The sequence below is a fragment of the Arachis ipaensis genome, chromosome B10 (genome assembly GCF_059453495.1).
Source record: "Arachis ipaensis isolate K30076 ecotype BB chromosome B10, ASM5945349v1, whole genome shotgun sequence".
In the NCBI taxonomy this organism is placed as follows: Eukaryota; Viridiplantae; Streptophyta; class Magnoliopsida; order Fabales; family Fabaceae; genus Arachis; species Arachis ipaensis.
Genome location: NC_142435.1, coordinates 61,743,557 through 61,815,645, shown reverse-complemented (window position 1 = coordinate 61,815,645; position 72,089 = coordinate 61,743,557). Strand labels below are relative to the sequence as shown.

General features: G+C 38.9%; 2 protein-coding genes across 2 annotated transcripts; one reads left to right on the top strand and one right to left on the bottom strand.

The window, feature by feature from the left end:
* Positions 1-19,205: 19,205 nt before the first annotated feature.
* Positions 19,206-21,391, bottom strand: LOC148580260 (uncharacterized). The gene is made up of 2 exons (XM_088491847.1): positions 21,387-21,391; positions 19,206-20,325 (listed from the first exon to the last, which is right to left on the bottom strand). The coding sequence occupies exons 1-2, from the start codon at positions 21,389-21,391 to the stop codon at positions 19,206-19,208; spliced, it is 1,125 nt and encodes a 374-aa protein (XP_088347973.1).
* Positions 21,392-46,720: 25,329 nt separating this feature from the next.
* Positions 46,721-48,758, top strand: LOC107624000 (U-box domain-containing protein 26). Its single transcript, XM_016326427.3, has one exon. It carries the CDS (start codon positions 47,223-47,225, stop codon positions 48,468-48,470), a length of 1,248 nt encoding a protein of 415 aa, XP_016181913.1. The 5' UTR covers positions 46,721-47,222; the 3' UTR covers positions 48,471-48,758.
* Positions 48,759-72,089: the final 23,331 nt, after the last annotated feature.

Below are 72,089 nucleotides of genomic sequence, written 5' to 3'. Positions count from 1 at the left end.
TTATTTATTTATTTAATTTATATATATATATATTTCCCTTTTTTTTCTTTTTTCTCTTTTTTTTGTATTTTTTCTATTGATTAAAAATATAAAAGTAAACATAACATATCAATACACATGGTATTTTAATTATTTTGGTTTCACATGAGCATGCACCCAAATTTCAAATAATTTGTCAATTTTAACACATTCCTTTATTAACCCATGTTCCCACAGTTTTCCCACACTTAGTTGGTACACAATCTCTATCTTAAGCTAACCAAAGATTCAATTTAGGGTGATTACTTGTTTTTCTTCTTAAGACTAATGGTGTAGTAAAATATAGAACAAATGGGGATTAAAAAGGCTCAAAGTGGCTAACAAAGGTAAATAGAAGGGTAGGCTATTTGGGATAAGTGAGCAAAAACAAATGATGGCCTCAATCATATGCAAGCACGTAAATACACTAAATAATGGACATATAGACTGGAACAAAATAAAGATCACAATTATAGAGAAGTAAACACACAAGAATTAAAATATTATGGTTAAATAGTGTAACCATGTAATTAAGCTCAAATCTCACAGGTTGTGTGTTCTTAGCTATAAACTATGTTCCAATTTACAATCTTCAAACAAGTTTTAACATAAAAATTTTAATTTAAATTAGTGAAATACTATAAAGTCTTGAAAAGAAACTCATTACTTTAACCAAGTAGTAGCTAAATGCATAAAATCAAACAAACATGCAATCAAACATGCAAATGCAACAATGAACTAACAAATAAAGTAAAATATTGGTGTTGAGAAGAAAATAACTAACCCATGGAGATCGGTATCGACCTCCCCACACTTAAAGATTGCACCGTCCTCGGTGCATGCAAAGAAGTGCAAGTGGACGGGCTGCTACAACTGATGCTTTTCTCCGAAGATTGTGCAGATGGACTTGTCTGTCGCCCCATTTAAACGTTTTCTGTTTCCCTTCCTTGGTGGCCATCTTGAAAGAAGAGGAAAAAGAAGAAAAGTAACCCAAAAACAAAGATAGGAAACAATTTAAAAATATGGTTGGGTTAATGCCAAATGATGAGAGTCTCAATTACATGGTAGCTACAACATGCAAGTGAGAAAATAGTAGAAGCACATGGCAAATCAAGAGTTCAAAAATTTACAACAATGGGGAAGAGAGTGTGGGTAATGCAAGAAAATATAAATTCATGTCAATGCAAAAGGGATATAGGTAACATAAAAGATTGGCAGTAACAGATAAATAATATCATCCAACAGTGTAAAACAAGTCACTAAGCACCAAAATAATACCAGAAAAGAGACAATAGTTGAATAAGAACATGTGACACCAATGTAAAAAGAATAACTTTAGAAAAGAAAATAAAAATATGCACAAAATTAAAACGCAGTGAATGAAAGTATGTAAATGCATTAAGAAAAAATAGAATGAAAGAGAATAATGATGAGAAGGTAAATAAACAAAGAAAAAGAAAGTAAGAAAAGAGGAAGAAAGAAAGAGAAAAGAGAGAGAAAAGGAGAAGAATGGAATCTGCGAAGCAATGCGTAAGCGTCGCCCAGACGTATGCGTGGGTGTGCAAAAGAAGAGGCGACGCGTAAGCGTCGTCCACGCTTACGCGTGGGTGAGCAAGAATCCTGGTGATGCGTAAGCGTCGGTCACACGTACGCATGACCACTGGTTGTGCTAAACGCACAATACCAGCACCAAGGTAGCACAACTCTTGGCCAAATCACCCATTGACGCCGATCTGGCGTTCCATGCGTAAGCGTTAGCGTCGCTGACGCTTACGCGTGGGATGACGAAAATACGAGTGACGTGCACGCGTCGCCCACACGTACGCATGGGTTCGCTCATGCGCAAGGCACCCTTCCTGCACAGCTCCTGCGTGTCTTTCTGTAAGGGTTATCGTCGCATGTGACGCTGCGCGTGATTCACACGCACGCGTGGAATGTGCTTTTCTCCCTCTTTTTTTTATGCAGTATGCAGAATGCAGAATGTAAATGCTGATGCAGGCACTATGAATGAACACTAAGAAAAATAAAATAAAATAGAATTAAGAATAAAACAAAATAAAATAAAACTAAGATTGAAAAAGAACGATCATACCATGGTGGGTTGTCTCCCACCTAGCACTATTAGTTAAAGTCCTTAAGTTGGATATTCGATGAGCTCCCTGTTATGGTGGCTTGTGCTTGAGCTCCTCCAGGAATCCCACCAATGTTTTCAATTCCAATATCCTCCGGGATCCCACACTAGTTGCATAAATCCTTCAAGCAAGTTAAAGCAAGTGACAAGGCCCCAAGAGTGTTGATTGCCAGAATGAATTCCGGGGTCCCAAACCTTACTTTTGCACTCGTCTTCTTGTTGATCATCATTTTTCCACTTGGGTGGTGAACAGTCAGAATTCTCATGGAGACATCCAAACGATATCCTAGACCCATTCATTTGAGAATTTTACTAACCCTTATACTTCAATTTGGAGCATGTAACCATATTGAACCTTGCATGACAACTCTTACCACTAACCATCTCCCTCTTACTCTTATAGCCACAAAGAGCTCTAAGTTGCTCATCCGTCTCAAGAAAAGCATATTCCAGTGGGCTAATTAAGCTTAGAGATGAAAGATTTACCCACTTGAATGAAGGAATGAACGGTGTTGGCTTTGGGGGAGAGGTCTCCAACAACTTTAGCAAGGTGATTTCCAGCTCCATTCCCTTAAGCTCTTCCTTGACAACTTCCACCTCCTAGCAAGCTTCTTCAATTTCAACCTCTTCCTTTTGGTATCTTTCTTCCAATTCTATCTCTTCTTCATTGTTCACCAAAGGCATAAGAGGTTGTTCTTCTTCTTCTTCTTTAATCTCCATGTCAAGTCCAATGGGAGAGGATTCAAATGTAGATAAGAATTCATCAATGATTGAATCCATCTCTTGATCATCCCCTTCAAAGTCTTCAACCATGATATGTCTTGGAGGTTGTACACCCTCCTCAACATCAAATTCAAACTCCTTAGAAGGGGGTTCTATGATTGGGCTTTCCCATTGACGTTTCTTCCTTTCCATCCTCTAACCCATTCTTGCCATGTAAACCCTGAAATCACTTAACACACATATCACGGCATCGAATGGTAATAAGAGATGATTAAACATAGGAAATTTAAGGCCAAAGAAGTATGTTTTCCATCATAGCACAAAATTAGGAAGGAAAAATGTAAACTCATGCAAATCATATGAATAAGTGAGTAAAGAATTGATATAAACCACTCAATTGAGCATAAGATAAACCATAAAATAGTGGTTTATCACATGGCGACACGTACGCGTACATTACGCGTACGCATGGATAGCAAAATGTCAAGCGACGCGTACGCGTCGATGCTCGCACGTGACCTCATTAAAGTGAAAATGCTGGGGGCGAATTCTGGGCTTTTCAGTCCCAAATCCAACTCACTTATGAGCCTATTATATGTAGAAATCAAGAGGAGTCAAGGGGGGTCATAATTGAATTTGGAGGGAATGCTTTAGTTAGTTTCTAGAGAGAGAAGCTCTCTCTTCTCTCTAGAATTAGGTTAGATGTAGATTAGGAATTGTTAGATCCAGGTTTAATTCATGCTTTGATTTACTTTTCCTTTACAATTTCTTGCTCCTCTACCTCTCCTCTCTCTAGTTTAGTACTTTAATCCTTGTATTTGTTTACTTTGTTGTTGATGCACTTTGTTTCTTCTATTTTCCTTTTAATTCAATTTATGTTTCATGTTCCTTTATTGTTGATTTGAATTGTTGTTGTTTAATTCCTTGCGATTGAGTAGTTGTAGATTCATATTTCTTGCAATTTGATTTTACTTTCCTTTTATGCCTTCAAGGTGTTTGACAAAAATGCTTGGAAGGATGCTAGAGTAGAATTTTCTCCTCTTAGCTTTGGTTGAGTAATTGGAGATTCCTGAGTTATCAAACTCTTTTGTTGATTGATAATTGAAAGTTGCTAGTTGATTTGAATTTCACTAAAGCTAGTCTTTCCTCAGGATTAGACTAGTACTTGTGGACTCAAGTTGATTTATCCACTTGACTTTCTTTCATAGTTAGAGGTTGACTAAGTGGGAGCAGCGTACAATTCTTGTCACAATTGAGGAGGATAATGAGGATAGGACTTCTAGTTCTCATACCTTGCCAAGAGCTTTTATCATTTGAGTTTCATTTACCTTATTGTCATTTACATTTCATGTTCCTTATTCAAAACCCTAAAATATACATCCCATAACCAATAACAAGAACACTTCCCTGCAATTCCTTTGAGAGACAACCCGAGATTTGAATACTTCGGTTATTTTTATTGGGGTTTGTTACTTGTGACAAACAATTTTTTGCATGAAAGGATTATTTGTTGGTTTAGAAACTATACTTGCAACGAGATTTCAATTGTGAATTCTATATCGTCAAAAATGCAATCATCACTATTCAGGAAATGTCCTCCTGACATGCTCTCAGAATGGTCCCCCATAGGCGTATTCTATGATGGTTTGTCTGAGATGTCCAAAATTTCATTGGACAGCTCTGTAGGTGGATCTCCCCACTTGAAGAAAATGCCTGCAGAAGCTAGAGAACTCATTGAGATGGTCGAAAACTGATTCACCCGGAAACTGTCTCTCAACAATTTCCTTCCGACAAGTGCATCGGATTGTTGTCAAGTAAAAACTCAATGTACAGTGAGGTCGAATCCCACAGGGATTGGTTAGTTGATCAATGTTAATTGGAGAATTATGCTAGTTGAGCAAAATCAGAATTTAATTGAGATTGCAGAAAGTAAATTGGCGGGTAACTTAAATTGCAAGAAAGTAAATGAACAAAAATTGAATTGCTGGAAATTAAATGACAGAATCTTAAATTGCAAGAAATTAAATGGGAATGGGGAATTAGCATGAAATTAAAGAACAAAAAGTAAATAGAATGGGTAAGATCAGAGGTAGGGGATTCATTGGGTTTTGGGAGATATTGAACTTTCTGGATCAAATTATTTTCATCTCTTCCTCAATCAATGCATTCATTGACATTGGTTGGCAATCTTAGATGATAGGATCCCAATGTCTTGCCTCACTAATCTCTCTAAGCATGAACAATTGCCCAATGTCTTGATTTAATTGCTCATGGGAAGAGTTGAAGTTCGGTCACTGACTATACCACACAAATTCATCGATCAAAGTGTTGGTAGGATTACATGTCACTATATCCATCCAAACCCCAATCTAATCCAATGTGAGAAAGTAATTCTAGCATGAATTCTTCATTCCTCTCTCAAGGCTCCGATGAATTCTAATTATGGATAGCTTCTCTCTCAAGACAACTATCCAATTGAATTAAGACCGAAAGCTTTCTAAAAAAATTAAGAGAAAATAAAGAAGAAGATGATGAAAACCACTATTGATCCATTGAATTATAATAGAGCTCCCTAACCCAATGAAAGGGGTTTAGTTGTTCATATCTCTTAAAATGGAAATCGGAATTGAAAGATACATTCTGGAAATTAAAACAGAAAATGAAAAGTGCAATAGAAAGTAAAAGTCCGAAAAAGTATCCTTCTAACTTAAATTCTAAGCTATTTATACACTCTCTTCCATTGATCTTCAATCTCTGAATTGGGCTTTTGGCCTTGATAGAATTGGGTTGAAAATGGCTCCAATTGGTTTCCCTTGCTGTTGAGAAGAGATCTGCTTGATTTGTAGAGTTCTGGTGCTCAAGTTGGAGTCAACGTTTGATGGCCATCGTTGACTCAAACAACCTTCTTTAAAAACCAGAAAAACCAGATAGTCCTGCGTGCGCATGAAAGCTGAGATTTTTCTTCTTCACGCGTGCGCGTACACCATGCGTGCGCGTGAAGGCTGAGATTTTGCTTCTTCACGCGTGCGCGTACACCACGCTTACGCGTGAGTTACCCTTTTTCCTATTGACGCATCGCGTGGATTCAAGTTTTTCAATTCCAAATTCTGGGCATGGCATCGCGGACGTTGGAGGCAGCATTTGAGGTAACGTTGTGGATGGTCAATTTTGCCATTTCACGCGTGTGCGTGACTCACGTATGTGCGTGGATATGAAAATTTTTCTTTTTTCACGCGTACGCGTCACTCAAAAATTCTTCAGCTCCATAATTAATCATTTTCTCACAACGTTGGGGGTAACGTTGGATGTCCAACACTCCCTCCAACGTGAGCATCAGCAACTATACAGAGACTTGTTCTGCTTCTCTTCCAACGTTGGAGGTAACGTTGGTGGTCCAACTTGGCCACCAACGTTGCTTCTTCTTCATCTTTTTCCAGGCTCCTTCTTCAACTCTTTCCATGCCTTTCTTCACCTGTCATCAACCAATATATGCATCAAAGCCTTACTAAAGTCATGAGAATTCTCATCATTCTTAGCACACAAGTAATTATAGCATAATTCTCATGAAATTGCATCAAATTAACCATAGTTGGATGAATCTAGGTATGCATTAATTTCTATCCAAATTACTTACTTATAACTCAAGAAAGTGCATAAAATCTATTAAAAATAAAGAAAAATGCTAGTGAAACTAGCCTATCACAAACAATCAATTCATGTACACCTCTGAGAGGAATCCTGTAAACCATGGAATCTCTCAGAAGAAAGGAGTTCATGAAGTTGAGACTCTAAATGCCATCTTGGCTCAGAATAAGATCTTAACCCAACAGGTCAACATGATCTCTCAATATCTGACTGGGATGCAAACTGCAGCTGGCAGTAATCAGGAAGCTTTTTCTGAAGAGGAAGCTTATGATCTTGAGGAACCCACCATGAAGGAGGTGAATTACATGGGAGAGCCCTATGGAAAAACTTACAACCCTTCATGGAGAAATCATCCTAACCTTTCATGGAAGGAACAACAGAAACCTCAGCAAGGTTTCAATAACAATCAAGGTGGTAGGAACCAGAATAGGTTCAATAACAGACCAGCATTCCCATCTTCTCAAGGGAATATGGAGACCTCTAAGCAGCGTCTTTCTAACTTAGCTACTCTGGTTTCCAGCCTCACTAAGACCACCCATAGTTTCATTAATGAAATAAGGTCCTCCATTAGAAACTTGGAGGTACAAGTTAGTTAACTGAGCAAGAGGATCCCTAAGATCCCTCCTGACACTCTTCCCAGTAATACTGAGGTTAATCCTAGAGAGCAGTGCAAGGCCATAATCATGGAGGTTGAGGCCAAATTGGAGGAGAATGGGAAGGTGTTGAACGCCAGTGAAGAAGCCTTCACTGGGCGTTAAACACCCAAAATGGCAGCAAGCCTGGCGTTAAACGCCAGTGAGGAAGTCCTCACTGGGCCTTTAACGCCCATCCTGGCAGAAAACCTGGCGTTGAACGCCTAACCAGGCATCCATTCTGGCATTGAACGCCAGTGAGAAACCCCTCACTGGGCGTTCAACGCCCACCAGCCCAGGGAAGCTGGTGTTGAACGCCAGCAAGGACATCCCTGCTGGGCATTTAATGCCCAGAATGCTAGAGGGATTGGTGTTTAACGCCAGTCAGGGTGGACAGCAAGGGCGTTCAACGCCCAATAAGCTAACAGAGTTGTCGTTGAACGCTAGCCAAAGCACACCCTTGAGTGCCTAAATCCCACTCAAGAACCATCTATCCCAGAACCAAAGAAAACCATAAAGACTATAGAAGTTCCTTTGAATTCACTTCTTTAGTGCATAAGTTCTGATGACTACTCATCCTTAGATGAGGATGAAGACACTAAGGAAGAGCAAGTTGCTCATTTCCTAGGAGCTTTAATGAAGCTGAATACCAAGTTATTTGGTACAAAGCCTCCGGAGGAAGAACCTCCACTGCTTACCAAAGAACTCCATGCTTTGGTTCAGCAAGAGCTACCTCAGAAGCTTCCAGATCCTGGACGCTTTCTGATTTCTTGCACCATAGGCACTATGACCTTTGAAAAGGATCTGTGTGATCTAGGGTCAAGTATTAACCTTATGCCACTCTCAGTAATGGAGAAGCTGGGCATTATTGAGGTGAAATCTGCAAACATCTCTTTAGAGAAGGCAGACAAGACCATGAAAAAGCCATATGGCTTAGTGGAGGATGTCTTGGTTAAAGTTGAAAACCACTACATCCCTGAAAATTTCATTGTCTTGGACATAGGAAAGGATGAGGATGACTATGTCATCCTTTGAAGACCTTTCCTAGCCACAGCTAATGCTATCATTGATGTGGCTAAGGGAGAAATAACCCTAAAGTTAGGGGAGGACTACATCTTATTCAAGATGTCCAATCTTAATTTTTCCTCTAGTAAGAAAGAGACAACAGTGTAACACCTAGTGTGCCAACCCTCTCTTTCTGTGTAGAGCTCTGCAGAGCCCCCAGACATTAATTCTAAGTTTGGTGTTGGGCAGCCCTCAACAAGCTCTAAGCACAAAGGTACTAAGAAGAAAGTACCTAAAGGCTAGAGGGACAAGAAAATCCTAACTGAAGGCCTCTCACCTGGCATGAGAGTTGTCTTCACTAAGAATTTAGTCCTACCACACACAGTGAACCATGTCCTATCTCTAGAGAATGTAGAGCTCATTCATGAGAGGACAGGAAGAAAATTCACTATCAGGGGCAAAAATCTAAGCCCATACTCTCCTCCATAAGGAGCTAAAGGTAAAGCTAGTGACTTTAAAAGAGCGCTTGTTGGGAGGCAACCCAACTTTACTCAACCTTATTTATTTTATTTTCATTTTGTTTTTCTTTCAGTTTAGAGTCATGATCATGTGAATCAGTCAAGAGACAGAATTTACAGCAATGAAAATAGAACACTCCGTAAGGAGTGTCAAAGTTGAATGCTAGTGAGGAAGCCCTCCTGGGCGTTCAACGCCCTAAGAGGGAAGCATTGCTAGCATTGAACGCCAGCCAGGGAGCAGCCCCTGGGTATTCAAACGCCAGTGCAGAGAAGCAGGGAATCTGGAATTCCCTAGCCTCTTAGGAATTGTGGGTCCCATAAAATCTTCACCTACCTTACTTATCCCTCTTAATCCCACCTACTTTCACACTTCCCCATCACACTTCCACAAAAACCCTAGCCCAATCACACCTATATCATTTCCCCAAACCATTATAACTCCCACCTACCCAAATCAAATTCTCCACCCAAACCAACCTTATGGCCGAACCCAAGCACTACCCACTCCTATAAATACCCCTCTCCATTTCCCTTCATACACACACCTCCCATATCTTCTCCACCCCCACAAGACCGAGCCCTCTCTCTCCTTCTCCCTCTCTCTATTTTCTTCTTTATCTTCTCCATTCTTCTATTTTTGCTAGAGGACAGGCAAAGTTTTAAGTTTGGTGTTGGAAAAGCATAGCTTTTTTCTTTCCATTACCATTCATGGCACTCAAGGTTGGAGACTCCTCTAAAAAGAGGAAAGGAAAGGCAGTAGCCAATCCCTCTAAATCTTGAGAGATGGAGAGATTCATCACCAAAGCTCACCAAAACCACTTCTATGAAGTAGTGGCTGAGAAGAAAGTGATCATTGAGGTCCCTTTCATTCTCAAGAAGAATGAGTATCCAAAAATCCGAAGAGAGATTCGGAGAAGAGGTTGGGAACTCCTAACCAACCCCATCCAAGAGGTTGGAATTCTCATGGTGTAAGAGTTCTATACTAATGCATGGGTTACCAAAAGCATGACACTAGTGTGAACCCAAATCCAAGGAATTGGATCACTATGGTCCGAGGAAGAATCTTAGATTTCAGCTCAAAAAGTGTAAGGTTGGCATTCAACTTGCCTCTATTGCAAGGCGATCCTCATCCTTACACTAGGAGAGTCAACCATGATAAGAGATTGGATCAAGTGCTCTTAGATATCTGTGTAGAAGGTGCATAGTGGAAAAGGGATTCCCAAGGCAAGCCCATTCAGTTAAGAAGGGTTGACTTAAAGCCCATAGCTAGAGGATGGTTGGAATTCATCCAAAGATCCATCATCCCTACTAACAACCGGTCAGAAGTGACCATTGACAGAGCCATCATGATTCATTGCATCATGATTGGAACTGAGGTGGAAGTTCATGAAGTAATTCCTCAATATACAAGGTAGCTGAGAAGTCTCACAGTAATGCCAGGTTGGCATTTCCACACCTCATCTATCACCTATGCAATTCAGCTGGAATTGTCATAAATGGAGATGTCTCCATTGGGGAGGATAAGCCCATCACTAAGAAGCGAATGGAGCAAACTAGAGAGCATGCACAAGATCCTGTGCATCCACCTCAGTATGAGATCCCTGAGATACCTCAAGGGATGTATTTTTCTCCTCAAAGCTATTGGGATCAATGGCAAACTTCTCTTGGAGAATTGAGCACTAACATGGAGCAATTAAGGATGGAGCATCAAGGACATGCCACCACCCTCAATGAAATAAGAGAAGATCAAAGAGCCATTAGGGAAGACCAAAGGGCTATGAAGGAAGAGCAACAAAGGCAAAGAGATGACATAGAAGAGATCAAGCAGCATATTGGATCCTCAAGGAGGAGCACCAGATGCCACCATTAAAGGTGGACTCGTTCTCTTTTTTATTCCTTTCTTTTATTATTCTGTTTTCTGTCTGTTTTATTTTTTGTTCTCTTGTTCTAGTTGCATGATCATTTGCATATGATGTCTTTAAGTTGTAAAATGTCTCATATATCTCTCACCTTACTTAAATAAAAATTTTTATTTGAAAATAAGATTAGTTTAATTAGTTTGATGTGGTGTCATTTGCTTTTATTTTCTGAATGTATGATTAAACAGTGCATATTTGAAGTTGAAATTTTAGAATGTTGGCTCCTAAAAGAATAAAGAATAAGGAAAAATATTATTGATAATCTGAAAAATCTGAAAATTGATTCTTGAAGCAAGAAAAAGCAGCAAAAAGCAAAAGAAAACGCATGTTGCAAAAGAGAAAAATATATATGCATGCAAAAAAGAAAGAAAAAAGTGGCGAAAAAGAAAAAAAAATAAAAAATAAAATAAAAAGCAGAAAAATCTATTACTGCCCAAAAATGCAGGAAAAGGAGGGCAGATTAAAAAAGGCAGTAACCCTTTAAACCAAAAGGCAAGGGTAAACGGACCTAAGGCTTTGAGCATTAATGGATAGTGATGTGTGGAAAATGATCCAACACAAAACTCACCGGCAAGTGTACCGGGTCGCATCAAGTAATAATAACTCACATGAGTGAGGTCGATCCCACAGGGATTGAAGGATTGAGCAATTTTAGTTTAGTGGTTGATTTAGTCAAGCGAATCAAGTATTGGTTGAGTGGTTTGTAATTTGCAGAAACTAAATTGCTTGAAATGTAAAGGGAGAAGGGGAAATTGCAGTAAATGAAAGAGCAGGAAAGTAAATGTGCTGAATCTTAAAGAACAAGTAAGGTAAATTGCAAAAACTTAGATTGCAAGAAATGTAAATAACTGAAGCTTAAAGTGCAAGAAATGTAAATTGCTTGAATCATAAAAGGAATTGGGAATGGGGATCGCAGAAATTAAACAAGCAAGAGTAAATTGCAATAAACAGAAGAGTAGAGGATTAATTGAATTAAACTAGATCTCAACAGAGAAGTAAAAATGCTTTGAGAATTTAAAAACAGAGAATGAGCAATACTTAATTTGCAGCAATTTAATCTCAGGAGTGGAAGAGACTAGATAACAAGTCTAGATCTCAAATCCTTCCTTGATCCAACAAGAACAATTGCAAAGGAGATAAAGAAAAGTAAATTGCAGAATTAAAGAGAAGATGAAGCAATAAAGTAAACAGCAATGGAAATTCAATTATGCAGAGAAAGTAAACAAGAGATCTCAAGGTGAGATTGAAACAGAAGTTCTTCAATTCTTCACCCAAGATCAAAAGCAAGAAAAGTAAAGAGTGCTCAAGCAAGAACCAGGAAGAAGAGAGATCAATTCTCCTTCCAAATTCTCTAAGATCCAAATTCAAAAGTAAAAAGCTCAAAAATGAAACTGACAATTAAAAGGAAAATTCAAAGTAAAGTCTCCAGGTTCAAAAAAAAGTCCCTAACTAAATCAAACTAGCTTCTATTTATACATTTTCTATTCTTGGATTTTAGAATTTGGATGGGCTTTCAAACTTGGTGAAGAAATGAATTAAATTGGATTTTTAGTGAATTTTGGCCCAAGTGCACCTCCCAGGGGTAAGCTCAGTTGGAAAACCAAACTGAGCGCCCAAATGTTGCTGCCCGTGTCAAGTGTGGTGCGCCCAGCTTCCCTTGGTCATGTGCATGACACTAGAGCTCAGTTGGAATTTTGAACTGAGCTCTAGGCCGTGTCAAGTGCGCGCTTCTTGTTGCTCCTTGGCATGTCAATTTGCGTGTCACAGCCCCCTTGGTGTGCAAAATTGTGCGCCAAAGTGTGGGGAGCTTGAGGGAGAGTAGTGCTCAGTTGGGAAAACCAACTGAGCTTTTCATGGTGTAGCGCTTAGCTTTACACTCCAAGGTCCCAGGTTCAAATCCTGGTGGAGGAAGTCTGAAGCAATTTCCTTTGGAAGGGTGGGCGCTCCTCCCTTGTGTTTCCAAGAGCTCCCTGGTTCGAACCTTGGCCAATGCACCTTGGATTATTTTCCTTGCAAGCTTGGTGGCGCTTCTCCCTTATGTTTCAAAGGATTCCCAAGTTCGAAACTTGGCCCAAGCATTTTAGCTATTTCTTCTTGATTTTCCTTGCAAGGAGCATTCCTTGCCTCCCCTTGGTCCTTGGTTCGAAACATGGTGGCTTCATTTATGGGATTTTTGCTTTCTTTAGTGCTCGGTTCACTTAGTGAACCGAGCTTTGTACCTTGCCTTCTCCTTTCATTCCTTGTGAAGCTCAGTTCATTTCCTAAACTTAGCCTTCTTTCTTCCTAAATGTTGCCACGCTTTTGCTTCCCTTAGGCATATTTTTTTGCTTCCTTTGGAACATCCCTTAAGCCACGCTTTTCTTATTTTCTTCTTTCTTCACCTACAAGTAATCAAATCAACCAGTCAAAGTATCACAAATTTCACAAGGTTTATAAATCAATTAATTATTAATTAAATTTAGCTTAAACCTCATGATTTAGCATCAATTACATGGTGGTTGTTTGATTTAAAGAAGTCATGCATTTTCATTCCAAATTACTTACTTAGAATGCAAGAAAGTGCATAAAACCTAATAAAAACAAAGAAAAAGTCTAGTGAAACTAGGTTAAGATGACTTGTCATCACATAAGAGGGCCCACAGGAATAAAATCCTGGCCTAAGCGGCTAAACCAAGTTGTCCCTAACCATGTGCTTGTGGCGTGAAGGTGTCAAGCAAAAAGCTTGAGACTGAGCAGTTAAAGTCGTGGTCCAAAGCAAAACAGTGTGCTTAAGAACTCTGGACAACTCTATCTAGGGACTCTAGCAAAGCTGAGTCATAATTTGAAAAGCTTCACCCAGTTAAAGTGTCTGTGACATTATTGTATCTGGTGGTAATACTGGAAAACAAGGTGCTTAAGGTCAAGGCCAAGACTCTTAAAGCTGTGTTCAAGAATCAAAATAAGCTTAACTAGGAAATTCAATAATATCATCTAGATTCTAAGTTCCTAAGGATGCCAACATCTCTGAGTTTCAATGGATAGTGAAATGCCAAAACTGTTCAGAAGCAAAAAGCTACTAAGTCCCGCTCATCTGATTTTAACTAAGCTTCATTTGAAACTTAGAAATTTATTGTATCTTAATCTTCGTTTTATCCTACTGTGTTTTTAGTTGCTTGGGGACAAGCAACGGTTTAAGTTTGGTGTTGTGATGAGCAGATATTTTATACGCTTTTTGGCATCACTTTCATGTAGTTTTTAGTAGTTTTTGTTTAGTTTTTATTAAGTTTTTATAGGTTTTATTGTTAAATTCACATTTTTAAATTCTACTATGATTTTTTGTGTTTTTGGACAATTTCAAGTAATTTTTGGCTGAAATTGAAGAGCTGGAGCAGAAGTCTGATTCAGAGACAGAGAAAGCACTGCAGATGTTATCCAGATCTGACATACCTGCATTCGGAAGAGCTGTTTTTGAGCTATAGAAGTCCACATGGAGCGCTCTCAATAGCTATGGAAAGCTTACCTCCAGTGCTTTCTTATAATAAGTCCATACTTTGCTTCGAATTAGAAGGCCCAAAGCTGGCGTCCAACGCCAGCTTCCTACCCCCTTCCAGGCGTCCAATGCCCAAAAGAGCAGAGACCAATGTACAAACACCCAAAGAGGACCCCCTAGGTGGCGTTCCATGTCCCAGAGACCTCATCACACATGGATCTCATCAAAGCTCAGCCCAAACACTCACCAAGTGGGCCCTAGAAGTGGATTTTAGAACTAAATAGACTGTTTTACCCTTACTAGTCATCTGTTTAGTATTTAAGGGATTTTATTTATGTAATTAAAAACCTTTTACACCTTTAATCACCATTTTCAGCCATCATACACGTTTTATCATTGTTTTTACTTTCAGTATGAGTTTCTAAACCTCCTAGGTTGAAGGGAGGAGCCCTGCTGAGTCCTATGAATTAATAAAAGTATTACTGTTTCTTCTTCGATCCGTGTTTGATCTATCTCTAAGATGTATATCCGATATTCATCGTGGTGAATAGGATGATCTAACCAATTAGCTCTGTTCATCACATTAAGATGAACGTGCCTGACAAACACCCGCGTCTACTTGGGTTCGTGTGAATACTTGGAAGGAAAGCACGAGCCAACAGCACGGTTAATCCATGACTTCATTGGGGACTTCTCGAGACACCAATTCAGCCGATTTTTGGGGAGATTAAGGTCTTCGTGGTATAGGCTAGAATCCAAAAAAGCAGCGTTCTCTGATCCGGAAGATTCGACCTTGTTTGTGGCGTTTTGAATAGGATCGCCAAGAGAATAACTTGCTAGAGCTTCACCCTCCGTCAGATTGAATTACCATGGGCAATGGCATTTGACCTGTATCAGAGAAGATCAATGACCACGGGCAATGGCTTTGATCACTTACAGCCTGCCATAGAAGAAGATCATTTACAAGTAAGGAAGACAGTAATACCAGAGTTCATTCAGAAAGACAAAGCAACTCCGACTCTCAACTCTATTCCTATCCTTATTTCTACTTAACATCCAAACATTTATGACATATAATCATTCAAGGTTTACATAATATAATCCAACTCCTTCTAATTCCGCCTGACTAAGACCTGCAAGACAACTATTGCTTACTTCAAGCCACAATCCTCGTGGGATCGACACTTACTCGCTCAGGTATTACTTGGACGACCCAGTGCACTTGCTAGTACGGAAGTGTGGGGTTTGCGTACACACACCAAGTTTTTGGCACCGTTGCCATGGATTGTTGAGTTTGGATAAACTGTCGGATTGTCTTGCTCCCTAGATCAGGTAATTTATTTTATTTTATTTTATTTCGTTTAAGTCTTTTAATTTTTGTTTTCTTCTTCCTTAAATTTTTGAAAATTTTAAAACTTTTTAAAATATTTGTCTTTTCTCTATTTGAGTCTTTGTTTGAGTTCTTGGTTTGAGTCTTTGAGTCCTTTAATTTTTGTTTTCTTCTTCTTCAATTTTCAAAAATTCTTAAAACTTTTTCAAAAATATTTTTCTTTTCTTTGTTCAATTTATGTTATTAGTTAAAGTCTTTGTTTATGTTCTTGTTGAGTCTTTGATTTTTGCAAAGTATAACTTTGATTTGAGTCTTTAATTTTTGTTTTCTTCTTTCTATTTTTCTAAAAAAAATTCAAAAATATTTTTTATTTTCTTTGTTTGATTCTTGTTCTTGGTTTGAGTCCTGCATGTTCATGCTTTTCAATTCCAAAAATTTTTAGACTCTTTCCAAAACCTTTTTCATATAGTTTATTTCTGGCATCTTGATGAGAGAACTTTTGCGTGATCTAGAAATTTGCGGATAAATTCTCGTTGCAAGTATAGTTTCTAAACCTTCAAAAGTCCTTTCATGCAAACGTTTTGGTTGTCACAAGTAACAAACCCCTAAATAAATTGATAACCAAAGTATTCAAATCTCGGGTCGTCTTCTCAAGGAACTGCAGGGAAGTATGTTCTTATTATTGGTTATGGAGATTGTAAATTAGGATTTTGAAAATGAGGAGTGAATGGTTTAATTAGCAATCAAAGTAAATGAAGAACAAGTAATTTAAATGGCAAGTAAAATAAATAAATGATTGTAAATAAACTTTTGGCAAGGTATGAGAAATTAGAGGTCCTATCCTAGCTATCCTTATCAATGATGATGAGAATTCAATCTTAATTCCACTTTGTTAACCTCTACTAAGATAAAGGAAGGTCAAGGGATTAATTGGTTGATCTTCGAATCCTATTTATTTCCTAAGGAAAGATTGGGATTATTGAAGATCAATTCAATTAACAAAGATAATAATTACCATTCATGTTTGAGTTTGATAACTCCTGAATTACTGATTTCTTAACCAAGACCAAAAGGGAGGAAAGTAAATCTACTGGAATAAAAAATGTCTTCAGATGGGAATAACAATAATGTAAATAAGAGAAAGCAATATTAAACTGAAATACCTCAAATAACATTAATTCAAAAGAGTAATCTGTAACATGAATGTAGCATAAGCCAAATAAGCAACATAACTAATATAAGCATTAAAGTATCTGAAAGTAAGAGATAAATATAAAGTAAAAGAACATTGAACGTGGGATCGAGAGTCACTCCTAAAACTAAGAGAAATCCTAAATCCTAATCCTAAGAGAGAGGAGAGAATCTCCCTCTCAAAACTAAATCTAAATCATGAAAACTAACTAAAATTCGTCTCTCCCTTGAATGGATGCATTCCCTCACTTCATAACCTTTGGTTTATGCCTTCTGGACTTGGATTTGGGCCAAAAAGGGCTTCAGAATTTGCTAGGACCATTTTCTGCAATTTCTGGTGCGTGGCCTCTATCACACGTCCGCGTGGGTCACGCGGTTGCGTCATTCGAAGTTTTCCTTATCACGTGGTCGCGTCACTCATGCGACCGCATCATATGTGTTCTGCTTAGGGCACACGGTCGCGTCAGTCATGCGGCCGCGTCGCTGCTTCTTCGCGCTTGGCATGCGTCCGCGTCGCCCATGCGATCGCATGGATGCCAGTTTCTTCACAAACTCCATTTTATGCTTTCCTTCCATTTTTGTATGTTTCCTTTACATCCTTTAAGTCATTCCTGTCTTAGAAGATCTGAAACTACTCAACACACTAATCACGGCATCGAATAGAAATAAAGGTAATTAAAATAATTTTAAAGCATAGGAAACATGTTTTTCACATACATCACATAATAAGGAAGGGAAAGTAAAACCATGCAATTAATATGAATAAGTGGGTGAAGGATTGAATAAATCACTCAGATTAAGCACAAAATATATCATAAAATATGGGTTTATCAACCTCCCCACACTTAAACAATAGCATGTCCTCATGCTAAGTCCAAGTGTAATGTTAGGTTGAAGTGGTGGAATGCCATGCAGTGCAATCTAATCTAAATGCAACTACCTAGATGAATGATGCATCATGCAATTCTAATTTTTTTATTCACTTGTATATAAAGCTTGCATGTAGTTGAATTAATTCACATTCTCAAGGAGTCATATATATATATATATATAGCCAAACCTTAGATAATGATAAAGTGCCTTTACAATTGAGATGGGAGAGAAAAACATTTTATAAACTTGCAAGACAATTAATGATTTAGCAGAGATATATGTTAATGAGCTATTGAACCCTTACTGGATTTTGTGTTTACTCTCTAATCACTCAGTGTTTATTGGGTTAATCACTCTATTCTTCTTTTTATCCTTACTTTCTATAACTTTGTTCTTCATCTAACCAATCAACAATTACAGAATATAGACATACCAAAAATCATGAGGTCTTTAGTTAAGGTTGTAATGGGGCCAAGGTAAAGGTAAGGATATATGTATAAGGCTAAGTGAGCTAATAAGTGAATCCTTAATTAGTCTAAGATCTCACCTAACATACATACTTTGTAAAGCAAGGCTTCTTTTACCTAATTTCCATATTTTCCCACTTTTGATGTTACATGCTCATGTTTCAATGTTTATTATTTTTATCCCATGTGCATTGCTTTATTTCTCATTTGGGGAATTCTTTTGTGTCCCCTTTATTTAAATACTGAAAATTATATTTTTTTTTAATGTACATGGTAATTCAATTAATTTGATTTTACATGAGCATGCTTCCCAAAACTCTTTATTTTGAATTATTTTATTCTTTTCAACTTTTCTACCCTTTTGTTTTTATCATCCATGTTCCCAATAGGTTTTCCCACATTTAAACCATACATACTTCCTATCTTAAGCTAACCAAGGATTCAACTTGGGATTTTTATTTTGTTTTTCTGCTTAAGGCTAGTAATGTGGTTTATAGAAAAAAAAGGGATTTAAAGGCTCAAGAGGGCTAACAAGGGGTGATGTGAAAGGGTAAGCTATTTTGGGATAAGTGAGCTAAAATCAAATAATGGCCTCAATCACTCTCTTGGTATGTATTTCTATTCTATAATTGGATATATAGATTAAAACAAAGTAAAGAACACCAGAATACAAAAGAAGGGTGGAACACACAGGAATAAAAATTATGGTTTGAATGTAACCATACAATTAAGCTCAAAACTCACAGGCTGTGTGTTCTCTAGCTCAAAAATCATTTATCACTTATGTATGTCATGCAGGTTTAGTTAAAAATTCCCATTATTGTCAAAGTAAAACTTATATTGAATGGCTTTAAAGTTCTAGTGTTTCTCCTTGATGAAATGTTGTTAACTAACTAACATGTAATGCTATATATACAAGTTGTGTGGATTATTTCTATTATGTTCAAGTTCCTAGTTTACTTCCTTTTTATATTTTTCAATTTAAACTAAGCTATATTGTGCTAAAAAGGGTAAACTATACTAATTAATCCACAATTTCTATAACTAATAAGTTAGAATTGCAACTAAAACTGAATGGCTAAAATATGACTAAAGTGCAACATAGAATAAATACATAAAAATAGTAATATATATAAGTACTAAGAAAATAAAAATAAAAATAAAGAGAAAAATACAAAAAAGTAGCAAAATAAATAAAAAGAGTATGTAGTGGTTCACCAAAAAAGAACGCCAGAGATGGCGACCTCCCCACACTTAAAATGTAGCATTGTCCCCGATGCTCACTCAAGCAGGGTGTGAAGGGGTGTCATCACTGGAAGGGTGGGTAGCTGGGGTCTCTGTGGTGGCGGTCTGAGGATCAGCCTGCTGCAGAGGAGGTGCTGACTGGATAGGGATCTCGGGGTCTACAGCCTGAATCTGAGGCAGAGTCTCCTGATGTGATGCTGCCTGCTTTGGGTCTGCCTGCTCTGCCTCACTCAGTGGATGGGTCTCTGCCTCGTGAGCATCCGCCTCCTCCTCAGATGCCTCAGATGGTGTGTCAGGCTCGGAGGGGATGTCGCTAGAGCATATCATCAGCTTCAGGTGCTCATAGCGTCGCTTGTTGCGACGCTCCATCTGGTCAAGCCGTCGAAACAGGCGGTGCACTAGATGATAGATGGGCTTTGGGGCAGGTGGAGGGGCAGTGGTGGTGGCAGGGGTAGCTGAGGTAGAAGAGGCGCCGGCAGATGGTGTGGCTGTGTCAGCAGTAGCAGTGAGGAAAGGAGGTCTGTAGCCTAAAGCCAGAAAGTTCCTGCTATGCGGGATAATCTTCTTGCATTCTGCAGCAGGTGGCTTTTCATCAGCATCCTCCCAAGGCACGTCAGCTCGACGTCCTAGCTGCGTAATTAGATAAGGAAAGGGAAGAGTGCCTCGGACGTGGACCCTGGCCATATAGTACCGGATAAAGCGTGGCAGGTACAGGTCCTTACCCTCCATCACACACCAAAGGAGGGTGATCATAGCAGCTGGTATCTCAGTCTCGTGAGTACTCGGCATAATGAAGTTGCTAAGTATCTGATGCCATAGCCGAGCCTCATCATTCAGGTAAATCTGCTTAATTTCCTTTGGCATGGTGGTGTTCTGACCCATAATCCAAGGAACGGTCGGGTCAAGGGCTATCCGGGCCTTGACTACATCCCAATCAAATCGCATGAAGCGCATATCTTCCTCAGCTTTCTGATAACCATCCAGCTGATCAGTTTTAGGCAGAAGCTTCAAAACATCTTCAATTGCCTCTTCAGTAACCAGAATCTGCTTCCCTCTGAGGTTTACTGCATCTAGGGAGGTTTTGAAGTAATTACAGTAGAATTCCCTAACCCAAGATGCATTGACCTCAGTCAGGGGTCTTTCCAAGAAGAACCAGCCTCTTTGTTTGATTTGCTCAGAGGTGTATAGTTAGAGTTCTTCTAGGATCTTCAAAGTTCTCTCCAGGTATAGGTTCCTGGAGGCTGCAAACACCGGATACCTCAGCTCACAGTATCGGTTTGCAAACTTTACTGGATCAGTAGCAGGGATTAGCTGGTCGGCCTTCTCCTGCGGGGTAAAATTTTTCTCCCGCAAGGAGGCATCATGCATGAGATCTATGATAGACATAGAGGCTTCTCCTCTTTTCCGTTTGCCAGTTGTTGCCTTTCCTTTTCCTTTTCTGTTGGGAGTCCGACATCCTAAAAAATAGAATTCAAGGATATGGTAAAAACAGGAAAACAAGGAGGCAATTAACAAAAGAAGCACATAGTGGCAAAGGAGCAGGAGAGTAATGAATACGAGCTAAGTAAATGTGCATTAAGGATTGAATAGGAGTTAAAAGTTCGAAAAGAAGAAATCACAATCCAAAATGTAATTGAATTCATGTTAAATAGAAAAATTAACATCATGCCACGGTTAGTATCTTAAAAGAAAGTGAAAGAAAATCAGAAGAGAAGTTTTAAAAGGTTAGGTTGGTTAGAATTGCAAAAGAGTTAGGAAGTTAAGATTAGTGAGTTAGTAAAAAGTGGGTTAAAGTAAGTGGCATAATGATAAGTTTCTAAGTAACAAGCATTCACAATTAAAGGCTACAGGTAACTCATAACCAAACATGGAAAACAGGTTGATGATGATTTAGATGGATATAGAATTAGCAAAAATGGAATCAAACATCAAAAATGCAGTTTATGAACCAGGAAATCAAAGAGAATAAGAAAGCATGCCCTGGAAGTCATGAATTGGTTTGGTTAAAGCAGAGGAAAGCAGAGTTCAAAATGCCAAAATCAAAACATGAATGAAAACATTTTACAGAAATTTGGGCAACATTCTGGCTAAAATTGGATTGTCCCGGAAAATAAACAGTAATCAAATAGTTCATATGAATCAAAATTAAAGCTGCAATTTCATATAAGGAATATAAACATGAAAATACAGTGTACAGAGCAGCAAGAAATAGGAAAGTACAGCATATGAACATTACAATCATCACAGCAACAGCAGAATAAAACAAGAAACACGAACAGTGCAATTAAACAGACCTAAATCCACTAACCACATCCTAGGCTACCTAACAACCTAAAATCCACTACAACATGCATATCTAACTAGCCTAAGGATGAACATAAATATAAAAAATTAATTAACTACAAAGGATAGAAGGGTGGCGTTCGTCGGAACCTGGTAGGCGTAAGAGAGAGAGTGGGGCAGAGAGGTGGCTGGGGATGACGGCGGTGGCGTCCGGCGCGGCAGAAGAGGGTGGCGCGGCGGTAGTGGCTGCTGTGCAAAGGGAGGGAGGGAAAGGGGGGTGTAATAGGGGTAGGGGGTAATAGGAGAAGAAGGGGGGGCGTGGGTGGCGCTGGGTGGTGACGGCGGCGGCGGTGGTGGTGGTCGCGGAGAGGCAGTGGCGGAGAGAGGGGGAAGAAGAAGGAAGAAGAAGAAAGAAGGGGGAGGGGGAAGGGGTGGGTGGTGGCGGGGTCTGCGTGGTCGGTGGCGTCTGGCGGTGGCAGTGATGGTGGCTGTGTGGTGGTTGGGGGTTAGAGAAGAAGAGAGGAAGTGGAGGGTTTTGGGGGGGCGCGACTGATAGGGTTCGCATGACTAGGGGGTTATAATTTGAATCCACGCAATCGCGTGGGGCACGCGGTCGCGTGGTTGGGGCGAAAAGGTGGTTGACGCGATCGCGTGGGTGACGCGATCGCATGGAATGGGAAAAAGAGTGAATGACGCGATCGCCTAGGGCATATGATCGCGTCGCTGGAAATTATGCTAAACGCACGAATCCAGCGTCGTTTCAGCGCAACTCTCTGTCTCCTTTTGGGGTGTTGTACAATCCATGCGACGCGATGGCGTCGCTCACGCTGTCGTGTGGGATGTGTGCTGTGCAAGTGACGCGATCGCGTGGGTCATTTGTGCAAAACACACAATGGCCGCACAATTCCAGCCTAACTTTCTGGACGTTGGATCTTTATGCCGATCTCCAGGTCACGCGGCCGCGTGAATGACGCGGTCGCATGGGTAGTGTTTTTCGCAATTTGACGCGATCGCATGAGTGATGCGGTCACGTCGCGCACCTTTTTTTTATGCAGTATGCAGAATGCAATGATTAATAAGAATGAGATGCAAAGCTTCTAGGTTCAGTATAATAAAATAAAATAAGACTTGAAAACAAATAAAACTAAATAAAAATTGAAGAAGGAGTGATCATACCATGGTGGGTTGTCTCCCACCTAGCACTTTTAGTTAAAGTCCTTAAGTTGGACGTTGGATGAGCTTCCTGCTATGGCGGCTTATGCTTAAATTCATCCAGAAATCTCCATCAATGCTTGGAATGCCAATAGCCTCCGGGGTCCCAAACTAGGCATGTGAAGCTTCTGAGCAGCTTCAAACAGATTGTCAGGCTCCCGGGGTGATGAATGTCAGCACAGATTCTAGGATCCCAAACTTTGCTTTTGAATCCGTCTTCGTCTTGATCTATACTTTTCCATCCGGGCGGTTTAGAGATTAGATTCTCACCAGGATAACCAAACGTTTTCTGAGATCCATCCGATTGATCATGATGCCAATCCGTGCACTTTAAGTTGAAGCGTGGAACCTTATTGAACCTTGTGCACCAGCTCTGAGTACGAGCCATTTTCCACTTACTCTTAAAGCCGTAGAGAGCTCTAAGTTGGCCATCTGTTTCAAGCAAACCATATTCAAGTGGAAAAACACAGTTAAAGGTTAAAGATTGTACCCACTTAAAGCTTGTATTAGGTGGTAATGGCCTTGGGATAGGTGGTTCCAGTGGTTCTGTGAGTTCTACTCCCTTGTGTTCTTCTGTGAAATTCTCCACTTCTTTGCAAGATTCTTCAAACATATCCATGTCCTGATCAAAGCCATCTATGTCTTCCTCATCACTTAAGTCATAGACTGGAGGTTGAGAGAAATCTACCTCCGTATCATCTTCGTATTCACTTGGGGAAGATTCTTCGATCTCAGAGAATTCACTTGCGGATGCAAGCTCATTACTAGGAGAACTTGACTTGTGACTATCATCATCAAGGAAATCTGCTTCTTGGGTTATTCTGTCTAGTTCTTCATGAAGGACTTGCTCTGGGGATTGCGCACAATCCTCCTTAGCATCAACTGTAACATCCTTGACAGAATGCTCCATGATAAACCACTATTTTATTTTATGGTTTATATTGTGTTTAATTGTGTGGTTTTATCATGATCCTTACCCACTTATTCATTAAATTAGCATGAAATTATAATTCCTTCCTGAATTTATAACATGTTTGAAAACTGCTTCCTAGAGACTTTAATTATGTAATTTTAATTCTCCTTTATTCCATTCGATGCCGTGATCTATGTGTTGAGTGTTTAAGACTTTATAGGGCATGAACGAGTTGGAGATTGGAAAGGAAGCTAGCAAAAATGGAAGGAACACAAGAAATTGAGGAGATAACCAGTGAGAAGTGACGCGGTCGCATGGCTCACGCGACCGCGCGAAGGAGAGCAAATCGCAGTGATGCGGCCGCATGGCTCACGCGGCCGCGCGGATTGGAAAAGCTAAAGCGACGCAGTAGCGTGGACGACGCGAACTCGTGGCAAGGAAAAATGCGAAAGACGCGTCCGCATGGATGACGCGATCGCGTGACATGTGTGATCTGCATAATCTGCAGAATTCGCTGGGGGCAATTTTGGACCTTATTTCGACCCAGTTTTTGGCCCGGAACAGCAGACTAGAGTCAGAGAATATGCAGAAACAAAAGAGAACATTCATTCTACACAGTTTTAAGTTTTAGATCTAGTTTTACTCCTTTAGGTTTCTTTCTCTAGGTTTAAGAATTTTAATTTTCAATTGGTCTTAGCATTGGAACATTGAGAAGAGTTATTTCCTCATCAAGACTTCGTCATTCTAGTTCGTTCTCTTAACTTGGTTTTATTCTTCCATGTTCTTTGCTTTGTTCAATTTTGTCATTTGAATACTTTCATGATTATTTAGTACAGGGATTATTTCTTCCAATTTAATTTATTTTCCATTCCAATAATCATGTCTTCTTTTAATTCCCTTTCATGTGTTATGGATTTATTATTTACAATGAGTGAGTAGTTCCCTCACTTGATGGGGAGTTGATTGAAAGGAACTCTTGAGTTGGAAGGATTGAAAGAAAATTTGTAATTGGGTTAACTGTTGGATTGTTATCTAATCACTAACACCAATCCCTTTTAACTAAGTGGGTTGCAACTCGTGAACAGATCTAGCATTCCAACTTGTTTGACTTTCCTTTACCTAGTAAAGGATAACTAAACAGAACAATCATTAATCATAAATTAATCTTGAAATCATCCCATCAATAATAGAGATTCCAACTAATCAACTCCCAGTCAAGGGTTTTATTCATATTATTTGAATTTTCTCAATTTAATTTTCCACCTACTTAACTCAACTTCTTGGAACATCTGATTAATAAAATAGCACAGTTTTCTACAACTCGTTGGGAGACGACTTGGGACTTAAACTCCCAGTAATTTTTAATTTAAACTCTCTGTGACATATTTCTAAATTGATAGGCAGATTTTCGGTGAGTTAAGAACTATACTTGCAACGTAACTATTTTAATAATTTTTAATTCACCAACTTCTGTGTCTTATCAATTTTTGGCACCGTTGCCGGGGAGTTGCAATAGAGTGCTAAAGTTATTAATTAGAATTTATTTATTTGCATTTTATTTTATTTTGCTACTATGAGCTGCATGTTTCTTTCATCAAATGACGCGTTCACTTCCTATTCCGCGCTTGCTAATATTCGATCCTGAAATTGAAAGGACTATTTCACGAATAAGGCGAGAACAGCGTCGGTTAGTCCGCTCTGAGGGCAGATCTGAAGGTGAACTTGAGGAAGAAACCAGCCCCCGTTCTACTGATGCGGTTGTTTTACTTGCAGAAGACATGGCAGCTAGGAGAGTTACCATCCAGGAGGAAGGAGCCCCTGATTTTACAATGCAACCGTTTCAAGCGCATCATCCAGCGGTAGCTACAGATTTTGAAATAAAGACCGCATTGCTAAATTTAATGCCCAAGTTTCATGGCCTACCTGCTCAAGAGCCTATCAAGCACTTGAGAGATTTCCAGGCAGCCTGTTCTACTGTCAGGCGTGATGGTACTGATGAAACTTCAATTTTGCTGAAAGCTTTCCCGTTTTCTCTTGAGGGAAAAGCAAGAGAGTGGTACTACACTCAGAAAGGAGTTTTTGGAGAAATTCTTTCCATCTGAAGTTACTGATAAACTGAGGAAGGATATTTCCACAATTGTTCAGGATGACAATAAGACTCTCTTTGAATACTGGGAGCGCTTCAATAATCTTCTGGAAGCATGCCCCCACCACATGATTGACAAGATAGTGTTACTTAGCTATATCATACAGGGCATGAGGCCCCAAGATAAGACCACATTGGAAAGTGCTAGCAATGGGTCTATGAAGAAGTACAAGACCACTGATGAGGCTTGGCAATTGATCAGTGATTTAGCTGAATCTACTAGGAACCACAGACAAAAGCAAGGCCGTTCAAAAGCCGTTGCAGAAGAATCCTCTAGCAGAGAGACTGTGGCTCTAGCTCAGAGTATATGTGAGATGACCAACTTGCTGAAGCAGATGCAATTGAATCAACAACAAGCTCAGCAAGCTCAACCTCCTCCACCACAGCAAAACCAACAACTGGTCCCGTAAAGAATTTGTGGAATCTGTGCTGATTATAGCCATTACACTGATGAATGCCCGCTGCTCCAACAAGAAGACAACATGGTGGCATCCACTCATAACTTCCATGACCGCCCCAACCAAGGGTACAATCAAAGTTGAAATAATAACCATGGATGGTAGGACAATTCTAACCAGAATTGGAGGGACAACAATAACAGAGGAGGCCGAGATAATCAGGGAAATCAGAGATGGAATAATAACAACAACAGGCAGCTGAATCAACCTTACAGAGCACCTCACCTGAGGCAAAACCAAGGACCACAGAACAATCAACAGTAGACCTCTCAATTTACTCATTCTTCTTTATCTCCTAATGAAGAGCTACTACAATCTTTTGAGCGAAGACAACAGACCATGGAAAATAACATCATGAATAGTATTAATGCCAGTCTGAATGGTCTCACCTCTACTCTGCAAGCTCTTATGTCACATATTGGATCAACGCAAAATTCCAGTAACCAACTTTCAAGCTCCACTGGAATCCCCTCTCAACCATTACCCAATCCAAAGGGAGGCATTAATGCCATCACCCTAAGGTCTGGAACCACACTGCAGGAGAGGAATCAGGAGGAACCAATCCCACCAGAACACACCTCAGCTGAAGAGGTAGTAGAAATAGAAGATGTTGAAGAGGAAGAGGACATACAGGACATAGTTGAAGAAGAAATAGCTCAACCACAGGAGGAAGCACCAAAAGGCACAAACACCACAGAAAACGCTACTCCTATTCCATTTCCACAACTTGCAAAGAAGCCCAGGAAGCAGCTGGAACCTGACCCCAAAATGGTAGAAATATTCAAAAAGGTTGAGGTAACTGTTCCTCTTTTTGATGTTATTTAGCAGGTACCTACATATGCAAAATTTCTAAAAGAATTATGTATCCATAAAGACAAAATTAATGAATTAGAAACTATTCCTTTAGGTAGTTCTATATCTGCTTTAATGGGAGGATTACCTGAAAAATGTAGTGATCCAGGTCCTTGTATAGTTAGTTGTACTATTGGTGGTGTAGTAATTTATGATTCCTCTACTTCAGTATAATGCCTTTGTCTATATATGATATTTTGAGGCTCCCTCCCTTAAAAAGGTCGGCAGCTCGTTTTGTGTTAGCAGATAAAAGCATTATTACAGTGGCTGGAGTTGCTGAAGATGTTTTGGTGAACATTAAAGGGCTTACATTCCCCACTGATTTTTATATCTTGGAGATGCCCCATAATGATTCAGATAAGCCATCATCAGTCCTACTTGGAAGACCATTCCTGAAGACATCAAAATTCAAATTGGATGCCTTTTAAGGAACATACTCCTTTGAAATAGATGGCCGCATAGTAATCTTCAATCTGAATGGAGTCATTGACAACCCCCCAGAAGATCGTTCTATCTTCCAGTGTGATGTCATTGATGAAAGTGTAGCTGAAGTTCACAAGGAAGAGTTTGAAGAGAGGTACACTGGACAAGGTCCAAGTGTGGGGACCCTTTTAACTGACAATGAGGGCACTTCGTCATTTTCACAAGCTCCAGATAATCCAGAGCCTGCCCATGATCAAAAGTTAGAATTGAAACCCCTCCCTCCACATCTCAAATATGCTTATCTTGAAGATGAGCAGAGGTTTCCAGTTATCATTGCAAGGAAACTTACTTCTCAACAAGAAGAGCAGTTACTTGATGTGCTGAGGAAGCATAAGAAGGCAATTGGGTGGAGCTTAGCAGACATAGTAGGCATCAACCCTCAAGTATGCGAGCATAGAATATTTTTAGAAGAGGGGGCTAGACCTGTCCGTCAACCCCAAAGAAGATTGAACCCCACCATCTTGGAAGTTGTCAAAAAGGAAGTGACCAGACTATTGGAAGCAGGTATCATATATCCCATTTCAGACAGTGAATGGGTAAGCCCAGTACAAGTGGTGCCCAAGAAGTCTGGAGTCACTACAGTGAAGAATGAGCATGGAGAGCTCATAGTAACTAGAGTTCAGAATGCTTGGAGAGTCTGCATTGATTACAGGCGTCTCAACCAAGCTACCCGTAAGGATCACTACCCACTTCCATTCATTGATCAAATACTGGATCGCCTGTCAGGTAAATCACATTATTGCTTTTTAGATGGTTACACAGGTTATTTCCAGATTCATATAGCTCCTGAGGATTAGGAAAAGACTACTTTTACACGTCCTTTTAGGACTTATGCTTACAAGAGAATGCCCTTTGGCTTGTGCAATGCACTAGCTACTTTCCAAAGGTGCATGATTAGTCTTTTCTCTAATCTTATTGAGGAGTGTATGGAAGTTTTTATGGAGGATTTTAGCGTTTATGGTGATTCTTTTAGCCTTTACTTAGATGGATTATCTAGAGTATTAGATAGATGTGTTAATACAAACCTTGTATTAAATTTCGAAAAATGTCACTTTATGGTAAAACAAGGAATTATATTAGGACATATGGTATCTAATAATGGCATTTCTGTAGACCCAGCAAAGGTGAATGTTATTTCTAGTGTACCTTACCCCTCTTCTGTGAGGGAAGTCCGTTCGTTCCTTGGCCATGCAGGTTTTTATAGGAGATTTATTAAGGACTTTAGTAAGGTCGCACTTCCCTTATCCAGATTACTGCAGAAGGATATTGAGTTCGAGTTCAGTGAGGATAGCAAACAAGTGTTTGATAAGCTGAAGACTGCTCTGACTCAAGCTCCAATTGTGAGAGGACCAGACTGGAGCCAGCCGTTTGAAATCATGTGCGATGCTTCTAACTATGCAGTAGGAGCAGTGCTGGCTCAGCGTGAAGGTAAGGATCCTTTCGTTATTGCTTATGCGTCTAAGACTTTAGACACTGCCCAGTCCAACTATACCACTACTGAGAAAGAGCTTCTTGCTATTGTTTTTGCTCTGGATAAATTCTGAGCTTATTTACTTGGTACTAGAGTAGTAGTGTATTCGGACCATGTAGCTTTAAAGTATCTATTAGCTAAAAAGGAATCCAAACCAAGACTCATACGTTGGATACTGCTGTTACAAGAATTTGATTTAGAAATAAAGGATAGGAGTGGTAATCAGAATTTAGTGGCAGACCACTTGAGTCATCTTGAGCATATTAAGGATGATTCTACTCCTATAGATGATAATTTTCCTTTTGATAACCTGCAAGCAGTATCTGAGGTAGTCCCTTGGTATGCACCTGTTGCTAATTATTTAGTTAGCCGCACATTTTCTCCAAATTTTTCTAAGCATCAAAGAGACAAGCTGAAAAGCGATTCTAAATATTATATATGGGATGACCCATATTTATGCAGATGTGGCGCTGATCAAGTAATTAGACGTTGTGTGCCTCAATCAGAATTCCAGTCCATTTTAGAGGCCTGTCACTCATCTGAGAGTGGAGGACATTTTGGTCCTCAAAGAACAGCCAGAAAGATCTTAGACTGTGGATTCTGGTGGCCTACTCTTTTTAGAGACGCTGCTGAGTTCTGTAAATCTTGTCTCCCATGCCAGAAATTTGGTAATATATCCAGGAGGGATGAGATGCCTCAACAAATTATGCTTTTCTGTGAAATTTTTGATGCTTGGGGCATTGACTTCATGGGTCCATTTCCAAATTCTAATGGATATTTTTATATATTGTTAGCTGTGGATTATGTTTCCAAATGGGTGGAAGCAATTCCTACCCGCACTGATGATGCTAACACTGTTGTTTCCTTTGTGAGAAACCATATTATATGTCGCTTCGGATCACCACGAGCAATCGTGAGCGATCAAGGCACCCATTTTTGTAACAGGAGACTAACAGGATTAATGAAGAAGCATGGGATAATTCATAAAGTTGCAACAGCTTACCATCCCCAAACTAATGGGCAAGCCGAGGTGTCAAATAGAGAAATTAAGCGTATCTTGCAAAAGATAGTAAAGCCTCATAGAAAAGACTGGAGCACCAGGCTACAAGATGCACTCTGGGCATATAGAACAGCATACAAGACACCCATTGGGATGAGCCCTTTCTGCTTGGTTTATGGAAAAGCTTGTCATCTCCCAGTTGAAGTAGAACACAGAGCTTTTTGGGCAGTTAAGGAGTGCAACATGAGAATTGAGAAAGCCGAAGCTGAAAGGAAGTTGCAACTGCAGGAACTGGAGAGCCTTCGCCTAGAAGCTTATCAAAACTCCAAAATATACAAGGAAAAGATGAAGGCTGTACATGATCAAAACATCAAGAAGAAAGAGTTCCAAACTGGGGATTTAGTCCTCCTTTACAAATCTCGACTAAGGCTCATGCCAGGTAAGTTGAGATCAAGATGGGAAGGTCCATACAGAGTAGAGAAGGCCGAACCATACGGAGTTTATCACCTAAGCCATCCTTCAAGCTCTGAACTTATTAAGGTTAATGGACAACGCCTGAAGCTATACCATGGCGAGAAGATGCAGAGAAACAAGGAGCTTGAGATCTTTCTCTTTGAAGATCCCCACATAGCAGAAGATTGAGCTAGTGGAGCGTCCAACTTACGGATGTTAAAGCAAAGTGCTAGGTGGGAGACAACCCACCATGGTATGATCGTTCTTTTCTTTATTTTTAGTTTTTCCTATTCAATAACTCTTCTCTTTCTTAGTACTTTCGTGCATCTGCATTTACATGTTTTTATTTTCAAAAAAAAAAAAATTTTTTACTACGCGACGCGATCGCATCAGCAACGCGTCCGCGTCACAGGGAGAATAAAGAAAAATAAAAATGAACAGAAAGTCATGCTGGAGTGTGGCTGGAGGCATGCTAATGGAAAAAATTAACCCACGCGACCGCGTTGCTGACGCGTTCGCGTCGCATGGGAATCATGGCCTCCCACGCGACCGCGTGCCCCACGCGGCCGCGTGCCCTGAGTTTTCGACGTAAAAGGGTGCACAATGAAATATTGTGCGAGAGTGATGCTGGATTGGTGCTGGAAGCACAATCCTTATCACGCGACCGCGTCGCCGACGCGGCCGCGTCATCCATTTTCTGGCGCACACTCACGCGATCGCGTGACCCACGCGATCGCGCCGTCCCAATTTTGGCAAACAAATTAATTTGAACAGAGAGTTGTGCTGGTGCGAGGCTGCACTCGGGCCGGACGCACAACATGGGTCACGCGACCGCGTGACCAACGCGATCGCATCACCATACTTAAAGCGCATCCACGCGAACGCGTGCCCCACGCGGCCGCGTCGCATGCGCCGCACAGCTCAACCTAAAATTGCCACATATCTTATCTTTCTCTCCTCTAAATCCTAATTTTCCTTTTCCCTCCTTATTTCTTCCTTCTCCCTTCCCCCTTCTATCTCACCTTTCACTCTCTATCTCTCTCACCTCCATTAACAAGGTTTTACTTTCTTCCTCCCTCTTTCTTTTTCTATCATTCTTATTATTTTCTATGTATTTTCTTTTCTTTTCTTTTTCTTTTCATTATTCATATTTTCTTTCTTTTTCTTTTCCTTTTTACATGGTGTTAGAAATTTAATTGTTTTTCTTTTTTGAGTCATTATCCCTCATTATATGCTTGTGGATTGTTGCAAATTGTTTGACAATTATTTTTATTCTATTTAAGGGATTGCTTGCATGTTCACCTTCATATTTTCTATACCTTATTCAACATGCATGCTATGTGTTTGTGAAAAAGCTCATATGGCATTATGCACTTCTCTATGTTGTTATACTATTCAATGCTTGCTTTTCACAACTTTCCTTTACTATTGTATTAATTGAATTTAATTGTCAATACAAACGTGATGGTTTGTTACAAAGTATTGCTTGGTCTATGCTACTCATGCCCTTTGCCGGCATGCCAATAAACACCTTGCAGTCACTTGCCTTTATATGCACTAGCTATTTTCCATTGTTGGCTTTTCACATGTAATCGCAAGCATGTGATAATGTCAGTATATCTTAATGTGCATCCATCACCCTCTTTTCCGTTTCCTTCCTTGCTGTATATCTCTTTGAATTTAATTTACTTTCTCTTCCCTTCTTTCAGGATGGCCACCAAGAAAGGAAAAGAGAAAGCTACTTCCAAACCACCAGCAAGAAGAGGAACTAAAAGAGCATTAGTGGCAGAGCCTTCTTCAACCACAGTCAAGCCCTCAACAAAAAGAGTTAAGAGGATAATAAAGGTTGATGAGAAGGAGAAAGCCTTTCCAGCAAAGGACACTACGCGATTTCCCAATCGCTACTGTGAACAGATGTTCCCTATCCTGGCAGAAAGAAACTATAACAATGAATACCTTCTTATCCTCCCGTCCAATATTGCTTCCTTTGTTGAGCCACAAATTGAACGAAGACAATGGGGTTTCCTACGGGGACAGCCAAGGTAGGTCAATCTTTCTTGGGTAGTTGAGTTCTACTCTAACTTCTACATGCCAACCCTGCAGTCTGTTTATGTCCAGCAGAAGCAAGTCCCCATCACAGAAGAGGCCATTCAGCAAGCTCTGAGTCTTCCCCCTATTCCAGAAGGAATGGATGCCTTCCAAGAAGCCGCACTTAAGCGCCAGAGGTACCAATTTGACTGGGACTCCGTTCTCGGAGTTATCGCATTACCTGGCCGCCGTTGGATCTACGGATACCACCGTACCCGCCCTAAGGGAATTTCGGCTTCAGCACTTACCATGGAGGCTCGCGTCTGGGCACAGATCATGTCCCATTACGTCTTTTCGAGCACTGATGAGTCCTCCTTCACTGCGGACATGGCTGTTCTACTATGGTGCATCCTTACAGACCAACCTCTGCATCTCTCAAGACATATCCGGAATGCTATGGGACACGTACAAATTGTGGGCAACTTACCTTTCCCCGCCTTGGTCTCAGATCTTGTCTCAGCAGCCAGAGTCTCCTACGGAGCTGGGGACACCAAAGCCGTGCTTCCATGGGATGATCAATATGTCCCTAACGGGAAATACCTCAAACTCCCAGCAGCCACTACAAGCCTTCCTACTACTCCAGTTGAAGATAATCCTTCTTCAACACCACAAGCACCTACAACTGATGAATTGCTCCAACAGATAATCGAAAGGTTGGATCGGCAAGAACATAAAGCAAAGATGAGAGAGCGCCGTAACGAGCGCCGATTCAAACACCTCAAGGAGCTACTCAAGGGACACTTCAAGGACTCGGATACCCTGGACTCCACTTCTTTTACCAGCACAGGGAGCCATAATGGTCCTGACTGTGGAGATACTGCTACCAGTGTTCCTGACAGACGGCACCGAGGACGGTGCAAAGCCTTAAGTGTGGGGAGGTCGGTCAGAACCTGACTTCCGGAGGTAATTTCTCTTCTCTAGCACCAATAATTAGGATATTTTAGTTAGATTCTCTTTCTTTTATAGAATAGAATAAATTGCATAGGTTAGGATAGTTGCATGCATGTTCTACTTGATTGAAAAGACAATAAGTTTCTTTTAAGACTCTATCTTTAGAACAAAATTTCACTAATTTTTCAAAATTTTTATGATAAATTTGCTTGAGTTGTATTTGGAACATGACATTTGAGCTAAAGAACACACAACCTGTGAAAGATTTGAGCCTTTATGTATGGTTACATTATTTAACCATAATTATTTCATTCTTGTGTGTTTACTTCTCTATGATTGTAATCTATATTTTGTTTTATCTTATATGTCCAATATTTATTATATTTACATGCTTGCACATGATTGAGGCCATTATTTATTATATTTTGTTTACTTATCCAAATTAAGCCTACCCTTTTCAATTACCTTTGTTAACCACTTTGAGCCTTTAAATCCCATTTGTTCTATATTTTACCACATTACTAACCTTAAGCTGAAAAACAATTGTATATCCCAAATTAAATCTTTGGTTAGCTTAAGATAGAATTGTGTGTGCTAGTTAAGTATGGGAAATTGTGGGAACAAAAGTTGTTAAGGGAATGTGTCATGAGAATTTAATGGGAATTTGGATACCTACTCATGTGAAACTATAAAAATTAAAAATCTATGTGCATTGATAAGCTATATTTATTTTAATGTCAAAAAAAAAATAAATAAAAAAATAAAAAATAAAAAAAATAAAAAAAAAATAAATAAATAAAAATAAATTTATATAAATAAATAAGGGGACAAAAATTACCCCAATGTTAAATTCAGAATTCAAAGATCAATGCACATATGATAGAACCAAATATAAATTTGATACATGAGTATGGATAGAAAAAGGGAATTCTGGGTAGCTAGGTATAAACTTTAAGATTACATTAAAAATATATAGGTTGGGTTGAAATTTGGGTTAATTAAAGATTCAATTTATTAGCTCACTTGACCAAATGTATACCCCTACCTGTACCTTAGCCCCATTACAACCTTGAAAATACCTCATGATGTTTGCATTGGTATATTAACTGTTGTTGATTGGTTAGGAGAAAAACAAAAGTTAGAAAGCATGATTAGAGAAGGATAGAGTGATTACCCTATACACTAGAGATTAGAGCGTACATACATTATCAGTGAGGGTTCAATGCTTGAATTTTCATGTTCTCTGCTTTCATGAGCTATCTTCTTGCACTTTTATCTGTTTTATTGTATAATTATAGAATTAGTGGAATTTGATTTGTAATTATTTTGAAGAGCTTATTTACTTTTGATCAAGTGGGCAAGAATCATATAGTTGCATTTATTTATATATATAGGCTTGCATTGCATTTCATGAATTTCTACATGTTCCTACTTATTTCCTTATCTCCTTCAATTAAGCATGAGGACATGCTAATGTTTAAGTGTGGGGAGGTTGATAAACCACTATTTTATGGTTTATATTGTGTTTAATTGTGTGGTTTTATCATGATCCTTACCCACTTATTCATTAAATTAGCATGAAATTATAATTCCTTCCTGAATTTATAACATGTTTGAAAACTGCTTCCTAGAGACTTTAATTATGTAATTTTAATTCTCCTTTATTCCATTCGATGTCGTGATCTGTGTGTTGAGTGTTTCAGACTTTATAGGGCATGAACGAGTTGGAGATTGGAAAGGAAGCTAGCAAAAATGGAAGGAACACAAGAAATTGAGGAGATAACCAGCGAGAAGTGACGCGGTCGCATGGCTCACGCGACCGCGCGAAGGAGAGCAAATCGCAGTGACGCGGCCGCATGGCTTACGCGGCCGCGCGGATTGGAAAAGCTAAAGCGACGCGGTAGCGTGGACGACGCGAACGCGTGGCAAGGAAAAATGCGAATGACGCGTCCGCATGGATGACGCGATCGCGTGACATGTGCGATCTGCATAATCTGCAGAATTCACTGGGGGCGATTTTGGACCTTATTTCGACCCAGTTTTCGGCCCGGAACAGCAGACTAGAGCCAGAGAATATGCAGAAACAAAAGACAACATTCATTCTACACAGTTTTAAGTTTTAGATCTAGTTTTACTCCTTTAGGTTTCTTTCTCTAGGTTTAAGAATTTTAATTTTCAATTGGTCTTAGCATTGGAACATTGAGAAGAGTTATTTCCTCATCAAGACTTCGTCATTCTAGTTCGTTCTCTTAACTTGGTTTTATTCTTCCATGTTCTTTGCTTTGTTCAATTTTGTCATTTGAATACTTTCATGATTATTTAGTACAAGGATTATTTCTTCCATTTTAATTTATTTTCCATTCCAATAATCATGTCTTCTTTTAATTCCCTTTCATGTGTTATGGATTTATTATTTACAATGAGTGAGTAGTTCCCTCACTTGATGGGGAGTTGATTGAAAGGAACTCTTGAGTTGGAAGGATTGAAAGAAAATTTGTAATTGGGTTAACTGTTGGATTGTTATCTAATCACTAACACCAATCCCTTTGAACTAAGTGGGTTGCAACTCGTGAACAGATCTAGCATTCCAACTTGTTTGACTTTCCTTTACCTAGTAAAGGATAACTAAACAGAACAACCATTAATTATAAATTAATCTTGAAATCATCCCATCAATAATAGAGATTCCAACTAATCAACTCCCAGTCAAGGGTTTTATTCATATTATTTGAATTTTCTCAATTTAATTTTCCACCTACTTAACTCAACTTCTTGGAACATCTGATTAATAAAATAGCACACTTTTCTGCAACTCGTTGGGAGACGACCTGGGACTTAAACTCCCAGTAATTTTTAATTTAAACTCTCTGTGACATATTTTTAAATTGATAGGCAGATTTTCGGTGAGTTAAGAACTATACTTGCAACGTAACTATTTTAATAATTTTTAATTCACCAACTTCTGTGTCTCATCACTCCACAACTTTGGATTCCCGTGGAGGTTCAGCGTCTCCTAAGTCTTCAACCAACTCTTCTTCTTCAATAATGACAGCTTCCTCTACTTGTTCTAGTACGAAGCCATGCTCTGTCTTGTCTACTGGAGTTTCTAGTATCTCCTTCATACTATGCTCTTCGTTAGATTGTCCACATGGGGCTGTGGGATGCCCTTGAATGTTCGAACGTTTAGAAGATAATTGACTTACTGCTTGCTCCAGTTGATGAAGGGTTGTTTGAAGTCGATTTACTGTTTCCTTGAGGCGAACCTCTGATTCTCAGGGTGATAGATTTGGATATGGCACAGGGGGAAGTGGTGGTGTTTGGGAGTGATTGGATTGGAACAGGGGTAAATGAGGATCATATAGTGGTGAATGGTGAAAAAGAGCTTGTGAGTGTGGTGGTTCGAAGTTATGTTGAGAGGATGGTCTATAAGCACATGGTGGGGCTTGTTGGTAATTACAAGGTTGTCCACCATGTCTATTTGCTTGGTATGCATTGTGGAATGGTCTTTGTCCATGATATCTTGGAGGGTGTTGTTGCCTAAAGGGTTGATCGGATCCTCTTGGCTCCATCCATCTTTGATTGCTCTGACCTTGATGCATATTCATGTTATAACTTTCATTCCTTTCAATAACATTAGAACCAAACTCAAAGCAAAAGGGGTGAGAATTCATAGTAGCTAAAAGAAATAAAGAGGGGAAAATAAAAACAAATAAACAAGTAAAAAAAATATTTACAATAACCAATAATAAGGCACACGATTGCAGTTCCCCGGCAACGGCGCCATTTTGATGAGAGAACTTTTGCGTGGTCTAGAAATTTGGGGATAAATCCTCATTGCAAGTATAGTTTCTAAACCTTCAAAATTCCTTTCATGCAAACATTTTGGTTGTCACAAGTAACAAACCCCTAAATAAATTGATAACCGAAGTATTCAAACCTCGGGTCGTCTTCTCAAGGAACTGCAGGGAAGTATGTTCTTATTATTGGTTATGGAGATTGTAAATTGGGGTTTTGAGAATGAGGAGCGAATGGTTTAATTAGCAATCAAAGTAAATGAAGAACAAGTAATTTAAATGGCAAGTAAAATAAATAAATGACTGTAAATAAACTTTTGGCAAGGTATGAGAAATTAGAGGTCCTATGCTAGCTATCCTTATCAATGATGATGAGAATTGAATCTTAATTCCACTTTGTTAACCTCTACTAAGATAAAGGAAGGTCAAGGGATTAATTGGTTGATCTTCACATCCTATTTATTTCCTAAGGAAAGATTGGGATTATTGAAGTTCAATTCAATTAACAAAGATAACAATTACCATTCATGTTTGAGTTTGATAACTCCTGAATTACTGATTTCTTAACCAAGACCAAAAGGGAGGAAAGTAAATCTACTGGAATAAAAAATTTCTTCAGATGGGAATAGCAATAACGTAAATAAGAGAAAGCAATATTAAACTGAAATACCTCAAATAACATTAATTCAAAAGAGTAATATGTAACATGAATGTAGCATAAGCCAAATAGGCAACATAACTAATATAAGCATTAAAGTATCTGAAAGTAAGAGATAAATATAAAGTAAAAGAACATTGAACCTGGGATCGAGAGTCACTCCTAAAACTAAGAGAAATCCTAAATCCTAATCCTAAGAGAGAGGAGAGAATCTCCCTCTCAAAACTAAATCTAAATCATGAAAACTAACTAAAAGTCGTCTCTCTCTTGAATGGATGCATTCCCTCACTTCATAACCTCTGGTCTATGCCTTCTGGACTTGGATTTGGGCCAAAAAGGACTTTAAAATTTGCTGGGAGCATTTTCTGCAATTTCTGGTGCGTGGCCTCTGTCACGCGTCCGCGTGGGTCACGCGGTCACTTCATTCAGAGTTTTCCTTATCACACGGTCGCGTCACTCATGCGACCGCGTCATATGTGTTCTGCTTAGGGCACGCGGTCGCGTCAGTCATGCGGCCGCGTTGCTGCTTCTTCGCACTTGGCATGCGTCCGCGTCGCCCATGCGATCGCGTGGATGCCAGTTTCTTCACAAACTTTGTTTTATGCTTTCCTTCCATTTTTGTATGTTTCCTTTCCATCCTTTAAGTCATTCCTGCCTTAAAAGATTTGAAACTACTCAACACACTAATCACGGCATCGAATGGAAATAAAGGTAATTAAAATAATTAATTTTAAAGCATAGGAAACATGTTTTTCACATACATCACATAATAAGGAAGGGAAAGTAAAACCATGCAATTAATATGAATAAGTGGGTGAAGGATTGAATAAATCACTCAGATTAAGCACAAAATATATCATTAAATATGGGTTTATCACATCCTCAAGCATTCTCTTTGAGTCCTTCTTTCAAAAACCAGTTGGGTGTTTAGCGCCCAGGGAGGGTGCTGCAAGTTTCTTCTTTTTAGCTCCAAACTCCGCCAAATCGCTCCGAATTTCACCTAAAATCATAAAAACATTAAAACAACTCAAAGTAGCATCCAAAGGAGATATTTGCACTAAAATTATGTAAAACAAAGTAAAATCTAACTAAAAATAACTGGAAAATAGTAAGAAAAAGGGAATATGATGCTCACGCATTATACGCGAGATTGGCAAACTTTGTAGATCATGTGTATGCATGAGGCATGCGTACGCACAAATGTTTTTTTTTTAACAAGAGTGCGTACGTAAGTACCATGCACGCGACATGTACTATGCTTACTGGCCTTTCATGTCGAGTACACATGACTTGGTTGCATACGTGACTTTGGCAAGAGTTGGGGGTTGTGCGTACGCATGACCAATGCGTACGCACAAACGGTGCTCTTTTTAAACAAGATACCAAACCAATGCCAAACCTTATTAAACAAGATAAACTACCAATTAAACTAAACAAACCTAACTAGAAATGAAAATTCATCTTATTCACTAAATATATACAAAAGAGAAAATGGACTTTTAGTTATAGTTCTTACGTTGGACATTTGGCGAGCTCCTTATCATGGTGGCTTATGTTTGAACTCATCCTTGAACTTCCACCAATTCTTGGAATTCCAATATGCTCCAAACACTACAAGAAAAATACCCATTCAGCCACACTTTTTTAAGCTACATTTAAAAAGCGTAGCCTATTCATAGAATAGGCTACGCTTTTTTCAGTGATGCCTTTTTATAAGAGAAAAGGAAACACAATTTTGGCATCATTTAAAAAGTGTAGCCTTAGGTATTATAGAAATCACTTAAAAAGTGTAGCCGTATGTTAATATTTATGGGTCCACTTTTTGTATCTAAGGAAACGCTTTTAAAGAGTAGCCTATTTATTAAGTTTTGGGTGCACTTCAAAAGTGATGCCTAATGTATCTAGAGCAAAAAATTTGACACTTAATAAATTTTTTTCCTCAGTTTTCGAAAGAAAAACTCACACACTTAATGAAATTTTTGTCCCTCCAAATTCAAAACCCAGACTTAGCCTTCATCTCAATCCCCTTTCAGAACCCTCCAAAGCTCACTATCGAAGAAACACTCTCGCTATAGAAACCCTCTCACTCACCACTCACCGTCGCTTCTCTTTGCCCTCCTCCTCGTCGCTGCGCCGCCCTTACCATCGTCATCTCGTCGCTGCGCCGCCCTTACCTTCGCCAACCCTGTCGCGCACAACTCTCACCTTCGCCATTCTTACCGTCGCTGTTGACCGTCGCCACCCAGTAACCACTCACCGCCAGTCACCACTCACCGTTCACCATCGTCGCTTGTCACCTTTGCCATTGTCACCACTGCACAGACCATCACTCTTCTTCGCTGTTCTGCACAAATCATCGCTGCGCCGCCCTCACCATCGTCATCTTCGTGCTTTTCATCATCGTCATCTCCGTGTTGATTATGTATGTATTGATTTCTATTTGGTTCTGAAATTTCAGAGGTTTAGGGTTCCGATTTTAGGGGTTTTAATTTGGGGGTTTTAATCTGTGAAATATTGGTTTTAATTTGGGGGTTTTATGAATTGATGAAGCTGCGTGGTTTAAGAGATTAATGAGTATTGTTAGATTATTTGTTAATGAAGCTGCGTTGTTTAACCTTCTGATAAAGAATAGAATAGTGTCCTTACAGTGATTTTTCTTAGTGATTTTTCAAAGGATCATATCAATTCTAGTGACCTATATTATATGCAATGCTACTAACAATTTTCCACAAGCAAAGAAAATCTGGGTTTGCGTATGCTTGTCACTGTTATTAATTTATTTATTATGTCTAGTTTGATTTATTTATTTCAAGTTCATAAATCTGGGTGAGTTTATGATTTATTTAATTCAGCTAGTTCTTTCACCACTGAATGATTTTGTGAAAAATCACAATTCAAGATGAATAATATAAACTTAGCTATTCTTCAATTGGGACAAAGTTTGAAGGCTTATGCTTATATCTTGAGTGCTATCCATTTCTATAAACACAGCCTGCAGATTGCCATAGATTTCTGATTTGCTGGCTTTCTGCTTTATGCTTTTTTTGGCACTTTTAACCATCTTTCTTCTTATCAACTATAATTAAAAATTATAATATCAAATCTCAGATTCATTCATAAGACTTGCTGCTACCGATTCTAAATTCCAATGCTCATTTACCTACCTGTTTATTAAGAACAGCCAGGCTCTTGGTGTGCAAGAGTGAAGAAAATTCCTCAGTGAACTAATAAAGCCACTAAATCAAACTTTGGGGCCTTTTTAATTAGTAATAATAGGAGTATTCCTTTTAGTCATTTTTTTTAGTACTTTATGTTTGCTTTCTCAGATTTTACCTATGATTCAGTTTAGTCTTTTAAATTTCAATTCATGAAAATTAATTTCTGTGAGTAAATTTGGTTTCTTTCGCATTAGAATGTGAAACCAGTTTCTGCAAATTGGTTTATAAATATACATATTGAAAAATAGTGGTTTTGCATAATCTTGTGTCTTTCAAGTGGGATTGATTGAAAATTGTTGGTACCCTTTCAAGTAGAATCTTACATCTCTAATTTATGTTGTTATTACTTGAGTTTTCTTTTTTAATTATTATAGTTAACTTGTTATTACTGTGATTCGATCACTTGTAGGCCAAACTCACTAAGCTTCTCAAGAACCTTATGGCAAAGGTTTCTACTATGAAGAATACAGAGCAGGTGCACACTTTTATCTGATGCAGGGTAGTGGATGATTGCAAAAACAAGTTTCTAGTGTGTGTAATGCTGGTTGTTTTACTTTTCAAATTGCAGATTTTAGAGCAACTTCCTCGGGTGATATCATCTTTGGATACATATATGGATAATGGATTGCAAAAGTTAGAACTTCCTCTTATCTGATTGGCTATACTTACATGTTTAGAAATTGGAACCTCCTTTTTAATCTATGTTTGATTTTTCTCAACTAGAATCAAATTCTTGTCTCTAGAATCAATTGGGATCGAAGTGAAAATTTTTACTGTGTTAGAATTACATTGAGAGGAAGTAGCAGACATAAAAACCAGTTATGTTAGAATTAATTATACCTAAAATCAATTATACAAAATTGTATTTTGACAATGTTGCTTGTGTGGTTTTATGAGCTTCACTGATGTGCTAAATTGCTAATTATAGGTGATAACCCGCTAGCAAGTGCAAGTAAACCTCGTTCAAAGTCAGGAGGGAGCTGACTGAAGCTTAAGAGGGAGCTGCGTTCCACTCACCCAACTGTTCTTTGAGTTTCTTTGCTAGGTGAGGACAGCGACTTCATCTTCTTTCTTTTCTCCTCTAATTCAAAATTCTGATAATTCTCTTGCTCTATTTTTTTCAGTTTATTCAATTTCTTTTAACACAACTACCACCACAAGCAAAGAGAGGTGAGTGATTTTCTCTCCTCTGTGTTTAATTTGGTCGAATGGCCTTGTAAAATGTAACCAAAATTCTGGTTCTTGGAACGGTTAAGGTTTGGGCTCAAGAGAAAAACAGGGACAAGTCTTGTGTATTTGATCAACAAAGAGGTAAGGGTTAGAATAGTTAGATATTGATTTTAGCTATATTTGGTGATTAAATGGCAGAAACCTTTCCATTGAGTATGTTTATTCTCAAATAAGTTAGGCTACATAATATATTTATTGACCAGTCAGCTGCTTGATTCTTGGATCTGTATGTGAATGATTGTTGCTTTCTTAATCAGCAGTTTACTTTGTAGTGGTAAATGGTAATGTTCTAATAAACAAAAATCAAGTACTAATGGGGACTATTATTCATTTGTCTAGAGTAGTTTACTGATTTCATGTTAATTATTTTTGTTGCATGTGGATTATATATGCTGCAATATTTTCGTGGCTCATGGCAATTTATCAACTATTGTCAACTATTGAGCTTCATGTTCCTAAATATTCCTATCATTGAATTCAGCATTTCAAAGTTTGTTCTTTCTCTAAGACTGTGCCAACTGGAGTTAAAATTTGAGTGAAGCAAAAGGAACATATTTGTTCTTTATCTTACCTTCTGATAAAGAATAGAATAGTGTCCTTATGTTTATCAATTTGCCCGGTTTTTATTTTTGACATTAACTCCACCTTAAACAATTTTGATACTCACACTTATTCACTTACAAAATCCATCAATATCATGGTTTTGCAGATTGACGAAGAGCTTCTTCAGGAAGTGGTTGATATGGGATTGACAGAAATCAATTGGTTGAATCTTTATGCAACAGGATCCAAAATGAGGTCTGTGCCCTTCATTCTCTCCTTTCATGTCTTCTTGATTGTCTCTTATTATTATCTATATATTTCTGGTACTGTGGCAAACTACTTGTTATTGGATAACTGGTTCCATGTTTCTAGTGGCTATCTTGGAGCTGAGTTTCAAGAGACTATGGTTGACTCTTTACCTTAGATAGTTGACTCTTTTAAGTCTTAATAGATCTAATAATATCTCTTCCTCTGCTCAATATCTCCCACTTATTTATTTATTTTCATGTGGTTTTGTTGTTACCATGTTTGGTTAATGTGAGTGTTGAGCTGAAAAAGAGTAATGTCTGTGTTCTTTTAGCAATTGACTAATATTGTTGGAACCTTTCATTTTTAATGTTTTCTTTTAATTTTTCAATATGAAGTGAATGACCCTTTTTGCCTTGTGAACATGGAGGTTACTAAGGAAGAGCTTAATGCAAAAATGAGAGAAAAAAGTTTCCAACTTTTGGTCTGAAAAAAACCATGCAAAGTTTCCAACATGTTTGTGTTTTGTTTTGTGGCAGATGGGGCTGGTGATGATTTGTTTAAAGAGATATAGAGGCTGTGCAAGGCCATTAATGGATGTTCCTTGTGTTCAAGACAGAGTTTTCTATTTTCCTCAGGGTCACATTGAATTGGTATGATATACACTTCTTTACCTTGTTTCTGATTTTGTTTGTGAATTTTATTTTTTTCCATTTTTGTGCTATGTATGCTTTCAAATTTAAGCCTTAAGGGGTTTAGTAAGTGTTATATAATTTTGATTTTTTTCTTTTGTAGTTGCCAGAACCTACAGAACAAGATTTGAGGCAGATGAAGAACCAGAAATCTCCCAAATACGATCTTCCGTCGAACAAGATATTTAAAGAACAAGATTTTTTTTCTCTTCTATCAGAAGGTTAATAACTTTTATTAGAAGATACTTATGTAGGATACAATATTTTGGTTTTTTATAGTTTATTAGTAGTAAATTCTAAGTGGTCTAATGTATATTTTGATATGGGTATGTTTAATTTAGTGTGAGATGTATGAATATTCATTTATGATCATCCCAATATTTTTAGTTCATTATAAATATATTTTGTTATTGGATAATTTTTATTATTTAAAGAATATTGTATGGTATTATTATGTATTTATTTTTATTTTATAATTTTTAACTAATTTAAGTAAAAAAAATAGATTTATATATATAATCATATTACTAAATATTAGGTTTTAGAAAAAAAATTATTAGAATATATATATATATATATATATATATATATAATAAAAATGAGGGACCTAAGGCTACACTTATATACAGTAGCTATAGTATACAAAAAAAAAAAGAGGGATCTAAGGCTACGCTTATAAAAAGTAGCTATGGTATACAATGTGGCTACACTTTACAAGTGATGCAGTAGCATTGAAAAGCGTAGCCTATTCTGGAAAAATGAAAGCTGAAAAGCGTAGCCTTTGGTCCTGGATAGCATCACTTGAAAAGCGTAGCCTATTCCCAAACGTCAAAAGCGTAGCCTTTGGTGCAGAAAAGCGTAGCCTTTGAGAATAGGCAACGGCCGAATAGGAATCACCCCAAAAAGCGTAGCCGTAGCCCAAAAAGCGTAGCCGTAGCCTAAGGCATCATTTTTTTCACTTTTGGCTACACTTTTCAAGTGTACCTGAATGGGTGTTTTTCTTGTAGTGAAAGTTCCAAGTTAATTGCACCAAGCTTTGATGAAGTTCCAAACAAGCTAGGAACTCCCAAAATTGATCCTCATGTATGCCAGTATCCCAAATCTTGTTCCTACACCCATCTTCTAGTTGATTTTCAAAATTTCATCTAGGTGGTAAGCATCCAGAATTTTCATTTGGATACCCAAGCACTCTCCTAGACCCAGTCAACTGAGCACTACTCCAACCGTTGCAATTGAACCTCGAAGATGCCACCACAATAAACCTAAAATGGTATTTCCTACCACTAACCATCTCTCTTTCACTCTTGAATCCACAAAGAGCTCTAAGTTGAGAATCCGTCTCAAGCAACCCATATTCAACTGGAATAAGAAAGCTAAAGGATATGAATTTTACCCACTTGAATAATGTAATGGATGATGGTGACTTAGAAAGAGATGTCTTCAACGGTCTTGCAAGTTTCACTCCCTTGTGCTCTTCTTTGATTACCTCCACCTCTTGGTAAGCATCTTCCATTTCCATTTCTTGACATGGTTCTTCATATTTAATTACTTTCTTACCAACTTCTTCTAGCTCTTCCCCATCACTCAAGTCATACCTCAGAGGTTGCGTAAAATCTATGTCAACACCCATTTCGAATTCAATGGGGGAAGGCTCAACAAGATCATTGAGGGAATTGGTCACTGTGGACAAAAAATCATTAATAATGGAATCCACTTCCTAATCAATTTTCCTCAATTCTCCAACCACTTATTCCGGTTCAATTGTGTCAACTTTCTCCTTTTATTGTGATTCTTGCTTCAACTCCTTTTCTTCTTCTTAAAGCTCCAAGTTATCTTTCTCACTACTCTCCTAATTTGAATCTCCATATTCGTCAATGAGAGTGTCTTGATTTCATTAGCACAATGAAACTAAGCGGTTCATAGCTTCGACCATGGTAGCAGCCACCATGGTTTCTAATCCCCTTTACTCTTCTTCTTGCTTTTGGAGAAAAGAGTGAAGATCTCTTTGTTCTTGTATAAAGGGTTGGAGAACTTAGTTCAGTAAAGGAGGTGATGAGTGTAAGTGACATAGATATGGGTTAGGAATGTGTAATGTACCGAAAAGAGTTTTGACTCCCTTTATATAGTTTATCTTGTTATCTTATCTTATTTGTTTAGCTAAGATAAGATAGATATTTGAATTTGAATGCTAGTAATAATTCCTGATTTTTAACCAATTTAAACCGTAAAATTTACTTGACCTTAAAAACCGAAGCGTTGTTGGACGGTTTGGGGCTCCAAACAACAGGTCCGGAACATATATATATTCTTTTCATTATTCTCTAATTTTATTTAAAAAAAAAAAAAAAAAACCCTTAAATCTAATTGGTTTAATTGTCATGCATGACGTCCAATTGATATTGTTACGTTGTTTCTTTTCAACAGAAGCATGGATGCTGTTTCCATATCCTTCGAAACGGATTAATACTTTTAGAAAAAAAGGTTCATTTTCTTTTTATTTTCCATGGTAAAGAGCTTTTACAAGATGATTATCAATACAAAATTAAACAGACACTATTTCCGTCGTCAAAACCTTTTTGTTTTTGATGGATGCAATGAACCATCATGTAATCATATACATTGATCCCTCCCTATACATAACATATTCCGGTCATGAGAAAAACACACACAAGTTGCAATAGAACAGTGTAAAGCTTATTTCCCTTCGATTGTAGTAGGGTCAACAAGAAATCAAAATAAAAAAGAGAAGGAACAAATGGAAAGCAAAGGAAAAGAGCCCGTGAATGCAAATAAGACCAAAGTCACGCAAAACAGAAAAGAAAATAAAAAAAGAAAGAGGGGGCGATGTGTAATAATAATAAATAAGATTAACAAATAACAACAAACAGTAGTATATTTATTAAAAAAGCAAATGGAGGACGCAATTAGTGAATATGATGTTCACAGGAGTAAGATCATAAGCAGTAATAGTGGGACCATTAGGTTTGACCATTCCCTTGTCTCACAGTGATGGCATTTCCCAACCAGGGTTAGATTCCAAGTTTAGTCTAAGATGAGATAGATGCCGCCACACGTGTGGTAGAAAAACCGAGTCAGATAAGGAGCAGAGAGGAGAGAAGCGAGTACTGGGCCCTCTCTCTCTCTCTCTCTCTCTCTCTCTCACTTCTACTCTCTCCCCTCTCTGTTGGGCATGTTCCTCTGTTCCATCTCATATAAGAGAAAGCAAACCGTAACTTAGCTATAGAGAATTTGCAGACCCTTCCCATTTAGCATTATTCTCCTCTCACTCGTTATATTCAATTATTTTTATTTTTTCTAATTATTATTATTCTCTTCTCCCTCCCTCGTTCGTACACCTAAAGCCTAAAACTGTTTAAAACCATACCACACAAGAAATACACACATAAACTCGTTCTCTCATTGAGATGCCTGGCAGTTTAGAACCGTTGGATTTGGGGGTTCAGATTCCGTACCACTTCAGGTGCCCAATCTCGCTTGAGCTTATGCGAGACCCGGTCACTGTCTGCACCGGTCAGACCTACGACCGTCCAAGCATCGAGTCATGGGTGGCTACCGGCAACACCACCTGTCCGGTCACACGAGCACCGCTAACGGATTTCACTCTAATCCCTAACCACACACTCCGACGGCTAATCCAAGAATGGTGCGTCGCCAACCGTGCTTTTGGCGTCGAGCGGATTCCGACGCCGAAGCAGCCGGCAGACCCTTCGATGGTTCGCTCCTTGCTCAACCAAGCTTCGTCAGATTCCGCGCCGACTCAGCTCCGGGTCAACTCGCTCCGCCGACTCAGAGGACTCGCCCGCGACTCGGATAAGAATCGCTCTCTCATTGCTTCCCTCGGCGCCGTTCAGATCTTACTAACTGTCGTTTTCTCATGTAACGGTTCCGACGAGATGAACCATGAGGCGCTTGCGATTCTCGTGATGTTCTCGCTTGGCGAGAATGAATGCGAGTTTGTTGCATCTGATTTGGATAAGATCCGGTACCTGTCAATGCTTTTGTTTCATAGTTCCATGGAGGTCCGTGTTAACTCGGCCGCGTTGATCGAAATCGTTGCCGCCGGGACTCGGCTGCCTGAGCTCCGATCTCAGATCAGCAATGTCGACGAAATCTACGATGGCGTGATTGATTTGCTACGGAACCCGATATCGTTCCCGCGCGCGCTCAAGATTGGGATCAAGGCGCTGTTCGCGCTGTGTCTTGTGAAGCAGACCCGGCACAAGGCGGTGGCAGCGGGTGCGCCGGAGGTTCTCGTCGACAGACTCGCCGATTTCGAGAAGTGCGATGCTGAGAGAGCGCTTGCGACGGTGGAGCTCCTATGCAGAGTTCCGGCAGGCTGCGCGGCGTTCGCTGAACACGCGCTGACGGTGGCACTGCTGGTGAAGATAATACTGAAGATCTCAGAGCGCGCAACAGAGTATGCCGCCGGTGCGCTTCTGGCGCTGTGCTCGGAATCGGAGCGGTGCCAGAGAGAGGCGGTGGCTGCGGGTGTGCTGACTCAGCTTCTGCTTTTGGTCCAAAGCGATTGCACGGAGAGGGCGAAGAGGAAGGCGCAGCTGTTGCTGAAGCTGCTTCGGGATTCGTGGCCACAAGATTCCATTGGAAATTCTGACGAATTTGCATGCAGCCAGGTTTTGGTGGTGCCACTTTGACACACGCCTTTTCCTTCCTTCTTTCTTTCTTTCTTTGTAATCTCATAAAATTGTAATTTTTGTTAGTTAAAAAAAATTATTTAGATTATTTAAAAAAAAAGATGGACATATAAATTTTGAAGTTGGAACTTAGAATTAATTCTCAGATTTGTAGTAGATCGAACTGTAATTGTGTATTATTTTTCTCTCTGTATATGTAAGAATTATTGTGAAGAACAAAACAAAAATCATCGACAGGTTGTAATTTTTGCAAGATTGAAAATAGAGCTAACTTTTTTGTTTTTTCCATTCTTTTCTTCTCTTTTCTTTTTCTTGTAATTTTATTATAGGAATTTTTTGAAGAAGTTGAATTTGGATGGAATTGGTCGGTGGCATGTTGTTGTTTGTAATATGTGAAATTGGTTGCATGTGGGGAATCTTGTATGGTTATTGGGTTGGAAAGAACATTCACTGCCATTTGGTGAAGTACACGTTTCTGATTGCTCCACATATGTTAGTGTTTTTGACTTCCGAGGAACATCATTTTGAATTAATCATCATGTTGGGGACTCCTTTCCATGGCTGCTCTTTCTCACTACTGTTCATCAATTCGAATGTTGTATCTCAATCCGTTATACCAATCCGTTATCACACAATCTTTACAGCTCTTAATCACAATTTAAATTCTGTCAAGGGGGACAAATTTCGGTTTGTGATCTATGTGTACAAGAAAATGTCGAGACATGATTTATTTTGGAATGGAAAGCTATGGTGATGGGGCAATTGGTATTATTAGGACGTAGGTGAACAGCACGACGAGACTGTCTATGAGCGATAAGTGTTTGAGGAAAGAACAAAAGAGGGAGAACAGCACTACTACTGCAGGGTTGCACGGGTTTGAAAGCCCTTTGAATGAATGAACGTAAAGAATGAATAAATGAAGGAAAATGTAAAGGAAGGCACATGTGAGTGTTAGGGGAACATGGTGGGGGTCCAGAGGGTCCCACTCCATGGAATAGGGAAAGAGAGGGAAAAGGGCTTATGTGGCTTACAAATAAATACAGGGGGTGACAGTCACATGTTGGTAGGAATAACAAACACCATGGAATCACATGGCTACATTGCGTTACATGGATACATCATAGATGCTTGCTCGATCATTTTGTGAGGAGAAATAATTTTTGTATTCACTTCTTTTTCAATTCTAATTGGTTCTTTTCACCCTCAATTACAATTAGGTTGTCCGGATATAAAAAAAATTAGTTATTAATTTATTATGGCATATACATATTACTAGTATTTTGTTTAGCACATCACATGTCGAACCCAACATTTGTTTCGGCTCCAGGGTCACTGCCAGATGGGAATTCAATTTGTCTTCCAACCTCAGGTTTTTAGATCTTGGGACCCATCCTTTACTGTCACCCTCTCAGCTTTTCTTATTAATTTTTTAAAATCTAAATTATCTTTGATTCCTCCATTTTGGGACAACCACTCAATTGTTCTCAACAAGGTGAAACACGTCACCTAAGGCAATGAATTGATGGGGGAACCTTTCTTAGTAACTTATTAACAGCAACGGCAATTTCAAGTCAGAGATCGTATACAATAATAATAGGTGTATAATAATGTGCATAAAATTAGGATATGGGTGGGATCTCATTCCCCTGATTCATCTCTGTCTAGCTGCTTTTGGACTATCTCTAATAAAAAGCAAGTCAAATAGATTTTTCACAAATGAGGCTGTTTTTGTTTCTGTTTGTTCGCCCGCGCTATTTTGTTGTTTTCAGCGGTTCTTAGCTTCTACAGTGCATTTCAGTGTTTTATTTCTCCCAATTTTGAATGCAGTACTCTCTGGTAGGGGTCCTCCACTTTGTGTGATTTTTATACGAGTCGTGTGATCAGTGGGGATTGGTTTTTCGCACTTCATATGAGTTGTCACTTTCCACGCGTCCCCATGGACAGCTTGGCACGACTACTAAAGAAATTAAATTGTCAATATTTTTTATTAATATTATTCAGTATTTTATGAAAATATTTTATTTTCATACTATAAGAAAATATATTTTTTATTTCTAATGTTTATAAATTTTTTTAAAAATATTTTTAATATTTAATTTTATCCAATTTTATTTTGATATTTTTTATTCATTTAATTTTGTTTTTAATATTTTCAATTTATATCAAAATATTTTTAAAAAATTTAAATTTTCTTTCTAATATTTTATATAAAATTAATATTTAAGATAATTTTGACACAAATCAAAAATATTAAAAATATAATTAAATGTAACTAAATATTAAAAAATTAAAAAAGTCACAAATATTAGAAATAAAAATATATTTTATTTTTTATATTATTAAAATTTAAAATTTATGAAAAAATATTTTTGTTATCAAGTATTAACAGAAAAAAGAATAAATTTTATTGATCAATATAATACTAAAATGTAAAATGACAGAGTTTTCCAGCATACATATATGATATATCTCACGAGTTTTGTCATTGTACTGTTGAAATTACTTATAACGTAACTAAGTTAAAAAACACACGTGCGCTTCATAATTGGCTGTTATGTTGGACAAGTTCAAATCGGCTGTGATTAGAAAAAAATACAAATTTATAATCAGAATTCGCTGTTTCAGACATCACGATTGCAACTATTAAAGTCAAGGAGCAGCGGTGGATGCTTTGCCACTGTTCATGCGCTATGCTATAGATTTTTTATTTAAGTAGCATGAGCCACCCACCTACCAAAATCAACGAGTAACTTATGATCAAGTACGCTTCATACAATTAAATACAAATTTAAAATAAAATAAAATAACAAGAAGAAGACCATTCAAATATTCCCAAAACCGCTCCACATATATAAACCAACAACTATTAACAAGTTAACTTATCAAAATCTATTATTCAATGTTTGTTAACTTGATTTCTGAGCAAATCTTAATTTTCTGCTAACACTTAAGACACTTTTTATGTCACTTTCAATATCTCTGCTTATCTTTTAACTATACTTTTTTTTAAAATATAAATATTATTAAGGGTTGCATGTAATTTTATTTTTGCTGGTGCTGCTGGTGGTATTAGATTTATTGCGTTTGATATGCTATGTGAATTGTACAAAATTTTGTTGGAATAATGTAAAGACTAGCATTGCTAGCCTCTGATGGCAAGTTATTCCCGACGATAATATAGTAGTGAAGTTAGTTCTCTTGAAATGGTTTTGCGAGTTATACAAGCAGTATAAGGGAACCGATAATTTGCGGCGATTTAAAACTGCTGCAAACTGGCATATCTGCAGTTCCAAAAGCGTTAAGGTTTAAAGGATGGAGATTTGATTTTTCGGAGGTTTTAATGAATCGCTGGCATAACCTCAACAAAATCAAGGATTAGCGTTGGTTTAAAATTGCCACTATTTGACCAACCTTGAATTTGAACACACTTTTCCGACCAGTAATTTCCGGCAGTTTAAAACTGTCACAAAATGGCATATCGGCAGTTCTAAAAACTTTATAGTTTAAGGGGTGGAGATTTGATTTTGCGGCGGTTCTAATGAAACGCTGGCATAACCGCAACAAAATCAAGGATTAGCGTTGGTTTAATACCAGCGCTATTTGGCCAACCTTGAATTCGACAACACTTTCCCAACGGTTTTAAACCACTGCTATTTAAGGACCTTGTGTTTTTTAAATTTATTTAGCGACGGTTAGATGATATTCAGTATTTTTAGTTTTATTTTCGGCCATTTTGTAACCACTGCTATTTTTCCGGCTAAATGGCCACAAAATTATTGTATTTTGCACCGGCAATCAACGCTTTTTTTAATTTGAATGTACTATATATTATTTTTTTGTTTCTTTTGTTATTTTCGGAATTTTTTTAATATTACAAATCTTAATTATTTTGTATCTAAAAAAATAAATTGATAGGTAAACGGCATTAGCAAAATTATAAAGAAAATTCATATATTTATTCAAATTAGGGATGGCAAAAATCCCCAGCGAGGCGGGTACCCGTAGGAATTTATCGGCCGGGGGGCGGATATGGGAGAGATTTTTTACCCGCGGGGACGGGGGACGGGGACCCGTTTACTATATGGGGTGGGGCAGGGATAGAGGTCCCCGCCCCGTGGGACCCGTATAATCCTCGTATATATTAAAAGACAATAACACCCCTGCCATATATATATATATATATATCAAAGTGAAGAGTTGAAAATTCCAAATCCAACCCTGGTCGTCACTCACACTCGCTCACTCTAAACTCTGAAGCTCGTTCTCCCTCTGCTTTCTAGTCTTCTCCTCTCCTCTCACCAAAACTTCGCGACCGCCTTGGATGAGGTGGTAAACCGGTTAGCATCTCAATGCTTGAATACTCAAGGAACTCCCATGGCTACATGTGAAGAATCCAATGAGGAGCATAGCAAGAAGGAGAGATTAGAAACTCCAGTGAGAAATGAGCAAAGTTGCTTTGTATTGGAACAATTGGAGGAAGCTACCATTGTTGAAAAGAAGGAAGAAGAGGTTGAGGACTTAGGAGATGTGGAACCCCCATAGGAACATAGAGTTGAAGAAAACCCCTCCAAGAAGATTGAACTTGATGCTAAGGAGGAATGTGCACAACCTCCAAGGCATATTCCATAAGAAGAATTGGATGGGATAGAGCAAGAATCGAGTTCCCGTGGAATTGAAGATCAAGCATCAAATCCTAGTGGTGAAGAATCCTTTAAGCTTGAAGAACCTTCTCCCGGTGAATTTGAAAGTATTGTGGAGGTAATAAACTTCTCTCATCCTCCCAATTATTATTTGAGTAAGGTAAAAGGCTTAGATAAAATTGTTGAACAAAGGATTTTATTTGAGGAATCTTGTGAAGAGGTGGAAGTCCTTAGAAAAAGAAGGATGGGAATTGGATACGCTTTGTCAAGACCCTTGGAAGCCTCTTTGCCTAGGTTGTCATCTACTTCTACATTTGAGTTGGTGAAATTCATTTCTGTTAGTTTTATTATCCCACTCGAATATGGATTGCTTGAAACGAAGAGGCGAAGACGTGAAGAGGAGATGAGATGACGCGGAGAGGCGAAGATGCAAAGGTTGGCGAAGGGGCTCTGTAGTGACGCTGGCACTGCTGCCTCGACTGGGTCAGGTGGCAATGAACATGCTCTCCTCGACTGGGTCAGGCAGAGACGGCGATGTTCACCTCAGCTGGCCAGATGCGACGACAATGTTGCGATTGAGAACGGGATGACTAGTGAGACTTAGACACGCGAGAAGAGGGTAGGAGCTTCGTGTTGGCGGCAGTGAGGGGGTAAGAGATGGCGAACGGCAGTGGTAGCAAGGTGAGAGAATCATCATCCATTGGGGCTTGGGGTTGATAGGAGGGTTCATTATTTTGGAGGAAGGGTTTATAATAGGAAGGTGGTTCTTCTTGGTAGGGTTATGGCGGTTCAACACTTTTCACTTTTTCCACTTGTTGCACAACACGCTCCATGGTGCTTGAAGTTGATCCAATGCTTCCTTGAGATGATCCCTTGACTCTTGTTCTGCTTGGATAACATGATTAGGATCATATGGCTCTTGGATCGATGGACATGAATATTCATCCATGGGAGGTTGTGGTGGAAAGTAGAATTCATCTTGTGAGAGAAAATTTTCATACATTAGAGGTGGTTCATCTTGGTAATAGTATGGAGGGGGTGGCTCTTGAAAGTGGTGATGTTGGAATAGTTGTGTCTCTATATGTGGTTCATATGGCTCATATGGTTGTTGAAATGGTGGATAAGGATTAGGGTCATATGAAGGTGTTTGGTAAAGAGGGGCTTGTGAGTATGGTTGAGGGTCATGTTGAGGGTATGGCTCATAGGCATATGGTGGTGGTTCTTGAAAGTCACAAGGGGGATTCACCATAGCCATTTGATTGGTATGTGTCATAGAATGGCTCTTGTTCATAGTGTATTGGTGGAGGTTGTTTCCATGAAGATTGATCATATGCATATGGCTCCTCCCACCTTTGATTGTCCCATCCTTGATACATATCCTCATTGAGGCTTCCATTTTCTACAACATAGTTAGAACCAAACTCATAGCCAAAGTGAGAATTCATAATGAAAAGAGAAAGTAAGAAACAAAAGCTAATAAGAAAGAATAAAACAAAGTCCTAAAGCGAGCAAAAACTAACAAGCAATCAAAAAATCAAGCTATTCACAATATTCACATATATACAATAACCAATAACATAACACCATTGCAATTCTCCTATAACGGCGCCATTTTGATGAATAGATTTTTGATGGTATAGAATTTCACAAATGAAATCTTGTTGCAAGTATAGTTTCTAAACTAACAAATAATCCTTTCATACAAAAATTTGTTTGTCATAAGTACAAACCCGTAATAAAACTAATACCCGGATTATTTAAACCTCGGGTCGTCTCTCAAAGGAATTGCAGTAAAGTGTTCTTGTTATTGGTTAGAGGTATATTTTGGGGTTTTTGGAATAAGAGACAAGAAATGTAAATGGCAAAAGAAATAAACCAACAACTAGAAAAGCTCTTGGTAAGGTATGAGAACTAGAAGTCCTATCCTAGCTATCCTTATCAATTGTGATGAGAATTGTCCATTGCTCCCACTTAGTTAACCCCTAACCATGTAGGAAAGTCAAGTGGATGGATTAACTTGAGTCCACAAGTCCTAGGCAAACCCCAAAGGAAAGACTAGCTTTAGTGGTATTCAAGCCAATTAGCAACTTCTATTATCAATCAACAAAAGAATTAGATAACTCAAGAGTCACTAATTACTCTACCTAGGCCAAGAGGAACAAAATCTAACTCACAGCTAAAAGAAGCATTTCATCAAACACATAAAAGGCAATAAAGGTAAACACGTGAATTGCAAGAATTAAAGAGAGATCTAGCTGCAAAGGTAAGAGATCAATAATAGAAAATCAAAGAAAACATGAGAAGACATGAAAATCATAAATTGCATTGAAAGAGAAATAGAGATCTACATAAGAATTGTTAAAGCAAAAGGAAAATTGAAGCAAGAGAAGAAGTAGATCTAGATCTAAGAGAAGAGAAGTAAAACCTAAACCTAATCCTAATTCTAGAGAGAAGAGAGAGCTTCTCTCTCTAGAAACTAACTTTCCTTCCAAAACTTAAACTAAAACTAACTAAGACTAAAGCTCTCTCATCTCCTCTTGATTTCTGCCTTAAATAGGCTCAGAATTGAGTTGGATCTGGGCCTGGGAAGCCCAGAATTCACCCCAGCGCTTTGACTTTAAGTGAGTCACATGGGCATTGATGCGTACGCGTCGCTTGACAATTTCCTATCCACGCGTACGTGCCATGTACGTGTACGCGTCGCCATGCAACCTCACATTCCACGCGTGCGTGTCTGCTGCGCGTGCGTGTCGATCTCAGCATCCCAAATCCTTGTTTCTTCATGAGTTCTCCTCTTGCATGCTTTTCCTCTCCATCCCTTTGATCCATTCCTAGCCTTTCGAATCTGAATGCACTAACAAACACATCAAGGCATCTAATGGAATCAAATGTAAATTAAATTTAGCCAATTAAGGCCTAAAAAGCATGTTTTCACACTTAAGCACAAATTAGGAGACAATCATGAAACCATGCTATTTCCTTGGATAAATGTGAGAAAAGGTGATAAAATCCCCTAAACTAAGCACAAGATAAACCCTAAAAATGGGGTTTATCAATCACGCGGAAGCCCTTCATACTTAGGATTCTATCGCCAAACTTGAGCTACGTGAAGTTTGGCGCCACATTCACGTAAGCTAGCACGCAATCCCACGTTTATAGCGCCAAACGCCATTGATGCAGCATTTGGCACCACCATGGTGGAACCAAAATGGATTTTTGTTGTGCTATTGGTGCCAAACATGGAAAGGTGAAGTTTGGCGCCACTTTCTATATGAAATTGGCTCCTTTTCTTCTTTCTGAACTTTGCCAAATTCACTTGAATGCTACCTGAAATCAATCAAATTGTAAAACACTCAAAGTAGCATTCACGGTGGCATAAAACACCTAAATCTTGATTTAATTACATAAAATCAAATGCAAATTCACTAAGAAAATATAAGAAACATGCTCACGCATCAGCCTCCGATGTAGCAAATAGGTTGCAACGTGTTGCTCAAAAGAATCTACCTCATCGGCCTCTAGGTCTAAGTCTTCATCGTTCGACTCTGAGCTTTGAACACCATTCGTGCAAATCTATGGAGTAGGCAGTGGTTCGCTATGGGGTGAACGAAAGGGGCGTAAAGATGAGGCTGCGGGGGCACCAATGCCACTGGACGGGGGAATTTGGTAGTCCACTTGATGGGAGGATGAAGCCACAGTAGATCCTACTTGAGGTTGCTGACATGCTGTGTCTAACTTGGATATCTTCGTGTAACGACCTATCCTGGGCATCTTAACATACATCATTCGGATTATATAGAAGCAAGCACTTGAATATTTTTTTCTCATATAGAAATGCATCCATATATAAAGTAGAAAATCTTCACTACCAAAAAATATTAGGAGGTGCATAATCAAAGTGAAATCCACCATATCCTTGGTTTGGGTATGCATATTGGGGAGGGTTTTGCTCATTGTAGTATAGAGGAGGTTGCTCCTTCCAAATTTGATGTTCCAATCCCATGATGCAACCCAAAATTGAAGTTATCAAGTCCTACAAAATGATCACAACCAAACTCCAAACCAAGAGGGTGATAAGTGATAACTTATAGAGAAAATAGAAAATAAAAACTAAAGACATCAATTAACAAAAGAGACAAAATCCTAATTAATAGCAGAAACAAACAAACAACCAAAAAGTATCTATTCACACCATTCACATATTCACAACAACCAAAATTATAGCACTCGTTTGCACTAGCTCCCCAGCAACGACGCTAAAAACTTGATAGATTGGATTTTGCACCGGTTTAGAATTTCTCAAAAAACAAGAATCACTTCGTTAGTAGCTAGTCCAAACCGGCACTTAAATCCCAAACATCAAAGTTTGATTTTCAAATTAAAATTATAACCGAGAGTAGTTAAACCTCGGGTTGTCTTCCCTAGGAACTAGTGCCAACAAGTGCAAAAAATTGGTTGTGATGATCAATAGGGTTTTTCAATAAAGAAGCAAACAATAAAGAGATAAAAGAACGATCCAAAATTGCAATTAATAAACTAATAAAGGAATAAAAGAACTATGTATGTAATATGGACAAGTAAAGCTTTAAAATTGAAGGAAAAGTGGTTCAAAACATAAATGGAACCTTGACTTGGGACGAGTTATGGAATCCCTTCCTTGCCATAACCACAACTATGATAATTATGATGGATTAATCTCAGTTAGTCTACCTGATGGCCGCGGAAATTGGCGAGTTAAGAATGATTATAAAATATGCGTTGCAAGTATAGTTCTCAACCAACCAGAAATCCGCTTATCAATTTAGAAGGGTGTCACAGAAATTAAAGTTAAAATACTGGGAGTATGGATCCCAGGTCGTCTCCCAACGAGTTGCAGAAAAGTGTGCTATTTTATCAATCAGATGTTTCCAAAAAGGTTTGAGTTGAATGGCAGAGAATTAAATTAGAGGATTTATATAAATTTAAATAAAAGCCATGACTGGGAGTTGATTAGCTGAAAGCCCTATTCTTGTTGGAGTACTCTCAAGATTAATTGACAATTGAGGGTTATTATGTTTAGTTGTCCCTTACTAAGTAAAGAAAAGTCAAACAAGCTGGAATGCTGTTTCTATCCACAAGTTCCAATCCGCTCTTGGGAGGATTGGTGTTAATGACTAGAGAGCAATCCAACAATAAACCCAATTACAATCTTTCTCTTGAGCATCCCAACTCAATGGTTCCTTTCAATCAACTCCCCATCAAGTTAGGGAACTACTCGCTCATTGTAAATGAAGAATTCATAACATAAGAAAGGAAATTAAAGAAAGACATGATAAATAATGATCAAAAGATTAATTAAAAATAAAAGTAATTCTTGTATTGATAAATGCTAAAATAATCCAATGATAAAATTAAGTAAATTAAGGAATATGGAAGAGTAAGAGACAAGTAAAGAGAACGAACTAGAATGTCGAAGTCTTGATGAGGCAATAACTCTTCTCAATATCCCAATGCAAAAACAATGAACATGACAAATCCTAAAAACTATGAATGTGTAGAGAGATAACCTAGGAGAGAGGAAAACTAGATCTAAAAACTAAAACTATGCGGAATGAATGTTGTTGTTGGTTTCTGCATTTTCTCTGGCTCTAGTCTGCTTTTCTGGGCCGAAAACTGGGTCAAAATAAGGCCCAAAATCGCCCCCAACGATTTTGCAGATTATGCAGATCGCGTATGTCACGCGGTCGCGTCATCCATGCGGCCGCATCATTTGGCTTTCTGCTTTGCCACGCAGTCGCGTCATCCATGCGGCCGCGTCACTCGTGCTATTCCATGCTGCGCGGTCGTGTCATCCATGCGGCTGCGTCACTGTGATTTCCTCTCTTTCGCGCGGTCGCGTCATCCATGCGGCCGCGTCACTTCTCGCTGGTCATCTCCTCAATTCCTTGTGTTCCTTCCATTTTTGCAAGCTTCCTCTCTAATCTCCAACTCATTCATGCCCTATAAAGCCTGAAACACTTAACACACAGATTACGGCATCGAATGGAATAAGGGAGAAATAAAATACATAATTAAAAGTCTCTAGAAAGCAAGTTTTCAATCATGCAATAATTTTAGGAAGGAATTATAAATGCATGCCTATTTAATGAATAAGTGGGTAAAGATCATGATAAAACCACATAATTAAACACAATATAAACTATAAAATAGTGGTTTATCAACCTCCCCACACTTAAACATTAGCATGTCCTCATGCTTAGTCGAAGGAGATAAAATGAATGAGTAAGAACATGTAAAACCAGTGCAATGCAATGCAGCCTTTATATATGCGAATGCAACTATATGATTCTTGTCCACTTGATCTAAAGTAAATAAGCTCTTCAAAACAATTACAAATTAAACTCCACTAACTCAATTCTTATACAGTAAGAACAGATAAAAATGCAAGGAGATAGCTCATGAAAGCAGGGAACATAGAAATTCAAGCATGGAACCCTCACTGATGATGTATGTACACTCCAGTCTCTCTAGTGTATAGGGTCATCACTCTATCCTTCTCTAATCATGCTCTCTAATTTTTGTTCTTCTCCTAACGAATCAACAACATTTAATATACCAATGCAAACATCATGAGGTCTTTTCAAGGTTGTAATGGGGCCAAGGTAAGGGTAAGGATACATATATGGCTAAGTAAGCTTATAAATTGAATCTTTAATTAACCCAAGCTTTAACATAACCTATATATATTCTATGTAACTTAGAATTCATACCTAACTACCCAGAAATCTCTTTCACTTCCATACTCATGTATCAACCTTTTATTTTGATTTTATCATACATGCATTGATCTTTGAATGCTTGACTTAGCATTGGGGTGATTTTGTCCCCTTATTTATTTGTGGAATATTTTTGAATTTTTTAATATTTTTTTTTCAACATAAACATAAACATAAACATAGCTTATCAATGCACATAGAGTTTTAATTCTTATAGTTTCACATGAGTAGGTATCCAAATTCCCAGTATATTATCATGACACATTCCCTTATTATCTTTTGCTTCCACAATTTCCCATACTTAAATAACACACACAATTCTATCTTAAGCTAACCAAAGATTCAATTTGGGGTATATACTTGTTTTTCCGCTTAAGGCTAGTAATGTGGTAAAATATAGAACAAATAGAATTTAAAGGCTCAAAGTGGCTAACAAAGGTAATTGAAAGGGTAGGCTTTATTTAGATAAGTGAGCTAAACAAATAATGGCCTCAATCATATGCAAACATATAAAATATAATAAACATTGGACATATAGGATGAAACAAAATATAGATTACAATCATAGAGAAGTAAACACACAAGAATAAAATAATTATGGTTAAATAATGTAACCATTCATAAAAGGCACAAATCTCACAGGTTGTGTGTTCTTTAGCTCAAAAATCATGTTCCAAATACAACTTCAAGCAAATTTAACATAAAAGTTTTAATTAAAATTAGTGAAATTTTGTTCCAAAGATAGGGTCTTAGAAGAAACTTATTGTCTTTTCAATCAAGCAGAACATGCATGCAACAAACCTATTACTATGCAATTTATCCTATTCTATAAAAGAAAAATCTAACTAAATATCCTAATTTATTAGTGCTAGGGAAGAGAAATTACCTCCGGAAGTCAGGTACTGACCGACCTCCCCACACTTAAAGCTTTGCATCGTCCTCGGTGCCATCTGTCAAGAACAAAGGTGGGCTGGTAGCAGTATCTCCACAGTCGGAACCATCATGGCTCCCTGTGATGGTAAAAGAAGTGGAGTCCGGGGTATCTGAATCCTTGAATTTTCCCATGATCAGCTCCTTGAGGTATGTGAATCGGTGCTTGTTACGGCGCTCTCGCATCTTAGCTTTCTGTTCATGCCGATCCAACTTTTCAAGTATCTGATGGAGCAGTTGGGCTGTTGTAGGTGCTTGGGGTGTTGAAGAAGGAATATCTTCAACTGGTTCAGTGGGCTGGCTATTAGTGGCTGCTGGAAGTCTAAGGTACTTCCCGTTGGGGACAAACTGATCATCCCGTGGAAGCATGGCTTTGGTGTCCCCAGCTCTGTAGGAGACTCCGGCTGCTGAGACAAGATCTGAGACCAGGGTGGGAAAAGGTAAGTTGCCCACAATTTGTATGTGTCCCATGGCATTCCGGATATATCTTGGTAGATTCAGAGGTTGGTCTGTAAGGATGCACCATAGTAGAACGGCCATGTCCGCAGTAAAGGAGGACTCGTGAGTGCTCGAAAAGACGTAATGGGACATAATCTGTGCCCATACGTGAGCCTCCAAGGTAAGTGCTGAAGCCGAAATTCCCTTAGGGCGGGTACGATGGTATCCGTAGATCCATCTGATGCCAGGTAGTGCGATAACTCTGAGAACGACGTCCCAGTCAAATTGGTACAGCTGGCGCTTGAGTGCGGCTTCTTGAAAGGCGTCCAATCCTTTTGGAATAGGGGGAAGACTTAGAACTTTTTGAATGGCCTCTTTTGTAATAGAGACTTGCTTCTGACGGACGTAGACAGACTGTAGGGTTCGCAGGTGGAAGTTGGAGTAGAACTCGGCTACCCAAGAAAGATTGACCTGCCTTGGCTGTCTCTGTAGGAAACTCCATTGTCTTCGGGTAATTTGCGACTCAACAAAGGTAGCAATATTGGGCGGGAGGAGAAGAAGGTATTCGTTGTTGTAGTTCCTTTCTGCCAGGATGGGGAACATCTGCTCACAGTATCGATTGGGAAATCGCGCAGTGTCCTTTGCTGGAAAGGCTTTTTCTTTATCATCAACCTTTATGATCCTCTTAATTTTCTTTGTTGAGGGCTTTACCGCAGTTGAAGAGGGTTCTGCCACTAATGCTCTCTTTGTACCTCTTCTTGTTGGTTGTTTAGGAGTAGCTTTCTCTTTTCCTTTCTTGGTGGCCATCCTGAAAAAGGGAAGAGAAAGTAAATTAAATTTAAAGGGGTAAAGCAAGGAAGAGGGTGATGTAAGTGATAATCAATGCATAATAAAGAAGAATGACGTTAACACATGGTCTGGATTACATGTGAAAAGTTCATCAATGGAAATATAGCAAGTGCATGTAAGGACAAGTAAATGCAAGGGGTTTATTGGCATGCAGGCAAAGGCATGAGTAGCATAGATCAAGCATTCAATGTCCAATTTAAAAATGTTATCACTCGTAACTAACTATCACGTTTGTATTGACAATTAAATTCAATGAATAAAATAGTAAGGGGAATTTGTGAAAAGCAAGCATTGAATATTAGAGTAGAAAAAAGTAAAGAAGTTCATAATACCATATGGGCTTTTTCACAAACACATAGCATGTATGTGGAAGAAGTTCTTGAAAATAAGAAATTGAACATACAAGTAATCCCTTAAAAAGCAATATATAATTGTCAAACAAATTTACAACAATCCACAAGCATATAATAATAAATAGTGACTCAAATAAATTGATAACACCAAGTAAAAAGGAAAAAGAAAGAAAAAGAAAATATGAATAATGAAGGTAAAAAGAAAAGAAAAGAAGATGGCATATAAAAATAAGAAGAATAATAGAAAAGTAAGGAGGGAAGGAGAAAAGAAAAGAAAAACCTTGTTAATGGGGGTGGGAGAGAGTAAAAAGTGAGAAAGAGGGAAGAAGGAAGAAGGGAAGAAAAAGAGATAAGGAGGGAAAAGAGAAAATAGGATTTGGGGAGAAAAAGATATGATACTTGGCAAATTAGGAAAACTGTGCAGGGAAAGCGACGCGGTCGCGTGGGGCACGCGATCGCGCGACTTGCGCTTAAAACTGAATGACGCGGTAGTGTCGGTCACGCGGTCGCGTGACCCGTTTTAGGCTAATGGCGCGAGGGTAGCCTCGCACTCGCACAACTATCTGTTCAAAATCATATTAATGCCAAATTTTGGGTGACGCGATCACGTGGGGCATGCGATCGCGTGAGTGGGCTTTAGAAGGATATGACGCGGTCGCGTGGGTCACGCGGCCGCGTGGGAAGGATTATGCATTCAGCACCAATCCAGCACCACGCTCGCACAACTTTCGGTTGTGCACCACTTTGACGTCGAAATCCTGGTCACGCGCCCGCGTGGGGCACGCGGTCGCGTGGGAGGCCATTATTCCCATATGACGCGGTCGCGTGGGACGATTTATGCCATTGGTACGCCTCCAGCCCTGCTCCTGCGTAACTCTCTGTTCATATTATTATTGTCTCCCATCTCCTTGCGACGCGGATGCGTCAATGAGGCGGTCGCGTCGCGTGATTTTTTTTTAATTAAAAATAAAAGTATGGAAATGCAGATGCACGAAATGTCCTAATGAAGAGAAGAGTTATTGAATAATAAAACTAAAAATAAAGAAAAGAATGATCATACCATGGTGGGTTGTCTCCCACCTAGCACTTTGCTTTAACATCCGTAAGTTGGACACTCCACTAGCTCAGTCTTCGGCTATGTGGGGATCTTCCAAGAGGAAGATCTCAAGCTCCTTGTTTTTCTTCAGCTTCTCACCATGGTACAGCTTTAAACGATGTCCATTAACTTTGATAGGTTCAGAGCTTGAAGGATGACTTAGGTGATAGACTCCGTACGGTTCGGCCTTCTCTACTCTGTATGGACCTTCCCATCTTGATCTCAACTTGCCTGGCATGAGCCTCAGTCGAGATTTATAAAGGAAGACTAAGTCCCCAGGTTGGAACTCTTTCCTCTTGATGTGCTGATCATGTACAGCCTTCATCTTCTCCTTGTACAGTCTTGAGTTCTCATAAGCTTCTAGGCGAAAGTTTTCCAGTTCCTGCAGTTGCAACTTCCTTTCAGCTCTGGCTTTTTCAATTCCCATGTTGCATTCCTTTACTGCCCAAAAGGCTTTGTTCTCTACTTCAACAGGGAGATGACAAGCTTTTCCATAAACTAAAGAGAAAGGACTCATCCCAATGGGTGTTTTGTATGCTGTTCTGTATGCCCAGAGTGCATCTTGTAGCCTGGTGCTCTAGTCTCTTCTATGAGGTTTGACCATCTTCTGCAAGATACGCTTTATCTCTCTATTTGACACCTCGGCTTGCCCATTAGTCTGAGGATGGTAGGCTGTTGCAACTTTATGAATTATCCCATGCTTCTTCATTAATCCTATTAGTCTTCTGTTACAAAAATGGGTGCCTTGATCGCTCATGATTGCTCGTGGTGATCCAAAGCGACAAATAATGTGGTTTCTAACAAAGGAAACAACTGTGTTAGCATCATCATTGCGGGTAGAAATTGCTTCTACCCATTTGGAAACATAATCTGCAGCTAACAATATATAGAAATAACCATTAGAATTTGGAAATGGACCCATGAAATCAATGCCCTAAACCTCAAAAATTTCACAGAAAAGCATAATCTGTTGAGGCATCTCATCCCTCCTGGATATATTACCAAATTTCTGGCATGGGAAACAAGATCTACAAAATTCAGCAGCGTCCCTAAAAAGAGTAGGCCACCAGAATCCACAGTCTAAGATTTTTCTAGCAGTTCTTTGAGGGCCAAAATGTCCTCCACTCTCAAATGAGTGACAGGCCTCTAAGATGGACTGGAATTCTGATTGAGGCACACACCGTCTAATTACTTGGTCAGCGCCACATCTCCATAAATATGGGTCATCCCATATATAATATTTAAACTCGCTTTTCAGCTTGTCTCTTTGATGCTTAGAAAAGTTCGGAGGGAAGGTGCGGCTAGCTAGATAATTAGCTATAGGTGCATACCAAGGGACTATCTCAGATACTGCTTGCAGGTTATCAAATGAAAAATTATCAGCTATAGGAGTGGAGTCATCTGTAATATGTTCAAGGTGACTCAAGTGGTCTGCCACTAAATTCTGGTTACCACTCCTGTCCTTAATTTCCAAATCAAATTCTTGTAATAGCAGTATACAACGTATAAGCCTTAGTTTGGACTCCTTTTTAGATAATAAATACTTTAGAGCTGCATGGTCTAAATGCACTACTACTTTAGTACCAAGTAAATAGGCTCGAAATTTATCCAGAGCGAAAACAATAGCAAGAAGCTCTTTCTCGGTAGTAGTGTAATTCGACTGAGCGGCATCTAAAGTTTTAGATGCGTAAGCAATAACAAAAGGATCCTTACCTTCACGCTGAGCCAGTGCTGCTCCTACGGCATGGTTGGAAGCATCGCACATTATTTCAAATGGTTGGATCCAGTCTGGTCCTCTTACAATTGGGGCTTGAGTCAGTACAGTCTTCAGCTTATCAAACGCTTGTTTGCAATTTTCACTGAACTCGAACTCAATATCTTTCTACAGTAGCATGGATAAGGGAAGTGCTACCTTACTGAAGTCCTTAATGAATCTCCTGTAAAAACCTGCATGGCCAAGGAAAGAACGGACCTCCCTCACAGAAGAGGGGTAAGGTAAACTAGAAATAACATCCACCTTTGCTGGATCTACAGAAATGCCAGTATTAGACACAACATGTCCTAGTACAATTCCTTGTTTAACCATAAAGTGATATTTTTCAAAATTCAATACAAGGTTTGTACTAACACATCTATCTAATACTCTAGATAATCTATCTAAGCAAAGACTAAAGGAATCGCTGTATACACTAAAATCATCCATAAAAACCTCCATACAGTCCTCAATAAGATCAGAGAAAAGACTCATCATGCACCTCTGGAAAGTAGCTGGTGCATTGCACAAGCCAAAGGGCATTCTCTTGTAATCATAAGTCCCAAAAGGACATGTAAAAGTGGTCTTTTCCTGATCCTCAGGAGCTATATGAATCTGGAAATAACCTGTGTAACCATCTAGAAAACAATAATGTGATTTACCTGACAGGCGATCCAGTATTTGATCAATGAATGGAAGAGGATAGTGATCCTTACGGGTTGCTTGGTTGAGGCATCTGTAGTCAATGCAAACCCTCTAGGCATTCTGAACTCTGGTTTTCAGGAACTCTCCATGCTCATTTTTCACTGCAGTAACTCCAGACTTCTTTGGCACCACTTGTACTGGGCTTACCCATTCACTGTCTGAGATGGGATAGATGATATCTGCCTCTAGTAGTCTGGTCACTTCCTTTTTGACAACCTCTAGGATAGTGGGGTTCAGTCTTCTCTGGGGTTGACGGACAGGTCTTGCTCCCTCTTCTAAAAATATTCTGTGCTCACAGACTTGAGGATTGATGCCTACTATGTCTGCCAAACTCCAACCAATTGCCTTCTTGTGCCTCCTCAGCACATCAAGTAGCTGCTCTTCCTGTTGAGAAGTGAGTTCCCTTCCAATGATAACCGAAAACTTCTGCCCGTCTTCAAGGTAAGCATATTTGAGGTGTGGGGGAAGGGTTTTAATTCTAGCTTCTGATCATGTTCAGGCTCTGGGTTGTTTAAAGCTGGTAATAGTGGTAAAGCACTGTCATTGTCTTCTGAGAATGTCCCCACACTTGGACCTTGTCCTGTGTGCTTCTCTTCAAATTCCTCCTGGTGAACTTCAGCCACGGTTTCATCTATAATATCACACTGGAGGATAGAATGATCCTCCGGAGGATGCTTCATAGCTCCATTCAGATTGAAGATCACTACTCGGCCATCTATTTCAAAAGAGTATATTCCTGAGAAAGCATCTAATTTAAACTTTGAGGTCTTCAAGAATGGTCTTCCGAGTAGGATTGATGATGGCTTGTCTGAGTCATTTTGGGGCATTTCTAGGATATAAAAATCAATGGAAAATGCGAGCCCTTTAATGCCCACTAATACATCTTCAGCAACTCCAGCCACTGTGATAATGCTTTTATCTGCTAACACAAAACGAGCTGCTGACCTTTTTAAGGGAGGTAGCCTCAAAATATCATATATAGACAAAGGCATTATACTTACACAGGCTCCTAAATCACACATGCAATCAGAAAATACTACACCACCTATAGTACAATTAACCATACAAGGACCTGGGTCACTACACTTTTCAGGTAAACCTCCCATTAAAGCAGATATGGAACTTCCTAAAGGGATAGTTTCTAATTCATTAATTTTGTCTTTATGGATACATAAATCTTTTAGAAACTTTGCATATTTAGGTACCTGTTGAATAACATAAAAAAGGGGAACAGTTACCTCAACCTTTTTGAATATCTCTACCATTTTGGGATCAGGTTCCAGCTGCTTCCTGGGCTTCCTTGCAAGTTGTGAAAATGGAATGGGAGTGGCATTTTCTGCAGTGTCTGCGCCTTTTAGTGCTTCCTCCTGTGGTTGCACTTCTTCTTCTTCAGCCATGTCCTGTATGTACTCTTCTTCTTCAACATCTTCTATTTCCACTACCTCTTCAGCTGAGGCGTGTTCTGGTGAGCTTGGCTCCTCCTGGTTCCTCTCCTGCAGTGTGGTTCCAGACCTCAGGTTGATGGCATTGATGCCACCCTTTGGATTGGGTAATGGTTGAGAGGGGATTCCACTGGAGCTCAAATGTTGGTTATTGGAGTTATTCATTGATCCTATCTGGGAGACAAGAGCCTACAAAGTAGCGGTCAGACCATTTAGAGTGGCATTAATGTTATTTTCCATGGTCTGTTGTCTCTGATCAATAGATTGTAGTAAGTCATCATTGGCAGATGCAGAAGGATGGGTAATTTGAGAGGTCTACTATTGGATATTCTGTGGTCCTTGGGATTGCCTTAGGTGAGGTGCTTTGTAAGGCTGATTCTGATTCTGCTGCCTGTTGTTGTTGTTATTCCACCTCTGATTTCCCTGATTATCTCTGCCTCTTCTATTGTTGTTGTCCCTTTAATTCTGGTTAGAATTGTCTTGCCATCCATGGTTGTAATTGCCACCATGATTGTACCCTTGGTTGGGGCGGTCATAGAAGTTATGAGTGGCTGCCACGGTGTTGTTTTCCTGCTGGAGCTGCAGACATTCGTCAGTATAATGGCTGTAATCAGCACAGATTCTGCAAACTCTTTGTGGGACTAACTATTGGTTTTGCTGTGCTGGAGAAGGTTGAGCTTGCTGAACTTGTTGTTGATTCAATTGCATTTGCTTCTGCAAGTTGGTCATTTCATAGATACTCTGAGTTAAAGCAGCAGTCTCTCTGCTAGAGGATACTTCTGCAACGGCTTTTGAATGGCCTTGTTTCTACCTGTGATTCCTAGTAGATTCAGCTAAGTCACTGATCAATTGCTATGCCTCATCAGTGGTCTTGTACTTTTTCATAGACCCATTGCTAGCACTTTCCAATGTGGTCTTATCTTGGGGCCTCATGCCCTGTGTGACATAACTGAGTAATACTATCTTGTCAATCATATGGTGGGGGCATGCTTCCAGAAGATTATTGAAGCGCTCCCAGTACTCATAAAGAGTTTCAGAGTCATCCTGAACAATCATGGAAATGTCTTTCCTCAGTTTATCAATAACTTCAGCTGGAAAGAATTTTTCCAAGAATTCTCTTCTCAGTGTATCCCAGTTGGATACAATTGCTGCTGGTTGAGTGTAGTACCACTCTCTTGCCTTTCCCTCAAGAGAAAACGGGAAAGCTTTTAGCAAAATTGAAGTTTCATCTGCACCATCACGCCTGACAGTAGAACAGGCTGCCTGAAAATCTCTCAGGTGCTTGATAGGCTCTTGAGTGGGTAAGCCATGAAACTTGGGCATCAAATTGAGCAGTGCGGTCTTTATTTCAAAGTCTGTAGCCACCGCTGGGTGATGCGCTTGAAATGGTTACATTGTAAAATCAGGGGCTCCAGCCTCCTGGATAGTAACTCTCCTGGCTGCTGCCATGTTACCTGCACATGAAACAACCAAATCAGTAGAACGGGGGCTGGTTTCTTTCTCAAGTGATGTTTCAGATCTGCCCTCAGAGAGGACTAACCAACGCCGAGCTTGCCTTATTCGTGAAATAGTTCTTTCAATCTCAGGATCGAATATTAGCAAGCTTGGATTAGGAAGAGAACGTGTCATCTAACGAAAGAAACAAGCAGCTCATAGTAGCAAAATAAAATAAAATACAAATAAATAAATTCCAATTAATAACTTTAGCACTCAATTGCAACTCTCCGGCAACGGCGCCAAAAATTGATGGCAGCGGAAATTGGCGAGTTAAGAATGATTATAAAATATGCGTTGCAAGTATAGTTCTCAACCAACCAGAAATCCGCTTATCAATTTAGAAGGGTGTCACAGAAATTAAAGTTAAAATACTGGGAGTATGGATCCCAGGTCGTCTCCCAACGAGTTGCAGAAAAGTGTGCTATTTTATTAATCAAATATTTTCAAAAAGGTTTGAGTTGAATGGCAGAGAATTAAATTAGAGGATTTATATAAATTTAAATAAAAGCCTTGACTGGGAGTTGATTAGCTGAAAGCCCTATTCTTGTTGGAGTACTCTCAAGATTAATTGACAATTGAGGGTTATTATGTTTAGTTGTCCCTTACTAAGTAAGGGAAGTCAAACAAGCTGGAATGCTATTTCTATCCACAAGTTCCAATCCGCTCTTGGGAGGATTGGTGTTAATGACTAGAGAGCAATCCAACAATAAACCCAATTACAATCTTTCTCTTGAGCATCCCAACTCAAGGGTTCCTTTCAATCATCTTCCCATCAAGTTAGGGAACTACTCACTCATTGTAAATGAAGAATTCATAACATAAGAAAGGGAATTAAAGAAAGACATGATAAATAATGATCAAAAGATTAATTAAAAATAAAAGTAATTCTTGTATTGATAAATGCTAAAATAATCCAATGGTAAAATTAAGTAAATTAAGGAACATGGAAGAGTAAGAGACAAGTAAAGAGAACGAACTAGAATGTCGAAGTCTTGATGAGGCAATAACTCTTCTCAATATCCCAATGCAAAAACAATGAACATGACAAATCCTAAAAACTATGAATGTGTAGAGAGAAAACCTAGGGGAGAGGAAAACTAGATCTAAAAACTAAAACTTTGCGGAATGAATGTTGTTGTTGGTTTCTGCATATTCTTTGGCTCTACTATGCTTTTCTGGGCCGAAAACTGGGTCAAAATAAGAACCAAAATCGCCCCCAGCAATTCTGCAGATTATGCAGATCACGTATGTCACGCGGTCGCGTCATCCATGCGGCCGTGTCATTCGGCTTTCTGCTTTGCCACGCGGTCGCGTCATCCATACGGCCGCGTCACTCGTGCTATTCCATGCCGCGCGGTCGCGTCATCCATGCAGCCGCGTCACTTCTCGTTGGTCATCTCCTCAATTCTTTGTGTTCCTTCCATTTTTGCAAGCTTCCTCTCCAATCTCCAACTCATTCGTGCCCTATAAAGCTTGAAACACTTAACACACAGATTACGGCATCGAATGGAATAAGGGGGAAATAAAATACATAATTAAAGTTCTCTAGAAAGCAAGTTTTCAAATCATGCAATAATTTTAGGAAGGAATTATAAATGCATGCCTATTTAATGAATAAGTGGGTAAAGATCATGATAAAACCACATAATTAAACACAATATAAACCATAAAATAGTGGTTTATCACTACCATATACATCGAAGAGTAAGTCAAGTGAGCATAATTGTTATTTTCAGTTCTCTTTTGCTTGAGGACAAGCAAACCTTTAAGTTTGGTGTTGACGCTTTGCTTAAGGGTTTTCTGTTTATTTTTATTGCACTAAGGGAGGTGAATCATCTTCACAAAGGAGCACAATCTGAAGAATAAAATGACCGCTCGGATAACTGAGGTGGTTGAGTTCCTTTCATTTTTTATTCCTTCCCACTTTTATTATGTTATGTTCCAGTTTTCTGCTACTTTGTTTTGTTTATTGCATGATCCTTATTAGTAGATTCATAGGTTCTAGTTTAATTTTCTATTAAGTGCTTTAATTCTGAAAGATGTCTCATGTATTGCCTATTGAGCTTGAAATCAAAAAGAAAGAAGAACAGATGTAGTGCATGAGAATTTGAGTTTAATTTTTAGAGTAGTCTCATTTACTTAGATGTGGTGGCAATACTTTTTGTTTTCTGAATGAATGCTTGAACAGTGCATATTTTTGATAGTGAAGTTTATGAATGTTAAAATTGTTGGCTCTTGAAAGAATGATGAAAAAAAGAGAAATGTTATTGATAATCTGAAAAATCATAAAATTGATTCTTGAAGCAAGAAAAAGCAGTGAAAAACACAAAGCTTGCGAAAAAAAAAGCAGAAAAAGCCAATAACCCTTTAAACTAAAAGGCAAAGGATAAAAAGGATCCAAGGCTTTGAGCATTAATGGAGAGGAGGGCCCAAAGGAATAAAATCTTGGCCTAAGCGGCTAAATAAAGCTGTCCCTAACCATGTGCTTGTGGCGTGAAGGTGTCAAGTGAAAAGCTTGAGACTGAGCGGTTAAAGTCGTGATCCAAAGCAAAAAAAGTGTGCTTAAGAACTCTGGGCACCTCTAACTGGGGACTCTAGCAAAGCTGAGTCACAATCTAAAAAGGTTCACCCAGTTATGTGTCTGTGGCATTTATGTATCCGGTGGTAATTTTGGAAAACAAAATGCTTAGGTTCACGGCCAAAACTCATAAATTAGCTGTGTTCAAGAATCAACATACTGAACTAGGAGAATCAATAACACTATCTGAATTCTGAGTTCCTATGGTTGCCAATCATTCTGAACTTCAAAGGATAAAGTGAGATGCCAAAACTATTCAAGATTTCAATTGTAAACCCCACTTTAAGAAGAGACACGAGCTTAATCGAACTCTCATTCTCATGCAAATTCACATCCTAAGCCTATATTAGTTTTGGTTGCTTGAGGACAAGCAACAATTCAAGTTTGGTGTTGTGATGCGTGAGCATCTTTCCTATCTTTTCCTAGTAAATTTGCATTTAAGTTGTTGAGTTTAATCAAGAATTAATTATCTTTTAGTCACTATAGATGCTACTTTGATTCTTGCGCAATTCTATTTATTTTAGGTAGCATTCAGCTGGATTTGATAGAGTTTCTGCAGAAGAAGAGATGAAGGCGAATGATG

Bases quoted from the DNA above. Each gene is read 5' to 3' on its own strand.
- LOC107624000 (XM_016326427.3), top strand. From the start codon at position 47,223: ATGCCTGGCAGTTTAGAACCGTTGGATTTGGGGGTTCAGATTCCGTAC.